The 72,089-nt window shown below is 44.5% G+C and overlaps 1 protein-coding gene and 1 pseudogene across 1 annotated transcript; both read right to left on the bottom strand.

Moving 5' to 3' along the window:
* Window positions 1–16,107: 16,107 nt before the first annotated feature.
* Window positions 16,108–53,638, bottom strand: Gpt2 (glutamic--pyruvic transaminase 2). Its single transcript, XM_076838779.2, has 12 exons — window positions 53,539–53,638; window positions 53,057–53,320; window positions 44,256–44,345; window positions 41,721–41,829; window positions 36,083–36,216; window positions 33,719–33,962; window positions 29,836–29,915; window positions 27,443–27,579; window positions 23,244–23,418; window positions 21,215–21,370; window positions 20,084–20,196; window positions 16,108–18,518 (listed from the first exon to the last, which is right to left on the bottom strand). The coding sequence occupies exons 2-12, from the start codon at window positions 53,297–53,299 to the stop codon at window positions 18,428–18,430; spliced, it is 1,572 nt and encodes a 523-aa protein (XP_076694894.1). The 5' UTR covers window positions 53,300–53,320; window positions 53,539–53,638; the 3' UTR covers window positions 16,108–18,427.
* An 11,592-nt stretch (window positions 53,639–65,230) lies between these two features.
* Window positions 65,231–66,295, bottom strand: LOC143383669 (eukaryotic initiation factor 4A-I pseudogene; annotated as a pseudogene).
* Between the last annotated feature and the right edge of the window lie 5,794 nt (window positions 66,296–72,089).

The following is a 72,089-nucleotide window of genomic DNA, read 5'->3' as shown; positions in this document are numbered from 1 at the left end:
AATAGTTTTCAGACATTATTCAGCAGGCATCAGAAGACAGTGCTCCCTGAGAGTGAGAAACTCTCTAAAGTGAGCCTTAGAACCACCCCGACTTTCTGCCTGGGCAGGTTTTGCAGATGACAGTGCCAGCAGAGGGACACCAAAAGAGTCTTCTTATTGTGTCATCTGGGAGAAAGGAGGACAGTTAAATATCATGTCCCTGAAGTGCCACTCTGTTCCCAGAATCTAGCCAAACTAAGGGAACAGTGAAAATGAGTCTGGGTCAGAATGTCCAGATAAATATTATCTTGAAGGACACTGGTTTTCTCTCATGTATGCTGGGAATTAGGGCAAGATATCTGTAGAGAGCGGTTTTCTTGCATGCATGCCAAGTTCCTTGGGCTGCTGGTCACACCATGCGACAAAACAAGCTAAACTGATGCTGCTTCTGTAACCTCACATACAAACCCCGCGCCCTGCTGTAGCTGGTGCAGAACAGAGCATCAGGGGAAGCTCTTGTCCAGCTGCTAGTAGACAAAGCATTGTGGAGGAAGGGAGGTGCTACTGTTCTGAGACCCAGTCTCTAAATCAAATACAAAATAGGGCTGAGACACTGTATGAAATGGACCTGTACCTATCCAGCCTGTCACTGGACTTTCTCACGAAGCACCAGTCCACTCATGCCTCCTTGCAAGCATTTTTCAATGAAATTTAATGCCTCACTCCCATCGCCGGGTGTCTTCTTTGGTCTATTGGAAACTTCTCCCACTGCCCTCACACAACTGGGCTGTGGATGATACACTTACACAAGGCTTTTGTGGATATGTATTTTTTTGGGGTAAATACTGAGCTAGGAGTGGGATTGCTGGGTCATAGAGTAGATTGCATCACTTTTTCCTTCCCACCACAAAGATTCTGATTGTTCCACATCCTCAACGTTTAGCATCACCAATCTTTTCTCATTTCTGTCATTCTTGTGGTACCCTAGAGACTTCATTTGCATCTTTTTGCTGACTGATGATGATGAGTATCCTTCCTTATTCTTGATATGTATCTTTTTGTGAGGTGTCTGCTCACATCTTTCCTCCATTTTAGATAATGATTGTAAATATTTACAGGATACAGAGCTATTTCTTTATTACTTCATTTTTTATAGCACTGAATATTGAACCTAGGGCCTCACACATGCCAGGCAAATGCTCTACCCCTGAGGAACCCTCAGTCCCTCCTCCTTTTTTTATTGGGTTGTTTGTCTTGTTATTGAAGTGTTCAGGATCTTTATATATTCTGGTTACAAGTCCTTTATCAGATTTATGTTCTGTGGCTTTTTGTTTTCTTAGTGACCAATTAAAAATTAGAAATTCTTTTTTTTTAAAGAAAGAGTGAGAGAGAGAGGGGGAGAGAGAGAATTTTTTAACATTTTTTTTTTTAGTACTTGGCGGACACAACATCTTTGTTTGTACGTGGTGCTGAGGATCGAACCCGGGCCGCACGCATGCCAAGCGAGCACGCTACCACTTGAGCCACATCCCCAGCCCAGAAATTCTTAATTTAAATAAAACCCAGTTGTCAATTTTTAAAATGATTTGTATCTTTTTTTTTTTTAACTAGGGAAGATTTACTTATCTTAAAATCACAAAGATATTCTCTTATGCTTTCTTCTAGAAGCTTTATAATTACAGCTCTTAATTTTTTCTGGTACTGGGGATTAAACTCAGGGGCACTTTTTTTTTTTTTGGTAGTTGTGGATGTACACCATGCCTTTATTTTATTTGTTTTTAATTTTATGTGATACTGAGAATCGAACCCAGTGCCTTACATGTTCTAGGCAAGCGCTCTGTCACTGAGCTGTTCATCCCCAGCCCTCAGGGACACTTTTTACTGAGCTACATCTCCAGCCTTGTTTAATTTTAATTTTTGAGACAGGGTCTCACCAAGTTTCCCAGGCTGGCCTCTGACTTGTGGTCCTCCTGCCTCAGCCTCCTGCTAGGATTACAGGTGTGCACCACCACACCTGGCTCAGATCTTAAATTTTAGGTCCGTGATCCACCTAAAATTTTGCATTCCTGAGCAGTAGGCATTGATTGAGGTTCATTTCCCCCACCTATGGATACCCCGGTGTTATAACACCATTTATTAAGAGATTCTCCCTACTCTGACAAAATCTTTTTGTCATCCAGGTGCAGTGGCACATGCCTGTAATTCCAGCAACTCTGGAGGCTGAGGCAGAAGAATTGCAAATTTGAGGCCAGCCTCAGCATATTAGTGAGACTCTGTCTCAAAATAAAATAAAATAAAAGGCCAGTGGTAGAATGCCCCTGAGTTATATCTCTAGTATCTCAAAAAATAACTTTATCAATATAAGTACCAAAGGTATGTGTATGTATGTGCACAAACACAAGCATGTGTAGTCTATTTTGTGCCAAAATAATAAATATGTGTGAAATCTATTTCTAGACGGTATTCTGCTCCATTGTTTGTCCTTGCATCAATATCAGATTGTCTTGATTACTGTAGATTTAGAATAGGCATAAGTATGTTTAATGTGACAGTGCCAAATGCTCTCTCCTCCACCCCTACCAACAATGTAAACAGTTGGTCTCCTCATATGCAGTCTGGAGCATTATTACCTTTCTACATTGTGGGACCACACCTGTTCACTGCTGCATCCCTGTCACTCTGCACTGTGCCCTGGCACACAGCTTCTTTGCCAGTGTTTGCTTAATGAATGTATGACAAGAGACTCTAGCATATCTGAAGGTTGCTAAGATGCCCAATGTGTGGGACTGGGACTGTAGCTCAGTGGTAGAGCACTTGCCTTGTGCATGTAAGGCCCTGGGTTCGATCCCCAGCACCACATAAAAATAAACAAACAGACAAATAAATAAATGAGAATGAAGATATTGTGTCCATCCCCAGCACCCCATAAAAATAAATAAACAGACAAATAAATAAATGAGAATGAAGATATTGTGTCCATCTACAACTAAAAAATTTAAAAATCCTTCTTTAAAAAAAAAGATGTCCAATGTGTTAGCTTTCTATCATAATAACAATATACCTGAGATAAACAACTTAGAATAGATTTATTTTGGCTTACAGTTTTGAAGGTTCCAGTTTATAATCAATTGATCCTGCTGCTTTGGGGCCTATGTTAAGAGCATATGGTGGATGGGCTGGGGTTCGAGCTCAATGGTAGAGCGCTAGCCTAGCATGAGTGAGGCACTGGGTTTGATCCTCGGCACCACATGACAATAAATGAATAAAATAAAAGTATTGTGTCCATTTACAACTACCCACAGACCCCACATCTTAAGGGTTCCACCACCTCACAATAGCACCACCCTGAGGATCAAGGCTTTAATACATGACTCTTTGGGGGACATTTGAGATCCACCCTACAAAGGGCATCTTACAAAGATAATAAGGATGGGACAATTAAACTAAACTCTAGACAGATGTTTCTGAAATCTCAAAAGATGTCATCATTAGGAGTAGGATGTAATAATAATAACAACAAAATAATTGATGAATATTACAGAGTATTTACTATGGGCAAATATGTGGTCTTATTAGGATGGATAAGATGCCATCCACTATAGTCATATTCTAAGCAGCTAGATAGAGGAAAGGACAGGGGAGCAAAGGGACACAGGGTAGACAAGACTTCTTTAAGGAAAATTCCTAGCAGCTGACCCATGACTGTCCCATTTATCTTCCATTAAATATAGGGCCACTACACCTGGCTGACAAAAATGTAGAAGTTATTTACCACATTTGTTGGGAGTCATCTGGGCTCCAAGACTAACTTCCCCATCCCCCAAGAAGAACCGTCCAATGGTGAGCCCTGCTGCTCACATGATCCTTACCCACCAATCAGACTAGTTCTGCTGGCTCACCTGATCCTTACCCACCAATCAAAAAGCACCCCATGCCAACTGTCAAACCCTTCAACCATTAAACTGTCATAACTGTCAAACCACCCCCGGCTCTATAAACATGCAGAGCTGTTCCTCAATAAATGGGCATTTTCTCCTACGGCAAGCCTTGATTGTTCTTTCATTAGTGCCAAAACCCAGGATGGGGAATGCCTCGATGCTCAAGGGCCCCCCTCTCTCAAGGCTTGCCGTCCTTGTCCACTCTTTTGAGCACTGCTACTCACACAACTCTGGCTCTTCAGTAGGTGAGTTTCCCTATCGGGTATCCAACTTCAGACGGCCTACGCAGGGGCTTTGACCGTGATCGTCCGACAAACCTCTGACACCCAATCTGGAGGAGAGAACGCACCCCACCACGACCTTCATGGTCACGGTGGACTCTCTGGAACCCGGTTCATGAGCGAGAGATACTGAGGGAGTGGAAGAACAGGCACTCCCCTCCACCCCCCTCTCTCTCTTAACCACCCTTGTCCCTCTCCTGACCTATGGGGGCCTCTTCTTCCCTCCCTGCAGACTCCCCCTTATTAAATTCTGCAGACAAGATTGGCCTTACTATCAATTAGACAATCAAAGTCAATGGCCCCCGGGAGGATCCCTAGATTCCGCAATTCTCAGAGATCTGTTTAACTTCTGTGAGTGCTTGAAAAAGTGGAAGGAGTTCCCCTATATTGAGGCTTTTTCTCTTCTTCATTCTCACCCCGACCTATCCGGCAGATGAACCCCCCTCCTTACTGACCTCCCCCGTCGGCTCCATCCAGCCCCTCAGGTGCTCCCCCTGACTCCTTTGACACCTTCAGTTCCCCCCAAACTAGGTCCCGCCCCTAGTCCCACAAACCATGGCCCCTTTAAGAGAGGTTGCTGGACCTGAGGGCATTATCCTGGTACATGTCAATCATAGAGAATGACCCCACGCAACTCGAGTGAAAGTTGGGTTCATTCACCACAGATCCTCCCACTTACATAAGAGAGTTTCAGTGGGTCCTCCAGGCTTATAGCCTCACTTATATGTTATTGGGTGATACTCTCCTTCTTGAGGAACGTACCAGAGTCTGGGAACTTGCCAGAGCCCATGCGGATGAAACACACTGAGTTAATCCCAATCACCCTCCTGGGCCACTTGCTACCCGAGATCAAACTCCTGAAACCCCAGATGGCCGTCATGTCCTTATGACATATTTCCTTTTGCAGAGCTACCCCGACATCTGGGCCAAACTAAAAAAGCTCAAACAAGGCCCTGCCACCCCCCAGACTGAGAAATTTCAGATGTCGGACAGGCCCTGCAGAGTGCTTCCTGGAGTCACCACTCATCACCGAAAATCCCCCTGGGTGCCTGCTTCAAGTGTGGCAAGGAGGGACATTGGGCCAGGGCATGCCCCGCACCAGCACTCCGCATACCCCATGCCCTAAATGTCAACAACAAGGTCATTGGGGCTCTGACTGTCCTAGATCCTGTAGGAGGCCTATGGCCAGGGAACCCTCCCACCTTCTGGGCATGGCAATTGATTGACGGTGCCTTGGGTCCTTGTCCCTGCCATAACGATCAATAGACAGGAACCTGCCGCAGTCTCTGGCTGGGCACAAATCACGAGCCACCACACAGCTTGTAGTTTCAAACCGCAATTCTTTATTCCCGAACTCACACCGGCCGTCTACAAACACGCTCTGGGGGAATCCACGTTCTCTGCCCAAATCCACTCTCTACCAAATCCACTCCACATGGACTTCTGTCTCCCAAAATATACTGTCTGACCCTAAGCACTCAAGAGGAACTCAGCAGCAGGATACGCCCTATTCTAAAGGGGGAACACCCTAATCTCCTATTATGCTAAACCGCCCTATTCTAAAGGGGGAACACCCTAAACACGGATCCTGCCCTGGTCCTTGAGCAAGGTCACCTTTCAGAAGTCCTTCCACTAGACAGCATGGGAGTAAGCTGGCAAGGAATTTGTCATACCTACTTGGCTGATGGCTCCCAGCAGGAACCCAGGGTGTGGATTCAGGTGGATGGATGCAAGGTTGACTTTCTCCTTGACATCAGGGCTACCTTCTCAGGCCTGACAGAATTCTGGGGGCAAACAGTGCCGTCCACCTCTCCTATTGTCGGGGTAGGAGGAAAGACCATCTATCCAAGAAAGACTCCCCTATTACTCTGTTCCATAGACAACTTCCCATTCTCTCAGACATTCCTAGTTATGCCCCAATGTCCAGTTCCTTTGCTCAGCCGAGATATTCTCTCTAAATTCAATACAACCATCAACATCCAGGCTCCTGGCATCAGTCAGGCCCCAGAATCAGCCTGTTCATCTTTTCTGGCCCTTTTGGCAGAAAACTGGCCATTCTGCTCCACTTGTGAGATTGACATGAAATACCATACTAACCTGGTTGACCTGATTATATGGGATACCCACACCCCCTCCACCATTTCCTGCTCACCAGTTAACATTCATCTCAAAGATCCTAACACCTTCCCCAATCAGGCTCAATATCTCCTGTCCACAAAAGCTCTTCTGGACCTACAACCTATTATTCAGGACCTTCTTCTTCCTGCTCATTCCCCTTACAATATTCCCGTACTAGCGGTAAAAAAGCCCAACTGGTCCCACCTACGACTCATCAACACCTCTGTTAGGCCCATACATCCTTTGGTTCCCAACCCATACCCTCTGCTGTCTCAGATCCCCCACACTGCCACCCACTTGTCGGTCATAAATTTAAAGGATATCTTTTTGCCTTTAACCTGGACTGTCCTTCCTCAGGGATTTCGAGATAGTCCACACCTCTTTGGACAAACCTTGGCCTCCGACCTCCGATCTTTTCACCTCCAGTGCCCCGAGTCCACCCTCTTGCAATATGTTGATTATCATCCGGCAAATCTCTTTGCCCACCTGCAGGGAGGAAAGCGCCCCAACACAGCCTTTAAGGCTACGGTGGCCCTCAGGGACTCCTTCCTTGGGCAGATTCGAAAGTCCTAGTCTTCTCACCTTAAAACTCAGCCACTAGAGAGACACTTACCCACCCCTTCCTCTCTCCTCTTTCCGGCCCTGGGAGTATCCGGCCTCTCAAGGAGGGGTCCCGAAAAGCCTTGGCCAAGGTCTCCCACGGCTCAGTCTCTGTCCAGGACGAGAGCTTCGACTGTCAGGATTTGGTGACGACCAATCTCTGCAGTTTGAACCTGCCGCTTAGGCACTCCTGATTTTTTGGCTCTACCGGGGACGCCCCTTTTGCCAATAAGTCAGTTTCCTCCTTCTCTGCGTCCTCTTCCCTCCTCCTTACATGGGTAATGTGTCCTCTCTGCCGGTCACTCTCCCCTACAATGCCTCTTGGATCAGATATAGCACCCAGGCCTGGCCCACTTATCCCTTAGACAGCCCAAGCAGATGGCCCCTTTTTGGGTCCCTGGATCCCTCCATTCTAAGGGATCTCTTCCAGGCTTTCTTCTCTCCAATCCAATCCTGCTGTCTGCACCTCTTGCAAACAAATTCTTCTAGCCCATCCAAAGGGCGCTCAACAGATGACAGACTTATCCTACTTAATTTCTTGGCCTTAAAGGGATATCGGGCCTCTCCACAAAAGGCCCAAATAGCATGTATCTAGGGTTCTCTATCTCTCAAGGGAAAAATGCCATTACAGTAGACAGAAAACAGCTTACTGTGTCTATACCTACACCAAAGACCAAAGATGACTCTCCTTCTTGGGTTTGGCTGGGTACTTCAGGGCCTGGATTACTTTTGAATTTCTCCCTCCTCGCCAGGCCGCTATATAATCTGGCCAAGGGCCCCCAAGAAGAACCCCTATTCTCAGCGTTAGGGAAGCCCTTTAAAAAGGCCCTCCTCTGGGCACCCACCTTGCATCTCTCCGACCTCTCCCGACCCTTCACCCTCTATGTAAAAACAGGGACAAAGTCTGGGCATTCTGGGTCAGGAATATGGCCGCACATTTGCACCAGTGGCCTACCTATCCAAACAGTTCGACCCCACCATCAGGGGCTGGCCCCCATACCTCAGAGCCCTAGCAGCAGCCCATGACCTCCAGAAAGAAGCACACAAGCTTACCTTTGGCTCTCTGATAACCATCTCATCTCCTCAGCATCTAGAGGATTTCCTCACTGACAAGGGGCTACAGTCACTTCCTCCTTCCAGGGTTCTATCCCTCCTTGTCTCTCCTCAAAAATCCCTCCATCTCTTTTCAGGCCTGTTCTCCATTAAACCCTGCCTCCCTCCTCCCATCTTTTCCCTCACAAGATCCCGTCCACAAATGCCTGGAGGTATTAGAGACGATTTTACCCTGCTCTACCACCATTTCTGAGGGACCCCTGCCCTCTTCGGACCATGAAGGGGTTAAAGTAGCGGGGTATGCTATCGTTTCCCTCTCATCCATCATAGAGGCAAAACCTCTCCCACCCAATACCACCAACCAACAAGCTGAACTCATAGCTGCCACAAGGGCATGCGAGCTAGTGGAGGGAAAAACCCTCTCCCTAGATACAGATCTCCCATGCAGCCATTTGGAAGAAAGGGGGCTACTGACCACCAGAGGGATGGCAGTCATTAATTCCACACTTATTTCTGGCCTACTATGAGCCTCCAGGCTGCCTTCCCAACTGGGAATAATCCATTGAAAGGCCCGCCAGACTGACTCCTCCCTCACTACTATGGGGAATTCCAAGGCTGATCAAGTGGCTCAATCAGCCGCCCTACAGAGTTTTACCTCCTCTCTGCTACTCTTCATTACCACTGGGGATCGGCCCAAAGATCCCCAACAGCTCTTCCAGTTTCTTCACTCTCTATTTCATTCTAGTCCACAGAGTCTCACTATTTTCCTTCACTCCTTTTCACCCTTTCCCCACATGATAAGACCCTCCTACAACAGATCACTTCCACTTGCCAGATCTGCCAGAGAACCAGTACCAATACTCCATTAAAACCTAAACCTTTCCCTTCTCATCAGGCCTGCGGTCATACCCCGGCTGCAGACTGGCAGATTGATTTCACCAGCATGCCCCCAGTAAAAAACAAGCCTTTTCCCACTTCTAACAAGCAGGCCTTTATGGTAGTTGACTCACATAATCCCCCATTTCGGGATGTCCACTTCTATCCAACCAAACAATGGCCCAGAATTCACCTCGAAGATAACTCAGGGCCTGGCTCATGTGCTATCACTCCCTTGACATTTCCATTGCCCCAGGCTTCCAGAAAGGTTAAAAGGACCAATCGGTCCCTTAAAGAGACCCTCATCAAGCTCACCATGGAATTAAGCCTGGACTGGGTAAAAGTGCTCCCCTTGGCTTTATTGCGCATTAGGGCCTTGCCAAAGAAGCCTTCTAATGTCTCACCTTTCGAAGTCATGTATGGCCATTCCCTTGTTTCTCCCGGATTGCCTACAGAACTCCTACCCATCTCCGAAACTTACGCCCTGCTCCTCCTCTTCCATCTATGCTACGAACTCTGGCGCTATCGAGACTGGCTCCTTCCTGACCCCAGTCTCTCCCAAAACCCCACCTCCTTAACACCTGGTCAACTTGTTTACTATTGCCCACCGGGGAAAAGCCCCCTCTAAAACCAAAATGGGAGGGTCCTGCTCAGGTGATTATGAGCACTCCCTTGGCGGCCACACTCAAACTACCTAATAACCAACTTACCCCATGGATTCATATTTCCAGGCTTAAGCCCTGCACTCCTACACCTTCATCAGAAGAGCCAACGATCATCATCTGTCATTAAGTACTCTTGTCAATGCTCCCCCTCATTTCTGGCCCCTCTTGGGTTCTCTCTTCGCCCTATGTCTGAAGATTCAAGGCAAGTGACCCTGGGGGCCCCCTCCAGCCTGACCCCCACCCAGTTGCTTGAATCTGGCCGGTAGTGGGATCAGTTGTGTGTTGTCCTTCTGACAAACCACTTAGGTGTCCAGAACATGGTGACCCCTGAATAAGTGTGAACTACCTTTATCATAAGAGTGCACTTTACCAGTTGCCTTCTGGGCCTAAGGAGGAACATGTGTGTTTTGTTTACCCTCCTAGAATTTCAAGTATTTAAGGTTGAGTGTTTTACATAAAATCTGGAGAGATCTGACTGCTCTCAAAGGGAAATCTGGTAACAATGGGCCACCATCCTCCCTTGGCTGCCTTCGTTATTACAAAGCCCGTGCTTTCTTGGTGTGACTAGGGGAAGCTGGTAACAGTGATAGAAGAGAGAAGCAAGCTGGTTTCAGAGACACCCAGGTAGGAGAGAATTTGAAGAGCAGCCTTAATAGAGAGGGGAGGGAGATAGATTGGACTAGGAATGAAGAGTGGAATTGAGGGTGTTAGGTGCAGGACAGGCTGGTTTGCAGGTCATGCCAAACAAAGTTAGCTGCAGGATGACCTGGCTTCTCAAACCCTCTGTCTGGTTCTTCATCACCTGTTTGCTTCAAGCCCAAATGCCCAAGCCCCAGCTCAAGGCAACACTTAACCCCCCTTGTGCCAACAAGGCAGCTTGTAGACCCAGAGACCCCATTAGATTTGGGCTATAAAAACTCCCTGGGCCTGTTCCTTCCCTTTTTAATTCAGACTCAGGTGGGTAAAATTTTTAATCAAGCTTTTAACCAGCTTTTCCTCAGGAATTACCAACTCCTGGCTACTGATGATGCCTCCAGTCGAGACCTATGCCGAATGGACTGACATCATCAGGGATCTGTGGTGGCAAGGAACCTTCATTGATCTGGTTCCTGAAGTTATACCAGTCTTCTCTGCCCTCCTGTGGGGGCTCCTTACTTCCCTCCTCTCTTTCTCCCACACCACCCCATTTCAGCAGTAAGCAGCCAGAATGAGTCGACGCCCACTCTCATTTATTAACAAAGAGGGGGGAATGTTGGGAGTTGCCCTGGCTCCAAAGACTAACTTCCCCATCCCCCAAGAAGAGCCATCCAATGGTGAGCCCTGCTGGCTCACCTGATCTTTACCCACCAATCAGACTAGCCATGCTGGCTCACCTGATCCTTACCCACCAATCAGACTAGCCCTGCTGGCTCACCTGAACCTTACCCACCAATCAAAAAGCACCCCATACCAACTGTCAAACCACCCCCCGGCTCTATAAATATGCAGAGCTGTTCCTCAATAAATGGGCATTTTCTCCGACAGCAAGCCTTGATTGTTCTTTCAACATTCTTTTTGATTTCTTAGGTTTGGTTTTGTACCATGTGCAACTATAAGGATCCCAACTTATGCACCCTGTTTCACTGAGTGGGGTTTTGGCACCTGGTGTGTATCATGGTACTAACGGTACTGACAAAAAAGATTGAGAGTGGGATTTTTTTTGGGGGGTGGGGAGGGGTACTGGGATTGAACCTAGGGGCACTTGACCACTGAGCCACAGCCACAGCCCTATTGTGTATTTTATTTAGGGACAGGGTCTCACTGAATTGCTTAGTGCTTTGCTTTTTCTGAGGCTGGCTTTGAACTCAAGATCCTCCTGCCTCAGCCTCCCCAGCCCCTGGGATTACAGGCATGTGCCACCCCGCCCAGCTTGGGAGTGTTCTTAAGTTTTAATTTAGAAATGACAGCAGCTCACCTTAATCATACATGGACAAAGACAGTTATTTTGAGGAAAGCTCTGACCCCATGTAAACACCAATGAGCCCAAATGGTCTACATTCTTAACTGGTGCCAACATATCAAGATGGACCAATACCAAAAACAAATGTCCACAGTACCAGTTCTCATGAGATAGGTCTGGTTTAAGAAATACTTTTTATAAATATAGTGTAACTGGAGCCAACACAGTTTTTTCCATCTGTACTGGGGATGGAACCCAGTCCCCACCTCTGAGACAATGCACTTTTATTGCAGAAATTATGACAAAGAAAAAATTTTAAAGACAAAAAATTGACTGGGCATGGTGGTAAACTCCTGTAATCCCAGCAACTCAGGAAGCTGAGACAAGAGGATCACAAATTCATGATCAGCCTCAGCAATTTACTGAGAACCTCAGCAAATTAGAGAGGACTTTTCTCAAAATAAAAAATAAAAAGGACTGGGGCTGTGACTCTATGGTAAAGCACCTCTGGGTTCAATTCCCAGTACAAAAAAAAATGACACTAACAAAATATTAACCTGTGTACTCTAGTTAGCAGAATATGTTCAAAAGTGTTGAAAGTGAGCCAAGTGTGGTGGTGCACATCTGTAATCCCAGTAACTCACGAGGCTGAAGCAGGAGGATCGCAAGTTGGAGGCCAGCCTTAGCAATTTAGCAAGGCCCCAAGTAACTTTGCAAGGCCTTGTCTCAAAATAAAATTCAGGGGCTGGGGATGTGGCTCAAGCGGTACCGCGCTTGCCTGGCATGAGTGCGGCCCGGGTTCTATCCTCAGCACCACATACAAACAAAGATGTTGTGCCCGCTGATAACTAAAAAATAAATATTAAAATTCTCTCTCTCTCTACCTCTCTCTACCTCTATATATTTCTATATATGACAGCAGAATGCATTACAATTCTTATTACACTTATAGAGCACAATTTTTCATATCTCTGGTTGTATACACAATATATTCACACCAATTCGTGTTTTCATAAATGTACTTTGGATAATAATGACCATCACATTCTACCATCATTTCTAACCCCATGCCCCCTTCCTTCCCCCACAACCTCTCTGCCCTATCTAGAGTTTGTCTATTCCTCCCATGCTCCCTCTCCCTATCCCACCATGAATCAGCCTCTTTATATCAAAGAAAATATTTGGCATTTGGTTTTTGGGGATTGATAACTTCATTTAGCATTATCTTCTCTAACTCCATTCATTTACCTGCAAATGCCATGATTTCATTCTCTTTTATTGCTGAGTAAAATTCCATTGTGTATATATGCATATTTTTTTATCCATTCATCTATTGAAGGGCATCTAGGTTGGTTCCACAGTTTAGCTATTGTGAATAGTGTTGCTGTAATCATTGATGTGGCTGTGCCCCTGTAGTATGCTGCTTTTAAGTCCTTTGGGTATAGACCAAGGAGAGGGACAGCTGGGTCAAATAGTGGTTCCATTCCCAGTTTTCCAAGAAATCTCCAAACTGCTTTCTATATTGGCTGCACCAATTTGCAGTCCCACCAGCAGTGTATGAGTGTACCTTTTTCCCCACATCCTCGCCAACCTTATTGTTGTTTGTCTTCCTAATAGCTGCCATCCTGACTGAGGTGAGATGAAATCTTAGAGTGGTTTTGATTTGCATTTCTCTAATTGTTAGTGATGATGAACATTTTTTCATGTATTTGTTGATTGATTATATATCAGTATTATTTTAAAAAAGAACACACACAACTTAAATGCTTAATTAAACATGTCATTAACTATATGGTCATCCATAGAATTGATGAATCATAAAAATTGCTTGTTTTTATTCAGGGGGATAAGTTAGGATCCCAAACTACACACAACACATGCATCTCAACCATATAAAATATTCTCAGAAAAAAAATTAAGGAAATATTCCCTAGAATATGAGGTATAATGAATTCTGGAGAGGATTAAAGTAGATTTCATGTTTTTTTCCCCCTTTGACTTTTGTTTTCTAATTTTTCCACATGAATATGCTTACTTTGGTAATCTGAATATTTTTTGAGTTTAGCACTTTTGTATAACATACCTCTTTGTGCTCTGACCTTATTTTAAGCATAAGTAAGATTCTGGATCCATGGGAGTAGGGGTACTGGGTATTTTGTGTGTGTACCCTGGGCTTCTTGCATGCTAGGCAAGCACTCTCATCACTAAGCTACACTAGCAGCCCTTTTTAGATTTTGAGGCAGGGTCTTGCTAAGTTGCTCAAGATGGCCTCAAACTTGGCAATCCTCCTTAGCTTCCTGAGTAGCTGGGATTATAGGTGTGGGTTATCACACCTGGCCCATGTTTTTTAAAAAGAGATGATTAATGTTTTTACTGGGCTACATATGAATTTTGAATATCTCCAAAAGGACTTCAAAGGATGCCTCAAATAGTTGCATGGAGGGCTGGGGTTGTAGCTCAGTGGTAGAGCACCTGCCTAGCACATGTGAGGCACTGGGTTTAATCCTCAGCACCACATAAAAAAGATAAATAAAATAAAGGTATTATTTCTATCTACAACTATTTAAAAAAAATAGTTGCATGGAGAGAAAAAGCCGATGAAATTGGGGAGGATACAAAAAGATGCCTTTTTATTTTTTTTAAAGTCTTTTTTTTTTTTTATAGAGCGAGAGAGAGAGAAAGATAGAGAGAATTTTTAATATTTATTTTTTAGTTTTCGGCAGACACAAAATCTTTATTTGTATGTGGTGCTGAGGATCAAACCCGGGCCACACGCACGCCAGGTGAGCGCACTACCGCTTGAGCCACATCCCCAGCCCAAAAAAGATGCCTTTTTAAGTGGGAAACCTCAATAGGAAAACACCATCATCTGAGTTGTGCCTTCTAAGAGAGACAGGCTGGAGGTACATTTTTCATCTTCTTTTTCTTGGGGATGTCCTGCTTGGGGGCAAAATGAAGACTAAAGGCAGGGTATTTGGCAGTGTATTTGCCTTCTCTGTGGGCATTGAGAGATGAGTAGTTGATCTCCCAGCCAAGCTGGTAGAGAACAGTGTCACCCCTCCCTCCTATGCTTCACCCATATATTTCTTTCAAGCCCAGCATTACTGGGTGGATAGAATTTGCTCATTGAACTTTATGGTAGCCATTCCCTCTCTAGGTTTTTTTTTTTTTTTTTGTACTAGGGATTGAACCCAGGGGTGCTTAACTACTGAGTGACATCCCTAACACCATCCTCACCTTTTTAAAAATTTTGAGACAAAGTCTCTCACTAAGTTGCTGAGGCTGGCTTTGAGCCTACAATTTTTTCCTGCCTCAGCCTCCTTGGATTACTGGCATTCACCACCATGATTGGTCTACTCTCGGCTTCTTAAGTATAGTGACTGTATGTCATTAGCTTTTGACTTGCTATTCCTTTGAAGTCCATGGCTCATGCTGGGTCTTCATGAAATATTTGCCGAAAGCTTTTTAGCTGTAGTTATGACAAACAATGTTGAAAATAATCTAGAATAACAACTCTTTTTCAATCTCTATTTGATAGACTCACTGTATGGTAAACAATGCCAAGTTTACTCCTGAGACAGGGAGATCTGTTTCCAGTTTTTGTTGTACAGTGGGAAGATGCAGAGTATATTCGATTCTGTTGGTTATCATCCAGCAATAACTCTCAGCTCACCTGAACACACCACTCCATTTCTCTGGAAAGGTCCTGTGGCAAATGAAATCCCACTATTGATGTATAATTACAATGCACCAATAAAGAATAATTTTTAAACAGTGAACATTAAAAGCCGAGCCAGCTTCCCTCTCAGTCACATAAGGCAACACATTTCTCTTGGATGCTTAAGCTACTTGGAATAGGCTTGTAATGATTCCAAGAAAGAGGGTCCTGATTTTTCTTTGCAAGTTTTCTAAATTTTCTTTAATAAAGACATAGAAATTTTATTTGGGGGAAAAAGTTTGAAAACCACACATCAAAACCAGTGTGGATATGGGAAACCTGGGAAAAATTATTGCAACCCTTGTATAGACAACTCCCCTGTGGCCCATGGCCTTACAATGTCCCTTTCCAGCTCCTCCTACACATCCATGCCCCAGAAAGATGCCATCATGTCCACCAGAAAGCAAAGGTCTCCGTATTCATTTTTTTTTTAATTTTTTAGTTGTAGATGGACACACCTTTATTTTTAAAACTTATGTATTTTTATGTGGTGCTGAGGATCCAACCAATGCCTAACACGTGCTAGGCAAGCACTTTACCACTGAGCCACAACCCCAGCCCTCTTTTTTTTTTTTTAATATATATATATTTTTTAGTTTTAGGTGGACGCAATATCTTTATTATTTTTATGTGATGCTGAGGATCGAACCCAGTGCCTCATGTGTGCTAGGCAAGCGCTCTACGGCTGAGCTACGACCCCAGCCCTCATCATTCATTTTTAATTACATCCCAGTTCAAAGGATGCATGAAGTTTCTCCACCTCAAGTGAAAGAAAAAGTGGCTCAAGGTCCTAATGTCCTTAGGGTGGAACCCTAGGACAAAAAGGAAACTGAGAAACTGTAACTGGAGGGTGTAGTGTGTAGGATGAAGTGCTTGTTATTGCAATAGGAATGTACATTACAAAGAGCAAAATTAGTGAGAAGGAGAGTTAAACACAGTCACCATTTTGGACACATATTTTATTGTTTAGAAACTTCCAGCAGAGTTATCATCAAGTACCTTTGTCAGGAGATGTCTGTGTCTGCTCCTCCCCAAACCTCCACACATCAGAACAGAAACAATGAGCCCAATCTCAAGATGTGAGGTGATAGACCAGCCAAGGGACAGCCTGGCATAAGCTTCCCCAGCATCACCCACACGCAGAGCTGGGTGAACAACAGAAACCGCACACGTGTAGATACAAAGTGCAACCCCAAACGACCATCAACTTTCTAGGATGGTACCGGAACAGGAAAGGCATCAGAATAGAATCTGCAGAAAATCAAATTAATCATGATTGGCTTTCCTACCTGAAGTTAGCCTCCTAAACTAGCTGACCTTATTATTCATTTTTTTTTTTTAAAAGCAAACCAAGTATATATGGCGTCTTTTAAAAAATCATGTAAACGTTGTCAAGTTTTTAGGGGTTATTTATAATCTGAAGAGACTTATAAAAAATTACTGAACTTGTTAAGACTATAAATACTAGCCCCTCCTCCCTCCATGAAAAAAGCAATTGTTACAAAAATATAAAAAATATACTAGCCTCTACTATTTAACCTTTCTACCAGAAATCTCATGACTCTGGAACACATCCTGATTTATATAGCATACGGCAAACATGAGTGCAACTTTTTCAACTTTTAAGGAAGAAAAAGTGCCAAAACATTCCCTTTTGTTATTTGGGATTGTGGCGGCTTTCTTCACAGGGACTATAATGCTAATGAGTAATGACAATTTGAAGTTTTCTATGGTGTTCCCCTGCAAGGACCCAGTGTGGAAGGAGTAGCATAGGAGGCTGCTTTCAAACCTCACTCCTTATTCTTCAGATTTCTCTCTCCAGCTCCTTCAATTCCATTTTGGGACTTGTTGGGTCCCCAAACTCCTGAGCTAGCCATGGTTTCCCTATCTTCCCTGGTAGGCAGATGGTAAGGGGGAGGGTGCCTGGTGAGGAGGATAGGAGTACTGAGCTTCTGGAGTGTGGGTCAAGCCTGGTCCAGGTTTACTGATGCCAGGGAAGGGGCATGGTTGGTGGATGATACCTTCCTGACCTGGAGAGATGACTGATGCTACCGGTCCCTGTCTGCAGAGCTGGGAGGGGAGGCAGCAGCTAATGTGAAGGCAAAACACTTTGCATTAAGTTAAAACACTTCAATTCAGTTGAATAAACAAATCAGATTGCATTCACTCCTCCATAGCAAGCTACCAGGCACTTCAACCAATTAAGAGCTACAAAATGGACTTTAATTCCATTTAAAATAAATGAAGAAACTACAGGGGCTTAACTGTCATTGGTTGGTCAAGTCCTTAAGGATCCCTTCCTGGCTTAGGGCAGTTTTAGTCTTTCCTTATCTCTGCTGCTGCCAGCAGGGGGCGATGTGTGTAAAGACTCAATCAAGCCCTTGGGAGAAAACAGTCACTGGGTAACCAGGGGGAGATTCACAAGCCAACAGGCAGACCCTCTCCTCATAACTAGGATATTGCTGGGCTATGTGCCCTGTGTCCCTGAAGTCCAGGGAGACCTCTCAGACCAAGATCTCAGCCTAGCATGTTCAAGAGACCCCTTCATCCCCAAAGCCCTTCAATCCCCCCTGCTCAGAAGCAGAGACCTGGCTCAACCAGGTACCTGACTTACACCCACTCCTCCGTACGGGACCTCTGATCTTGGGCATAGTCCCCAGCACCTACCACAACCTAGCCTGGCAACCTGTCCTTTGTGCTACTGCCCTCATGGTTTTTTTCTGAGATGGGCCTGACTGCCTCCAGGCCAGAATGATGGACCCTGTCTGAGTCCCCACTGGACTTCCAGGCTTTACTGTTTGACGGACTACATTTTCACACCACTAAGGGTTTTATTTCATAGATCACATTAGATGTTCTGGGCTTCCAGTCCTCACCATGGTTGTCATACATTTCCCAATAACCTGTTTCTCCAGATCTAAAACATCTCATCCGACACACCCTGGCTGTTTAAAACCCAAGGGAACTTTCCAAAAGCAATGATAGATGATTCGGAGAACTTGGCCACATCTGTTGAGCAAGACCCCTCTGCTTTGGTTGCATCAAAAAAAACAGCCTGTGAGACATTGAGAATTCATATTTGCTCAGAAGAGAAGTGCTCCCAACACCAAGGCACAGAGAAAGAAGTCTCCTGGGCAAAATGATGATGGACACAACCAGTGGCCTCAGTGAGACCTTGAGGCAGAGTCAGTGGGGGAGGCCTGGGCGGCATTGCGGGGGGAGACCTAGAGATGGGGTCTCCCCTGGGGCCTGAGGCATCCTCACGCATACTTCTCCAGGAACTTTATATGAAAGTCCTTCACCTTCTGGAGCACTGTCTTCAGCTTCTCCACTGGAGGGAGAATGGTCATTCTGTCAGGAAAGAGAACAGTGTCAGCCTGACTGCTCTAGAAGAGGAGACAGGAATGAATCCAGCAGCTCATCTTGCTCTATCAGAGTGGAGACAAAGAGGTGACGGTAAGGTGCACGGAGAGGGACAGGCCTGACTTGTCCTCCTTGACAGCTTGCATAGTACCTGGCACTTGTGTGTGGGGGGCATTCTCTCCCCCATTTCATATATTCATTCATTCAAAATGGGGTCTATGTTGCCTATGCTGGTCTTGAACTCCTGGGCTCAAGTCATCCACCTGTTTCAGCCTCCCAGTAGTCTACAGGTGCACACCACTGTACCCGGCTCCTTTATATTTATGTGTGTGTGTATACATACATATACATATATATATATATTTTACACCCAAGTAATATATGCAAACAAAAGCAATAAACTGGGGCAACATTTAGGCTAAGATGCATTTACCCATTACTGCAGAAGGCCTGCAACACATTTTGACTAGTGTACATACATTTTAGGGCATGACTCTTGCTATTTCCTATACTCCTGTTAGATGGTTTTGTTTTTGTTTTTTTTCTAAAACCTCTAGCAGTCAGACTAACAGCGAGACAACTTTCATTCACAGCTCTCCCTCCATGTTCTCATAGCTACTATCTCCCCCCAGTCCATCAATACACTTCCCAACCCTATAGGCAACTTTCTTGGTTATACTACTATTTATTTATTTATTATTTAGTGCTGAGAACTGAACCCAGGGTTGGTTTGGTATGCCACTACCACTGAGCTACATATGCCCCAACCCCAGGACTTTTGGAATGGGCCACGAATTGCAAAGGTAAGTCTTACTAAGAACAAGCCAATAAGACATGGTTTCTCCATCTGAGGAACACTACCCACATCCTTGACAGTGAAGACTTGGTTCTAGGTGCCAATGGCTTGTGACTTTTCTTTTTTTAGCATCTGCCACAGGAGACATCTGAGAGCAATGTGCATGCAAAGGATGCTGTTCTGAACAGAATGGACCTCAGCAGGAAAACCTTATAACTGCTCTACCCAGCTCAGCCCTGGGAATTTGCATGCCTATCTGCCAAGGAGCTGCACCAGGGTACATCTGTGAAAGGCTGCACAGTCAGCACAGCTAATTCTACTGTGTGGCGGGGTAGCACCTTAGCAGGCTCACAGTGTAGACAAGGGGCTATCAAGCATCTATTACGTGCCAGGAATTGTCCTAGGCATCTGGAAGCTATGTGCTGCTGTCATGGACTTTAAAGCACAGGAAAATAAAGAAGAAAACACACTACTTGGGACATTTCTGATGGTGATGTGATAGACTAGTCAGCAGAGGGCACACAGAATAGTGAGGGAAGATCTCTCCCATAGATGACCCTGGAGTCCACCCAGTTTTCCTTACACCCTGGGCAGAGGGTCAGCTTGGCTTTATAGCTGGACAGAACAGGGTGAGATGCGTGGGGAGTATGGCTCCATCCCTCGCAGGCTCTGAAGTCAGCCATCCTGTGCTCTATGTTAAGGAGTCTATGTCTCCCTGGACAAACCTGGGATCTGCCTGGTACACAGGGTGTCATACCTGAAGTGGTAGGTGCCTTCCCTTTGCCCAAAGCCGCTGCCAGGCACAACGCAGATGCCAGTCTCCTCCAGTAGCTTCATGCAGTAGAACATATCTGGGGCCATTTTATGCGCCTATGGGAGCAGGGTAGAACTTCAGAATCATACCTAGCTTTATACAGTACCAACACGACATTGGAAACTATAAACCAAATATAACCTAAACAGCAAGTTATCTTTCCAGTGACAGGGCCCTTCTACCCTGAGCTACTGCTAATGGCTGGCATAGAGAATCAGACACCTGAAGGCTACTGCAGACCAGCCAGGAGCTGAGACAGTTCAGTGCTTTATCAGGGATTACCATCCTATTTCCTTTCTATTCATCCCTAGTAGCTGCTCAACAAGCACCTGATGGTGGCTTCCTAATGTGCTAAGCCACATGGTGCTCAGAAAACAAAGAGCCCGAGGATCTGTACCTAATGTGGGCTTTCAAGGGACAAGCTTCTCTGGGGTCACTGTTGACAGTGCTTCTTACACATTAGTTTGCATAATAATCACCAAGGGAACCTGTTGAAGTACAGCTCCAACACCAGGGATTCTGACTCTAAGTTGAGGGTGGGGCCTAGGTTTTGAATGTTTGACAAGGTATTCAGCAGTTCTGAGGTGAGGTGAGGACAACACTTTCAGAAACACCACTCTGCCCCTGCTCTTCAAAGTGAGGTCTGCTGCACCTCAGAATCTGCTGGAAATGCAGTGAACCCAGAACTGGCTTTTCAACAGGAACCCAGGTGACTGGAGTACATGTTCAAGTTTGGCAAGTGATGCTCCAAAACACAGTGGCTGGGGGAGGAAATGGCTCTGTTGTTCCCCCAGCATCAAGCCACACCAGGTACCTCCCTTAGGAGCAGCAGTGTTAACAGAGCCCAGATCAGTTCCTCTCATCTGGGGTTGAAGGCCATCACCACAGCTTGTGGCTGGGTCTGGGCATCTGAGAAAATGCCATCTTTACACAGTAATAGAATCAGCCTGAGAGTCCACAGAGTTCAGAGCCCCCAGGGCCAGCATCTCTGCTCTCCAAGGCAGGAAGCCAGACCTGGCTGTATCAAGTGAACCCTGGGAGAGAGAGCAAGCCCAGCTGCAACCCGTCCCAGACCTGAGCTGCCTCCACAGCTTTGGCAGGAATGAAGATCCGAGGAAAGGCATACATGGCTCCCTGCAAGGGGTTGCAGTGGATTCCTGGGACTTGATTAAACAGGTCTTCTGTCAGCTTTGCTTTTTTGGCCAGATTACCCAGGACAGATTCCTTCTCCTGATGAGAGATGGGGAAAGTACAGAAGTGATCATCTTAGCACAAGGACAGCCATCCCTTCAACATTATGGGTAACTGAACTGACTGACAAAAGATGAGCTTGTGTGTGCATGAGCACAGCCAATCAGACAAGTGGGTGAAACACATATTCCTACATGAAGTTTTTCCATGGATTCTCAGGCCAGGAAACTGCCATGCGCCCTGGGGCACATGAATACATGGGAGTTTCAGGCCACAGGGAAGATCCTGAGTGGCCTGTGTCATAGGATCTATTCTTATATGAGGATGTCATTTCTGAAAATGAGCAAAACCAGTCCCTGCCTATCAGTCTAATGGACTTGGCTCTGAGTGGAATATCCTAGAAATACTTCTAGTAGACACGAGCCTCCTTCTGGAGTCAGCAGGGCTCTTCATTTGGGAGGACACCCCCCCACACTCTCAGTCCATGTGATATGCAAGGGGACACATGACCCAGGTGAAGCAAAGCAGAATCAGTGACTGGTTCAGAGCTGGATACATGCCCAGAGTTGGAGCAGAGTCATCCAGGACTTCTGTAAGCACAGCGGGAAAGTGCGGGGTGAAAAGGTGTGAGCTTACAGATAAACAAAATGTGGTATATCCATACAATGACACAACTCAGCCATCCTTTGTGACACAGGCTACCACATGGATGAACCTGGGATGCTAAGTGGAATGAGTCACTCACAGGAGAACAAACATTGTATAATTCCACCTGTGTCAGGTACGCAGAACAGGTGAATTCACAGAAACAAACAGTAGAACAGTGGTTCCTGGGGGGGAGGAAGAGTGATTATTTAATAGGTATGATAAAAAGTTCTGAGATGGATGGTAGAGGTGGCTGCATAATAATGTGAATGTCAATAATGCCACAGAACTGTATACTGAGAAATGATGAATCTTTTGCTGTGTATATTTTATCACAGTTTAAAAGAAAAGGGAAAAAAAAAATGTGAGTCTAGATCAATTGGGAACTGACTTCTGGTTAACTGGTCCATAGGTTTTTTTTTTTTGTTTTTTTTTTGCAATGAGGTGTCACTGTGTTGCTCAGGCTGGTGTCGAACTCCTAGACTCGAGAGATCCTCCTGCCTCAGTCTCCAGAGTAGCTGGGACTACAGGTGCACACCACCTTCCCCAGCTCTATAAGTTCCTTTTTTGTTCAAACTAGTGAGTGTTGGGCTTTTGTCACACAGTTGAAAGGTCCTTACTGGGCTGGGGATGTGGCTCAGGCGGTAGCGCGCTCGCCTGGCATGCGTGCAGCCCGGGTTCGATCCTCAGCACCACATACAAAGAAAGATGTTGTGTCCACTGAAAACTAAGAAATAAATATTCTCTGTCTCTGTCTCTCTCTCTCTCTCTCTCTCTCTCTCTCTCTCTCTCTCTCTCTCCTCTTTCTCTTAAAAAAAAAAAAAAAAAAAGAAAAGAAAAAAGAAAAAGGTCCTTACTGGACTGCATGGAGCTGGATAGGCCAGGGATAGTCCCAAGGCCTAGAACTGATACTGTTCCCCTCCATGTCCCCTTCTTTTTAGCCCAGTAACAGAATCCCCTGAGAGTGTTATCAGGACACAAGGCACTTCCCTTCGGGTGCCTTCCCATCTGGATGCTCACAGCCAAGGAAGAGGAAGCAGGGGTGGGTCTACCCACATGCAGCTATAGTCCTCCCACTTCAAAATAAGCCCTTCCGCATCCCCAGGCTTAACCAACTTGTGAGGGTATTTAAGAACCAGGAGGCATCATGAGTGTCCTCTGGAGAACACAGACATATAGACATTCACAAACCAGCAGATGTATGGCCACCTGGAGATAACCCAACTCTGATAGTAACCGTAATGTATGCAGGTCACAGCTGACTTACCCGGCTGAATTGTTCAAAGGACTCCTCTCCTGGCACTGGGGGGTTCACAACAATGTCCATGGCAGCCTGTCCGGACACAGGTGGGCACAGACGCACTGAGAGCAACTTTACCAGCTGGCCCTTGATCTCAGGGTGGAGGTTGATCACCTCCATGTAGCCTCCTCTATAGCCACACCTAGAGGATTGAGGATAGGGACATATCTACCAGTTACAAAAGACCTCACAAAGTGCAATTCAGACAGCCAGCATCTATAACCATCTCCACTCTAACACCAAATGGCCAGGTGCAGCTGAGTTTTTGCCACTGGCAAGAATGTGAATGGAAGTTATATGCACAAATTCACTTTTTTTATAAGAAAAAGCAATGTGCATTCCTTCCTCTTTCCCTTTCCCCATTTCCTGAGAGGTGGAGATACTGGAGCAGAAGTCCCAGTGCTAGAGACGGACAGAGAAGGCAAAGCCAATAGCCTCGGTCCTTGAGTGAGCTCATGGAGCACAGACTACCCTGAACTTCCCCCTACCTTTGGACTATTATGTCAAGGAGAGAGCATGCCCATCTTGTCTGAGTCACTGTATTTTGGGGCTGGTTTGTTATAGCAACTTAGCCTGAAACCTAACACAGTAGCCTTTGCTCAGAAGATGAGGTCCTGGCATCGCCCTGTGCAGTCTCCATGGGCAAACACATGATTCACTGGTGCTAATGGGAATCGGCTTGAGGACTTTCATAGGAAAAATGTTTGCTTCCTGAAAACAAACCCAACACAGAGACAGCAGAGCTGAAAAAGGAAATAAGACAGAGCAAAAAAACAGACAGGGAGTCACAATGACATCTTTTTTGTTTGCTTTTTGATTTGAGGGATTAAACCTAGGGCCTCGTGCATGCTAACCATACCACTGAGCTACATCCCCAGCACCCCTTAGACATCTCTCTCACTCTTGTTTTCCAGTACTGGGAACTAAATCCACTCTGCCATTGAGTGACATCCCCAGCCCTTTTTACTTTTATTTATTTATTTTGGGGGGGTTCCTGGGGATTGAATTCAGGGGCACTCAACCAGTGAGCCACATCCCCAACCCTATTTTGTATTTTATTTTGAAACAGGGTCTTACTGAGCTTCTTAGTGTCCCGCTTTTGCTGAGGCTGGCTTTGAACTTGCTTCAGCCTCCTGAGCTGCTGGAATTATGAGCATGCACCACCACTCTTGGCTCCACTAATTTTTTTTTTTTTTTTTTTTTTGGCACTGAGGATTGAACCCAGGAGCACTTTACTACTGAGCTCCATCCCTAGATCTTTTTTGTTTTTTATTTTGAGACAGGGTCTCATTAAGTTATCAAGGTTAAAAGCCTTGATAAGTTGCTGAGGCTGGCTTCTAATTTACGATCCTCCTGCCTCAGCCTCTTGAGTTGACCGGATTACAGGTGTATGTCACTGCACCTGGCTTCCATTAACATCTTTAAGACCTCTGATTCAACTCTACTCCTATTTTTTTTGCCAATATAGAACTTTTTTTTTAAAGCCTCTTTGATGTAAGCCAATTCATAATGAGTTCTGAATGTTATAGCCAAAAGACTCCGGCCTGCTGCCAAGTCAAATGATATGAAAATAAGCTGGGAGAATACAATGAGTTAAAAAATGTTTCTCTATCAAATCAGCAGTATCAGGCATACTTTCTGGAGCACACCTCTTTCTCTAGTCTGTCTCTGCCAGTGATCAGATTAATGTCCACAAAAAACACAGGTACCCTGAGGCAGGGACCTGGCTACCCAACTGTGCATCCCCACCCCCAACTTCAGAGAACTTGACATGATGAGATTCTCAATAAAACGTTTTTTGGATCATGCAGCTGAACTGAACCAGCAAAGACAGATTCCTATCTGATCCTTGGACTGGAACTTCTAAGGCAGGAAGATAAATTTGGGCATTTTGGAAAAGTTTCCCCTTTTTTTCAATAAAAGTTGAAAAAAGAACCTTCTGTTCAACCCTCCACTGAGGAGCGGAAAACCAAACTGTGGCCAGGTGTGGTGGCACACACTGGGATTACAGAATCCCAATGACTTGGGAGGCCAAGGCAAGACAAATTTTTAAAAAATCAACTTATGCAAAGCACTCTAGTCTTAGGTAATCAGGATCTGAGAACGACAGGGAATCATAACTTGGGATTCAAACATCCAGGGGACTGTTTGTTAAAAAGCCCAATCAAGGGCTGGGATGTAGCTCAGCGGTAGAGCACCTGCCTAGCATGTGTGAGGCACTGGGTTCGATTCTCAGCACCACATACAAATAAAGAATGATGGTTCAAAAATATAGATGGTTAAAAAAAAAAAAAAAGCCTGATCAATAACAGAGACGGAGAGATGGGTAGGTATGTGATGAACAGAGCTGAGTTTGAAAAACGAACAGAGAACAGTTTGTTCTACACAGTATACAAAAGTCTAGCCAGGAAGTAGCACTACTACCTGAGTAGACTAGAAAGACTAGCATTAACTAACCCCTGACAACATCACACAAAATCAACAACAGCCTGGCAACCATCCCAAAGGGACAGTCCCCCAAACCTGGCTAAAATATTTCTTCAAGCTTCACAGTTATACCAGCTCCCAGCCTATCAAATGAGAACAGTCCCCACACTGACACTTGGGCACATGAGAACTCCACAGGCTGGGAATAATGTCTTTAGCTTAATAATCTCCTGGTCTTTCCTTCTCAGTGTCCTTTGCAGGTTCCTCTTCTTCTCCCAACCTCTGAGCAGTGGGGGCCCAGTCCTTGGATCTCTTCTTTAAGCTCACTGCGTGTGAGATGTCCAGCTTTCGAGCTTCAACAAACTAACAACCCATATACTAACATCTCCCAAATTTAAATCTCAAGCCAGATATCCACCCTTTATCTCCAGACGCACACATTCATCTCTAGCTGGACATCAAATAAGCATTAGCAAGTTTACATGTCCACGGTGAAAGTCCCTCTCTTTATCCCCTCCAAAACCATCCTCATCTGTTGATGGCAACTCCATCTTTCCTGGTGTCTGAACAAAAGACACCCTGACTTCTCATATCTTTCCCATCAGCAACTCCTTTCAACTCCACCTTCAGAAGATATTTCAGACATTCTTCCAATCTCTACACTGATCTGTGACACCTTGCCTGGGGAATAATATGGACCCTTGACTTGAGTCCCTGCTCCTGCTTCACCATTGAACAAGGAGTCTAATAAAACACAAGTCAGGTGAGGTCATACTATTATTGCTCAAACATACTAATGGCTCCCACCTCACTCTGAATAAAAGCAGAAAGTAATCAAACTGGCCCAAGTGATCTGGTCTCTATGACTTTAGTCTCACCTTCTGCTACTTTTCCCCTTGTTCATCCTTTCCAGCCCTGGGGCTGCTCCTCCATGTCCCCATGCGTGCTTCCATCTCTGCGCTTCTGCATGTGCTATTCCTTCTGCTTGGAATGTCTTTACCCTAGATATCTCCCTCCCTCCCCCTCCTTTGGGTCTTAACTCAAAGGCCAACTCCTCAGTGGGGATGCACTAGTTAAGCCTGCAACACTCCCCTGCCCAGCATTCCTCTGGTTATTGTTCTTGACTTATCATATGATTTTCCTCATTTGTCTATTGCCTTCCTCCTCCTAGAACATATGCCCTATGAGGGCAGGGACTGCTATAGTTTATTCACTGTAATATCCTCAGAGTGAAGATCAGTAAGCACTCAGGAAGTATGACCCTTTGACTGAAGCTGACCCTTTGGCCCTGAGGTCACCCAGGGTCAAGGTAGCCTTCCATGCAGAGCTTGGCCCATCAGTTTAATGGCATTTGTTTGTCAACTCAAATCTGTACCCCTTGCAGACTTTAACCAATGTCAGAGCAACAGTGACATGACAGAAAACTCTAGATGTTGGAACTACTATGAGATCCTGTTTTTCGATTCTGTCATTTATCCACAGTCTGGTTTCTTTCAAGCATGGCCTTATAAGTGTGAGCCTCTGTTCAAGGGTGGTTCTCATACCCTTGAGCTCCTCTCTGGGGTGGTGCAGGCTATCTCCTGATTCTTAGGTCAGCAGAAGGCTGCCTTCCCTCCAGCCAAGTGAGTGGACCCTAGGGCAGGGCAGAGGAAAAGGCAAAGAGGAGACAGCTGCATTGGGAAATCCCTAGGAAGGTCCAGGGAAAGTAGGGGTGAGGGGTGGAGGTGGAGCCAACATACTCGCCCATGTAGCCCTTGGAGGTGGAGTGGAAGGAGGCGAGCTCCACGTTGCTAGAGTACTCGGGCCCCATCTCATAAAGCACCTTCTTAAAGGAGTGGAATCGGCAATCTGGAGAGTACACGTTGTCCTGGTATACCTGCAGGGAAGGACACCACAGGGACAGTGAAGGCAAGTTCTTCTGAGAGATCTAAGCCCATGAGGGCTGCTGCTGTGTGCAGCCAAGATGGCATAACACAGGGGATGGGTCACATATGCTGAGGGATAACCAAGAGATCGTGTGTTTGAGGCCCAAACCTGAAAAGACCAGCCAGCCCAGCCTCTACTGCCACTTCCAGGAATGAACAAATATTGCTTGAAGGAACTTCCAGAACAAGCAAAGAGAAGGGGCCTCAGGCTAGAGCTTGACCTTAAGATATCTTAGGGGTTCATTTGATTTCTCCCACATTCATCCCCACCCAATCTCCAGACTTCCTCTCTAACTTCTCAGAGCAGGGATGATATCAAGAACTCCCATATTCTCAAGAAAATTTTCTTCCAAAAGCACAATGATAACCTTCCTTTAATAATATTAATGAGCAATTAATGTTCTCTGATCTCCCTGTTTAAGCAGTTAGCTCTGTTTGGTTTCCTTCATATCACCCAGGTTACAATTATTTTTTCTCTCCACTTTTTGTTGTCAAACCAGCACTCATACCCATTTTGTTCCCCCCAATCTCCAGAGTCTAGTACCCATAGCCTGCAAGCTGAGGGTTAAATTAAATTTAGCTCTTGAGATTAAATTCCCCACACCCATTTTGGAAATCATGGAAATGGAAGCTTTCTAGGGACCCAAAGGGCTACTGGGAGTGTTAGGCAGGCTCCATCTTCAACATGCCAAGCACCAGCCTCTTCCTCCTCCTCCTCCTCCCAGACCCAGAGGGGAAGCTGTGCATCAGGTCACAAGGAAAACCATGGGTCTCTCTGAGGTCCCTTCTCTCCTTTAAAAATGAAATTTTGGGGGCTGTGGTTGTGGATTAGCGGTAGAGCACTCGCCTAGCACATGTGAGACCCTAGGTTCGATCCTCACCACCACATAAAAATAAATAAGTGAAATAAAGGTATAAAAAAATACTTAAAAAAATATGAAAGTTTTAGGTCCTTCTATGGTTAATTATGGCAACAATCTAATGGGGAAGCTGAGTATTTGCATGGGGTTGAGGTGGGAATGCCAAGGAACAAAGAAAGGAAGGTAGTGTGCTAGAAGCTACAACTAATCAGAAGCCGTACAGAAATAAAGATGAAATGAAAATGGAACTGATAGATCCTCAATTTCTTCCTTGAAAGGCAGAAGAAGAATGGGCAGGCCTCAGCTACAGAACTGGGGTTCAAGAAGCAACAGTTACATGGTTAAATAAGATCCCATCTTCAGGTTGTTGAGAGAGTTAATGAGATGGTAGATATGGAAATACTAGGAGGCAAAAAACTGCAACTTTATGGAGTGGTCATCTGTCATTTCTGCCATGGGGCACACATTCTCTAAGAGTATCATGATTTGCCTTTAAGGAATGACTCCCCAGGTTTCCACTTGGAGATTTGCAGAAGATAGGCAGAGAAATCCTATATCTTGCCCCTTGCTCTGGGCCTGACCAATTTGCATATTACAATCCCCAGACCAAAGTGACTGGTTCAGCTATTGCATAGGCTGAGCCAATGAAGTACAACTCTGAGACTTTTGCTGGAACTACAAGGATAAAAATCTCTCTTTCTGGGGCTGGAGTTGGAGGCCCTGGGTTCAATCCTCAGCACTGCATATAAATAGATAAATAAAATGAAAGATCCATTTACAACTAGAAAATATTTTTTTAAAAAATCTCTCTTGGGGGCAGGGGTTGTGGCTCAGCGGTAGAGCACTTGCCTAGCATGTGCAAGGCCCTGGGTTAAATCCTCAGCACCACAAAAAAATAAATAAAATAAAGATATTGTGTCCAACTACAACTAAAAACTAAATATTAAAAAAAAAAAAAATCTTTCTGGGCTGGGAAGATAATAGGCCTATGTTTGAAGCCAAAACAGAGAGATGAAAGGAGGAGAGAGAATATGGAAGATACGGTTTGAGTCCTTGGATCCAGCCACATATCTGTGACCCTTCCTTTATTTTATTTATTTTATAGTTTAAGTGATTTGTGGTAAATTTCTGAAATTTACAACTAATTAGTATCCAAACCAATATAGGGATAAGTTAGGTCACAGACTCATAGGCTGTAAGAATGAACATCCTTACTGTTGACCAGAATCATTCCTCCAAAACCTAGAAAGTTCTCTCTGGCTATAAAACATTCATGCCTGGATCCCACCCTAGAAGAGAAAGCACACCCCCACCCGTCTCTGAGAGGGCATCTGGGACTGCTCTTACCTCATCAGCCAGGAGAAAGAGCTTCTCTTCCCAGGCAAAGTGAATCACATCTTCTATGCACTTTCTGCTTTGTACCTGGCCTATAAAAATCCCCAAGAAAACCAAAATGTAGGTTGTAATGCTGTTTAAATGGTCCCCAGGTCAGAATCCCACCCAGAATCACTCGGGTGTCCTATGTTGCCTCAAGAGATCACCCTTCTAGTTGCTGTCCATGATGATGTACTCAACCTCCAGGGATGCACAGAGGGTTGGCCTCTCTGTCTGACTCACTGAGACCAGTTATGTGGAGGGAGTAGGGTTTCACACTCCATTTCTTGTGGGGTGTGTTTGCATGAAATGTTTATTTGTCTGTTCTGGAGCACAGGAAGATAGGGAAGTATCATGAAATACAGGAAAATAAAACTCAAAAGTTAAATCTGTCAGCTCACTTCCTGCTCTCCCATATGCACCCTGATATGTAATTAGGTAAGAGTTAGCAGAGCAGAAGTGGGGGGGCTTACAACTTCTGTAAACACCTTCTCCCCAGAAAGGCACCCAACAAGCTTCACAAGGCAGAGACAGAGTCTATCCTGGTTCATCACTACCCTCAAAGCTGACACTCAACAGGTGTTCAACAAATATTTGCAGATTAAATGCTGAATGAATGAGTCTGGGCAACAGCTTTGGAATCTCCTGTCAGCTGTTCCTGGCGAGCTAGGTGTTGCTAAAGACTATGATAACGGCACTCTGCAGTTTTCCATGGCTCAGTCTCTCCTTCTTCAGGAACTGACTCAAAACTAACAAAGAAAACCACCAACAACAATTCTAGAAACATGAGTGCAAATGAAAGACAGCAATACAGCAAGTCACAGGAAATGCCACAGAGGTGGGAAAAGGAAGAAAGACAAGAAGGTAAAAATGAGACCTTCCCCCAGTATTTTCTGAGACCTACTTTGAGGGTGCACTGGAAATGTCAGAGGTGCTCACAATATCGTCTCAAGCAGCACCACTCTAATCAGGCTTGTCAATTTCTTTTAAAAGGCCATGTTTCTATACTATATACATGTACATATCTATGTAAATTACATACATATGTTTGTGTACATATATATGTAAACATGCATATGTATTATTTGTGTATACATATATATTATAATGTACAGCAGTATGCAGAATGTTATTTATTTTTAAAAATGCCTATATTCTTGTCTATAGAAGAACACACACAAAAAAAGGTTGAGAAAAAATGTATATACATTTATCTTGTAAAAGCATGGTATGATTCAGCCAGGATTTCTGCCTTAAACTATCTAAGCAATGAACTAATTTCTTTATTAAGGAACTGTTTTTTCTCCTGCCAACCAAGTGCCCACTGGGCTTCATATCAAGCAAGCACAGGACTCTGGGATTCCAGATGAGTGGCAGGCCCTGGTTTCTAAAGGAAACAGCCACTATCCTCACAGAGAGGGCAATGTCTACCTTAAGGGCAGAACCTCCTGCAAACCCTCCTGGTCTTCCCTCTCACACCTGTGATCCCATAACTATATCCTATTAGAATGCAAGCAAGGATTTGAGCACCAGAATGTGCAAAAACATGTTCATTAAATGCTAAATGGAACACAAAGAGAAACTAAGGAAGGACCAAAGTCTCAAAAGCCTTCAACCTGGTAGAGGAAATGAGATCCAATGAATGCAAATAATTCCACTGATGTACATAATGCAAACTTGAGAATAGGAATGTCTCACCAGTGCCTGGGACATAGCAGTCACATAGAGCAGACCCACTGAGCCACTGAAGGGACAAACTCATGAACAGTGGTGAAGGAAAGTCTTACATGGCTTTCGAAGGGTCAGGGCACAATTGTGCCCAGATGGGAGATACAGGAAATATGGCTTTGATACAGGCCTCAAAGGCTAGAGAGGGGCTCCCAAGTGTCTCTCACCAGAGTCTGGCTGGAAGGAATTTCCCATGATCATGGGAATATCTATTGCTTTGTCTTCTGAGCATCCTTCACTACTTTGAGTAACAGATCGTGAGTGTCCTATGGGGACGTGGACAGAGACCTACACAAGAGTTTCAATGATTTAAAGTGGTTCAGGAAAGGGCAATTGATCCAACTTAGGCCACAAACAATCTTCCCTAAGACTTTTGGTGAAACTAGGGAGAAGCTCTCCAATAAGGTTGCTCAGCTAATGGGCAATGGCTGGAGCTGCTGAAGGCCCCTCCAAGAATGGATCATCCCTGAGAAGGAATCCAATCCAGGGAAAAGCAGAGCTGAGAAATGGATGGAGATTCTTCTGACTGTGACACCAGTTCAGGTATACTACTTTACCCCAGACTTAAGAGACCCACAATCTAATTCCTTCAGTCTTTCAAACCAAAACAGCCCTGGCTTAATGCTCCAGTCCACTTTGACACCTCTTAGCCAAAATGGACACAGTGTGTGGTCCAGACAAGATACATGGTCACCCCAGGTGAGTTTCTACTTTCCATCATCCCTCTTCTAACAACTGAATGATTTTCACACACGGCCTCAGAGCACAAAACCAGAGACTGCCACTCATAAAATTACTGTATAAGAATATTTATATTAATGCACATTCATAGAACACTTTTACTTAGAACAGGAAAGTCTCTGGTGCCATTACTTCTTCCCAGACCGCTAAGTGAAAAGATTTATGTAAACCCCTGGCCAAGAAAGAAACTGGTTCTAATGCAGACTAGGAATACAGTCCTTCCTAAGATGTTGTAGGACTTCTATTGCAAGTGTGGTCCTGGGACCAGCAGAAGTGTCTGTCACCTGGGAACTTGTTAGAAAGAAAATACCCAGGGCACATTCAATTCCAATTATAAGAAAGTCTCTAAGAGCAGGGCCCACAAACTATATTTAACAAGTTAAAAGTTTGAGAACCACTGTTCTAAGGAAGTGGTTCTCATTTGCTGCACTGAATACTGATGCCTAGGCCTCACCCTCAGAGAATCTGGGGTACAGACTTTGAAATTTTTTCCAAAGCTCCCTTTGTGATTCTAATGTACAATCTGATTGGGAACCCAGCTCTGTGTCAATTTCCTATTCCACCACGGTTAGAATCTTTATCCTTCCACTCAAGGCACTGGGGTAAATAAACCAGTATTAACACCAGCTGCATCCATTTTCTGCATTCAGGAATTCAAGTGGTGCTTTCAGCTGATTGAAGCATCATTTGATGTTCCCGAGAAGCAGATTCTACAATCAACTCCAACACATTTTGGCCCCAACCCAACTTCTCTCAATAAAGGAGGAGAGAGGAGCCCTTGTTCTCTGCATCCAAATAGCATCAAGGCATATGAAGCCAGCAACCCAGAAAAATCAAAACAAGCAGGACTGTGTGTATTTTTTTTTCTTAAAGAAAAATATGCAAAATTGGGGGTGCTTTTCAACTTCTAAAAATAGGCTCTTTTTGTTTTTAATATGGCATTTCCTCCTTCAGGCCTCAAGGTGCATAGCAATGCTGCATCAAAGAAAACAAAAAATGCATGCACCAGCTTTCTGAAAACCAGTTCAGAAAACAAGTGGGAGAGAAGGTAAAATGAGACCTAGGACTCATGGTGATGGATAGTGAGTGAATAATCTCAAGGATATGAGTCTTCACAAATACAAAGAGAACAGGAAGAAAAAAAAAAAAAAAAAAACTGGTCTTACTAATAATACACAACCCTGCCCAAGAAAATACCTGCATTTGCTCACCTCCTAAGGCAGCCTGAGGCAAATCTTATGGCTTTACATTAGGAAATCTGGAATTGGACTGGGAAACTGAGTGCAGAGAAGACTCTGCATTATTTCTTTAACCCTTTATTTTGAAAATCTCCAGTAGAGCAGTCACCCCTACCCCTAAGAAACTGTCAAGAAAGTTAAGTGCAGACCTGTGGGGTTCCCAGGGTTGATGATGCAGAGCACCTTGGGGTCACAGTGGTCTTTGGCCTCCCGCACTGCTCGCCGAAGCTCGTTCACATTCAGGGCCCAGCAGTTCTCCTCATCCAGGTAGTAGTTCACCTGGATGGCATCGAGCTCAGAGATGACCGCTGAGTAGAGGGGATACTGTGGGATGGGGATCATCACACCGGTCCGTGACTTGCCGCCCCCAGAGACGAGGATCTTCAGGATTGTCTACAACCACAAAGCCACAAAAAGAGGTTCCCCACCATTCTCCACTCTTTGAGAGCTGGTGAGCAGACAAACCAGAAAAGCCCTGACCCCAGCCTTTTACAGTGGCCCCTCTGTGGTTTCCAGTGCAAGCCCGTGCAAGCTTCACTTCTCGAGGCTCAGTTTCCTTAGGTCTGAAATGAGGGTTGCCACAGGAGTAAGCAAATTAGAATGCTTCAAAGTTCTTAGTACAACATATGGCATACAGTTAAAGACTCAAGAGCTGGGGGTATGGCTCAGTAGAAGAGCTTATGAGGCCCTAGGTTCAAGCCCCCGCAGGACCAAAAAAGAAAACCTCAATTCTTGTTAGAATGTTTAGTACTTCTAAAATATACCCCAAAATGACCCTATCTCAGAATTATTCTGACCCCATCCCTGTAGCTCTAATTTAGAATCTGTCTTAATAATAAGACCCCCAAACAGGGGCTGTTGAAATGGAATAAAATACACATCTACTGCCACCAGGTGGCGCGCCAACCTGTTTTCAAGGCTGAGCAAGATGCATCTTTGCAGGATTCCTGAGGAACCGGGCCGTGGGAATTCAGTGGGTTGTTGGGGGAAGTGACAATAATTCACTGAATAAGCCAAAACCATCCGTGGGGACAGTCTCCACCTTATACTTGGCGTAGGACCTTTTTTTGCTGCAAGAAAGCCCCCTCTCCTCCAGGACCTCCGCAAATACTGGGCTTCTCTGGGAATAAAGAGGGTTTATGGCAGCAGAAGGTAATGGAAGATACTGTGTGGTTGGGGGCTGGAGCTTCAACATCAGAATCTCAGATGTCACAAGAACTGATTCAAAGCAGGCAGAACACTCAGGGCTCCAGGAATCCAGCATTTATCTGAAAGGTTTTAGGAAAGGAATAAAACGTTCAACAAACATTAACAAAAGCCCTGAGGTCAGGAGACTCAGATAACCCTGATAAGAAAAAGGGTCAAAGAGCATGCTGCTCCCTGAACTGGAAAAGGGATGAGTGACCTCACTGGAACCAAGACTGGCCCTGGAGGAAAAGGCTAAAGCAAGAGTCCAGGGCTGGGTAGTTCAGTGTAGGGCACTTGCCTGGCAGAGCGAGACCCTAGGTTAGAGCCCCAGCACCACACATACGTACAAAATGAACATCACCAGTACTCCAAATCCAGAATTCTGGACTCCTCCAGCCAAGTATCCATTGATACCATCACCCCCCTACCCCACCCCCAATCCATGGCTGACTCCCCAGTCTGAGTCGCCTCTTCTTTCACCTCCTAAATGTTTCCTCACATCTACTAGGCTCCTCTCAGCCAAGGCTTAAATTCAGGAATATTTATTGAATTATGTGCCCATCCTGCTTCAGTGGGCCCCTGCTGTTCTTAGACCAGTGACCTAAATCCTCAGGGTAGCCTCTAAGAGCCCCCTGAACTTAGCCACCATGTCTCCCCAGGCCATATTTCTGGTAACTCTGTTCCTCACTGTGTGTACGCATCCACCTAGACTCCATCTCCAAACACTGAGCAGACCACCACTCAAGGCATATGTTGACCTTCATCTCAGAACACACCCCTTCTCCTGCCTCCCCAGTTCACCCCTGTGTATCCTTCAGCTTTCCTGGGAGAAGCCTTCCTGACCCTGTCACACCAGGCCAGAGTCCCTGCTGCTTCCTACTATAGCACTTTGTCCTTCTCTTCACTGTAGAAGAGAAACTGAAAACTTGTGATATGACTTTTATTTATGAGAGGTTAATACTGGTCTGCTCCAGCCCGAGTGTGTAGACAGAGGCCACATGATGTGTTTGTCTCCTTAAGGTCTTCCCAGCATCTGGCAGAGGAGGACACCACTCGGTGCCAAGTGATGAAAAGGCCAATAGGCACCCTCAAATGCCCACAGCTCCTCTTCAGCTGAAAGAACCTATTGGTGTGTACCCTGGAAGGAAACTGAGGCTGCAGAGCCTAAAAGTGGCAAAGACTGCAGGACAGGGGGACCAAGGAGTGGCCTGCCCTCCCTACCAGGCCTGTTCTTTGCTAATCAGTTCAAACACTAGGCCCCCACATGCAAGGCTGTTCTTCATGTGGGTAAACACTGGGTAAAAACGAGCTACCCTCACACATACAGAAATGCCGTCGCTTGCTCCAGTGGTCAGGTAAATGTTGTCTGGGTCTGCAGGCACACCGCCATCCCTCCTGGTGATGTAGGCAGCCACATCTTCTCGGATGCAGTTGACACCCTGGCTAGCACTGTAAGACCCTGTAAGACAGCAAGCAAACTAGCAACTAGAGGGATGTCTGGCTCCCAGAATCAGGGTGATGGACATATAATTAATAAACTGAGGCGGGGGGAATGGTTGGAGGGGTTGTCTCAGATAGGAGCCAACTCCCATTGTTCTAGGCTCTGGAATTATGATAAGCTGCTTAACCACTTACCTGGGCTTGCACCATCCATCTATCATCCAATATTTACTGAGCACCTACTATATGTTAAACATTATTCCAGGACCTGGCTCCTAACCCACTAAACTGTGCCCATACCTCTTTAACCCACCCTCCTATGATTGACACATGTTCTATATATAAGTGTAGCCATTAGATCTTGGCATTTTTCTATGCTTTTATGACAGGTACCCACACATGGTTCCCCATAACTTAAGAGAATGGGTCAATACTTATACTGCAAAACAGCCCAGAGCCCTGACCAGTACCAACCACAGATCCCTGGGGCTGCCAGCCATATCCCCAACTCCACTCCATATTAAGAATATCCTTAGGCTTTCATTTGGAATCTAAAGTCAGGTATTTATTACATTAAGTTTAAAACCAGGCAAAACTAATTGATGGTGCCAGAAGTAAGAACAGTGATAACTACTCTCCAGGTGTGAGAGGTTCTGACGGGAAAGAAGTAAAAAGAAGCCTTCTGGAGTTTTTGATCTGGGTGAGGAAATACAAAGGTGTATGTAAAAATTATTCAAGCTGAACATTAATATGGGTGCATTTTACTAACTGATCATTATAGCTCCACATAAGGGTTGTTTGGTTTGGTTTGGTTTGGTTTGGTGTGTGTGGTGTGCCAGGATGGAATATGGGGCCTCAAACAATAGGCAACTGCTCTACCCCTGAGCCACATCCCTAGCCCTAGATCTTTCTTTTTTTTAAATGTCAGATCATTATGGTGTTTTTTTTTTTAATATTTATTTTTTAGTTTTAGGTGGACACAATATCTTTTTATTTTAATGTGGTGCTAAGAATCGAACCCAGTGCCTCACACATGCTAGGAGAACGCACTACCACTTGAGCCACATCCCCAACCCCAAGATCATTATGGTTTTTAAAAGAAGTTGGAAATCCACAGATTTCTTCCATATACACAATCTCTCTGGAAGGAGACTCAAACTGGTGAGGTGAATGGTGAATTTTCTAAGTGCATCAGGACCTGAAGGTCATAAGTGGGACGTGGGTTTTTCATTGTGTGTGTGTACACCCCTTCTGAATTTCATACCATATTTAAAGAAAACCAACTTATTTTTCCTTTGTATGACTACTGCAAAACCACCCACTAGGAGGCAGGATGGGGCTCTGGGAAGTAGCAGTCTTCTCTGGAGCTGCAGCATGTATCAGTCCAGTCCTGGCAACCAGGAGGGACGCAGTTAAATGCTCTCAAAGAGCACTATCACTAGCTCTGGCTCTGCCTCAGCCTCTCTGTGCAGCACTGGGCTCACCTTTTCCCCATATGACAAGATGTAAAATGAGGGGGCTGAACCAATACCTAAGATGCTAAGTGACAAACATTAACATGCATCAACTCTGGGTGGTGATAGTGTAGGACACTTTGTTATGTTATTTTGGTATTCTAAGAAATTTAAAATATTTTATAAACTAAAAAGGGGGTGTGGGGGTTAGGGTTGTGGCTCAGCGGTAGAGTGCTTGCCTAGCAATTGCAAGGCCCTGGGTTCAACCCTCAGCACCACATAAAAATAAATTAAAAAAGGTATTGTGTCCAACTACAACTAAAAAATAAATCCTTAAAAAATAAAAAATAAATAAAATAAAAGGGTATGTGTATGAATTTTGGTGTTAGAGAAACCTGTTTTCCCTGGGTAACTCATTTGATATTTCTGAGCTTCCATACTCAAGACACCTTCCAGGGATCCCTCTTTCCCTCTGTTTTCTTTCAATCCCACCCGCCCCCCGTGGCCCCCCAACCTTCCATTCCATGGGCCTGGTCATCCCCACCAGTCAGGTGTCTCCTTCTTCCTATCTCTAAGCCCAGCCGCTTCCTTGAATTCTCAGGCCTTCACTCATTGGCAAGCTCTCTGCTTCTTCAGGTCACAGACCTTCCATTGTTCCAAGGAGGCTCCTGGGTTTCTTTTTCACCTTTATATCTTCTGTTATTCTCCAAACCACACTGATCCTTCAAGGTTCATTTCTAGTTGGCCCTAAAGTCCTACCCCACTCCCAGCCTATCTCCGGAATTGGAATTTCTCCAGTTATTTTATACCAAAGAAGTCTTGCATCTCCTCTAGAACACCTAGCCCACTGCTGGAACGCATCCTATTAATGCTCTGCTTAGGACTCACTGCCCTGAATAATGGCCAATCTACTCCCACACTCTACAAACCAGCACCATCGCCCCTGCCAAACTCCCCACCTCAGCGAATACTGCCATACCCAGACCCTTTCACTAGATCACACTCTGTTCCAACCCTTAGGGCCTTTGTACTTGCTATTCCTGGTATGTGGTTTGCATCTGTGGGTTATCTTTCATTTATCTTCCACATGAGCTTGAATGCCATTTTCTCCTTTTAAGCCCTCCCTCTACATTAGAATCCCTTGATATAATCTTACAACTCTCTGGCCTTTTTCCAATGAGCCATGAAAGCTGAGAATTATATATTTATATAATTGATTGATTTTTTTTAAGTACTGGAGATTGAACCTAAGGGTGCTCTACCATTAAGCTAAATCAACAGCCCTTTTTATTTTGATACAGGGTCTAAGTTGCCCAGGATGGTCTTGAACTTGAGATCCTCTTGCTTCTAGCCTCCCCAGTTGCTGGGATTACAGGTGTGTACCACCATACCTGGCTCATATGAATATATTTAATGTTTATTTTTCCCAAATCTGATAGTGAGCTTCATGAGTGTAGAAAATACACCTACCTTGTTCAACACTGTCAGTGTCTAGAACAGTGCCTAGTAATGGTGTGTGTGTGCAGGGAGGGGCTGAACAACGGCTCATAGATCCCCTTTCCTCTAGATGGTGTGCTAGGTTTTAACCTCAATTCTATTTAACTCATTGATAGGAACACCTACATTTATTACATTTACAGAATTGAAAATTTGGGACTTAATGGGTTAGTATCCACACACAACCCGAGAACTGAATTACTTGTCAAACTGACAATAATAAACCCTAGTTTTAAAAAAAAAGAAAGGAAGGCTGGGGATGTGGCTCAAGCGGTAGCGTGCTCGCCTGGCATGCATGCGGCCCGGGTTAGATCCTCAGCACCACATACGAAAAAAGATGTTGTGTCCGCCGAAAACTAAAAAATAAATATTAAAAAATTAAAAAAAAAAAAGGAAGGAGAGGGGTCTCACTATGCTGCCCAGACTGAACTCCTACGCACAAAGGATCCTCTTGCCTCAGGTTCCCAAGTCCTGAGTACAGGAGCATACTAACACCCTCAGTTGTTATTAGAAACAATTTGAAAGGGCATGATAAAAATATGACCTGGGTGAGCTTCAAGATCTCATGTAATAAATAACAGTCAACATTTGGGTCAGGGTGGCCTTAGGGAAACAGTGACATGTTCCATTTCCTTTTATGTCTATGGGCAGGAAACCGCTCAGGATACACAAGGCTTGGCTGACAGAGAGTGATACCTTCACAGCCCTGTCACGGGGAAGGACCACAGTGCAGTCCCCCTGTGACAGGTAGGGCCTGGTAGTGCCCCTAAGAAGGGGTTTCATCATACATATCAACTTTCATCATAAGCCTAGGTGGGGACAAAGCCCTTCCTAGCTCAAGGATGAGGAGAGAGGCTCAGGCACACCTCCTTTGTGCTCCCAAGCTCCCGAGACAGAACTCAGTACAGGTCACAAAAACATCAAAGGTCAACTGGTCTCTTGTAACACCCCAAGATAGGGCTTCCACAGACACAGTCTCCCAACCCCACTCCCCACTTCCCCTGCCCCCAGCTCTGGCTGATACAGAGTTGCAAAATCTATTGATGAAGTTTAGTACTCTGGAACAAGGATCTCCCCCGCCTTCCCCTAACATTCACATCGGGCAAACTCTGCCTTGCCTCACCTCTCTTCTGGGGCTTCCGTGGTTTTTCTCTCCTTTATTTATTTATTTTTAATTTGGGGGGTGTATAAGGGTGCTCTACCACTGAGCTATATCCCCAGCCCTTTTTTTTTTTTTTTTTTTTTATTTTGAGATAGGGTATCCTAAGTTGCCCAGCTGGCATCAAACTTGTAATCATCCTGCCTTAGTCTCCCAAGTAGTTGGGATTATAGGTGTGCACCACGACATCCAATGGCCATAGGGGTCTTTGACAAACGCCTTTGTCCTCTGGGCTGGGCAGAATGTGCAGGAACAAGAGGAGCCAGTGGATGAGTCTCTGCACTACGGACTCTTTCTGCCAGCCTGTGGTTTAGAGTCTGGAACATAAGGCACTGGCTCACATCCTGTCTAGGCTGGCAGGCAGGGAAGCAAGGGGTGCTAGCCCTTTCCTGAGAGGGACACCACAAGAACCTTGCCCAGATTCAGACAGAGCTAGTGGAATGACTGCAGTTAGGAAGGTAAGAACAAGGCCTTGAATTTTAGGGATAAAATGGAAAAAGGTAGGGGAAGAGACAGAGAGGCTGATCCCAGCTGCGGGTGATCTGGGGCTGAGCAAACCACAAAAATCCCTCCTCTTAGCTCCAGGCCTCAGGACATTAGGGCACACTTCCTAAGAAAGCTTCAAAAACAACTGGTTTCCTCAGGCAAGAGAAGCTGAATTCCCCATGCAGGCGCTGAGGGAAGGAACAGGGCAAAAATAAATAGAAGCAAGAAAATGAGAGAACAAAGAGTCAGAGGCCTAGGGGCTGGAAATCCATCTCAGCAGGAGAGAATATCATTTTCACATCTACAAGGGCCAAATTCCAGGACCTCCTTCCATGGAGCCCCCCTGGTGCCTGGTGTTCAATGAGGAGGCAGACAGTTGGGCCTGGGCTCTTAACAAAGTAAAGACCAGGGTGACAGCAACACAGTGAAACGGGAGGGGTAACGGGTACTGTCAGACTGAAAGAAGCCACAAAAAAAGGGGGCCAGAGGGATCTCAGGGCGCTTCCCTTTCCTAGCAACTAGCAGCCACCTTCCATAAGATACAGGGAGGGACATCTCTGGCTGGGGGCCACAGAGAAGCAGGAATGCTGAGCAAAGCTGGGCACTGCATTTCCACTTAGCCTGCTGATCAATGCGTCAAACCTTCTGCTCTTGCTGAAAAAAAAAGGCCCAGCTGTTAAAACTGGCTCCTAGGTGTAAAACCCAAATCCAGCAAAATACAGGCACTTGCACCTGGACTACCCCCATCCACCAACACAATATTTATACCATCAACTTATTCAACAAGAGACTAAGAGCACAGATGGGGAGAACATCTCTTTTTCTGCATGCACACTACCGGTCAGCCACCTCACACATTCACACACTCACACGCATAACCCCTCATTCATTTCTCACTCTTGAGGACCTAATGAGTTGAGGCCTTACCCAGGCTATTCCCGCCACAAGCCTGTAGGATTCGCCGGGCTCGCTTCTTAGCATCTTCTGGGAAGCTGGGGCTGTTCAACAGGTTTGGGTAGGTACACAACGCCATCACCTAGGAGAACAAGGATGCAGACTAAGCTCCGAGCACTCCCACCCCAGATCCCCAGGAAAGGCACAAAGGAGCTGGGCAGGGGATTCTGGGAAGATGACAACTCCAAGGGACAAGGTTTTCTGTGAGGGCTCAGTCTGTGGGCTTGGGGGTGAGTGGGGAGGAGAATACTGGATTTTGCAGCTGAAGAAACAAGCTGAGAGCCAGGAGGCAGCATGATTTGAGTTTGGGAGTCCAAGAAGGAACAGCCAGAAGAAGAGCTGAGGGAAAGAGTGAGGCCTGCTTCAAAGCCCCTAGCCTCAACTTGTCCATAACTGGGGCAGTGGGCATACAAGGTCACAAGAACCGGGGGTCTCCTGAGCAGGGGGCCAGGATTGGGCAGGCAAGTGAAGCCCAGCTGACAGGAGCAGGGGTGCAAGACCCCCTCAGTACCTTTAGCCAAGCTCCCTTCCACACCCTGGCCCTCTTCCCTGGGCCCTTCTCCCTTCACCCTCTTTCGACATCTGAAAACAGGATAGTTTTCTCATCTCTGTAAAATCACTCTAAACTCAAAAATTAAGAGGATTAAGCAAGGACATGTGTGCAAAAGTACAGTAAACCCCAGCTCACTGGGCAAGTCTAAGCTGGCAGCTTAGGAGCTGAGCCAGATACACTAAGGCAGGGATCTGACACCAGCCTGGCTTCTTAGAGCTGGGCTTTTCTTCCTCTACACAATGGGCAATGACCTGGCCTTCTCTTCTCCCAGGTGCACTTCTGAAGATCAGAAGATACACATAAAGGCTGGAGGTAGCCAGTGCCCTGTAGGAGAGGCTGGACCTGCTGTGGCCAGTGGCAGGGCTGGATTTGGGGACGCAACTACCAAGCCAGTAAAGGCTAAGTCCTGCTTTGGAATCTGTTTATGACCTCAGCTATAGGTGCTATGTGGGGAACCTCTGCGGAGAGGCTACTTTTAGTCCTTCCCTCCAAAGTCCATACTTTCAGGACAACCAGGGAGGGGCCTTTGCCCTCTTTCTGCCTGCATTTCTCTGGCAGAGCAACTGTTTTGACTCCTCCCTTTCCCGTTTGGTATGATCCATTTCCCATCCTGGGCCCGGCCTGGGGACTCTGATATCCACAGGCAGCTAGGACTCTGATATCTGAGGGTCAGCAGCGGTGACCACAGGACATGGTCCTATAATGTAATGGGGAAGAGAACAAGTGCCAGCCTTGTTCTCTTCCCCATTACACTCTGTCAACTCCCTCAGGGGCTGCAGGCTGGGACCCCCTCCTCCCGACAGCTTTCTGCCCTGAAGAGTAGTTGGGGTTGCTCCTCCTCTGTGCCACCCTATAGTCAGAGATACAGGTAGGTAAAAGGGAACTGGGGTGCCTGATGCTCAACTTCCTTGCCTGCCCAGATTGTGAAACCTAACCACATGCAAAAACGATATTTTGGTTCAAAACAGGCTCTCCTTGCCCCACAGAAAGCTTTCCACAGCTGGGTGTCCCACCTCTATTCAGACTGCCCTGTGGCATCCTCCCACCCTGATTTCTCCCTTTCTAGTCCACCAATCCCACAATTTTTGTTTGTGACATGGTTGTGGTGAAGTCTCAAACTGAAACATTCAGACCCGCCTCCTCTGGCTCACATCAAAGGCAGCCAGGGAGCAGCAGGTAACAATGGCTGCCATGGCCTGCATTCTCCTGCTGGGCTAGAGAGAGGCATTTATACTCATCACCTCACTAAGGCCTCCAGCAGTCCTCCCGGGCACTGCTCTGACACCAGTCAGGTGACTTCCCATCTTCTTGGAATCCAGCTTTTCTTCCTTTATACAATGGGCAGAGTCTGCCATCCTCCCAGGGGCACTTATGAAGATCAGAGGAGATAAGGTGAAGGCTGGAGGCAGCCAGCACCACGCAGAAAAGGCTGGCCCTGCTGTGGCCAGTGGCAAGGCTGAATTTGGAGAAGGCACTTACCAGACAGAAAAGTGATTTTTCACTTTACTGTAGAAAAGCTGGTAAGTAGCAGAGTCAACACTCAAACGGGAGATGTCTTACTCTGGAGGTCGCATCTTCATCCTCACACACCACCTCTCTGCTCAGCTGCTGCCTAACCTACAGATGCCCTCACCAACCAGGCTCCTACCTCAGCATCCAGGAACATGCACTATGGATGAGTCTTCCTGGAAGTTTCTTATACCAGAGTAACCCCAAAATAGGTTTAGGAATTTTTGACAACCTTGGAAGGGGAGGAACTAAGGGAGAGAACAGGGGCATCAGGGAATGGAAGGAACTGTCACTTCAATGGCACCTGAGAGATTCTGTGCCTTACTGTGTCCCAAGAAAGCTGATGGACAAGGAGACAGCGGCTGTTCCTACAAGCCCATGCCAGCCCCTCCCAGCCTCCAGGTCCCCAATCTCCCAGTAGCCTCTGCTCCCACGGGCTAGCTCACCTGTCGGAGAAAGGTGATTGGCTGCTGGCCCATAGCCTGGGCATCCCCAATGTTGGCTCTGATGACCTCAGTGAATGGTTTTTTGATACCCTGAGTAGAGAGAAGGCAACAGGTGGTTAAAGATTCTCAGAGGCTGGATTCCTGAGGACAACCAGTGTTCCCACAGGATATTAACAAGCAGCCCTATTTTCAGTCTTACCAAGTGTCAGGCATGGTGCCAAGTCCTTGACACTCCTTAACCTACACAACAACCACATAAGGAAGAACTAACATTAATCTCATTTTAAGGATAAGGAAATTGAGTTTCCAAAAGGCTAAGGAACTTGACCAAGGTTACATAATTGACAAATATAAGTATGAGGACTTGAACCCAAGATCATTGTTTGAGTGTGTATATTACTGGGGATTGAACCCAGGGTGTCAGGCATGGTATTCAAGCATTCTACCACTAAGCTTCATCCCTAGCCCTTTTTATTATTTCTTTTTTTTTTTAATATTTATTTATTTATTTTTAGTTCTCGGCAGACACAACATCTTTGTATGTGGTGCTGAGGATCGAACCCGGGCTGCACGCATGCTAGGCCAGCGCACTACCGCTTGAGCCACATCCCCAGCCCTATTTCTTATTTTGAGACACGGTCTCACCAAGTTGCATAAGCTGTCCTCAAATTTGTGATTCTTCTATCTTAGCCTCCCAAGTATGTACGATTACAAGTGTGTGCCACCATGTCACCAAGTTCATTTTTAACCACCATGCTCCACTGCTCCCCACTTTCTGGAAAGGCAGGAAGACCTTTCCTGGGTGGCTGGGGCATCCTGAGATGCTGCAGGTTCACAGCCAGATTCACCTCAAGGGAATGTCTAAAAGGTGGCTCTGGGGAAAATGTGGTAGAAGGGAGGTAGGAGTTAACAGCAGAACATGCCAAATGTCAGAGAGGGAAAAAGGACCTGCACCTGTGCCCAAGTGCAACTCCACTTTAACAGCTTACTAATCAGGGACACTAAGGACACCGTCACCCCCAGAAGACACTCATCAGCAAGGAACTCTTAGGGTTATTCTCTTGCAATGCTGGCTTGGCAGAATGTAGAATATGGGCTAATTTTCATTTTTTTTTAAAAAAAGCAGTAGGAATGAAAGATTGATTGAAGAGCAAAATTGAGGCCAGCCACTGCCTGAGCAATGTGCTTAGCACAGAAAAGAGATCACAAAGAGAAGAACTCAGAGACACTTGGATGTCACTGGGAAGGGGACTGAAAAATACCTCAGTTGCTGCAAAGGTGAAAAAGTGGTCTGACGTAGACTGTGGAAATGTGGGAATTCTACACAGCTCCTTGCTAAATCTGGAATTAGCTACTGGGAGAAATGGAATCAACTACAGGCTCAAGGACCTCCCAGGGCGGCTGAAAGGATAATCTGAGATAAACAGTAGGAAAGCACTTGGCAGAGTATACACATTATCATCTTATAAAGCTGGCTCAGGAACAAGATCATGAGGGTCAGGGAAGAGGAAGAAGGAACAAGCAAGAAGGTAGCAGTATCAAAGAGTAGTCTTGGTGGGAAGGTCTGGCCCCTTTCCCATTTCCAATTGTCCATAAGGTACCCTAAATACAAACTTTAAAGATACAATTCCATGATTTTACACTTCTTTTCTCCATTTCACACAATGCTTAAATATAAGCAACTTCAGAAAACTGCTTTTTTAGAATCAGTAACATAGCCAGGCACGGTAGCCTGTAATCCCAGCTACTCAGGAGACTAAGGCAGGAGGATTCCAAGTTCCAGGCTGGCCTTGGAAACTTAGCAAGACCATGTCTCAAAACAAAAAAGGCTGGAGGTAAGCTCAGTGGTAAAGCACCTGTGGTTAATTCTCAGTACCAAAATAAATAAAAATAAAATCAGTAATATACACCTTAAGTAAAAAACACTGGGTTTAAGACCAAAGCAGCTGCCAAACAAGTTTTCCTGGCTTAACTTGCCACCTCAAAACAAGAGGGCATGGCAGGCTAAGGAAGGCACCCCAGATATGGTCTTGGAGCTTCATAAATAAGGCTCACATCTCTAAAAGCTAGGTATATGGGGGGAAAGGGGAACTTCTAAGTCTCTTGTGCCCCTCCCACCAAGTTCTTAAAGGCTGGCCAAAATGGAGAAAGATTCCTAGGACACTAAGAAGCAGCCAATGTGTCTGGGGAGCCAAGGCGGGTGGCAGCACCACACACTGCACCAGCGGAAGACTGCAGTGAAAGCAGTCTGGTGGAGAGTCTCAGGCTCTGGACATGTGGCCTCAGGAGCCAAGTAGCTACTCAAGTCACTCTGTGCAAAAGAGCAGAACCAACCCACCCCCTGGCACTGGGCCCTCAGTCAGTCTGACTAAATCACCACAGCCCCCAGGCTGAACACAGGTGATTTCTATGGTGTGGGCATAGCCCATTCTTAGTTAAAGAATAAATCCGTCATAGTTGTGAGGGCCAGGCACCAACACACAGCTGCGAGACCTGGGCCCCAGGCCAGCCCAATACAGGGAGAGAATAACGCCTGGAACAGAGCCCTAGATGTTCCTTTCCTGTGCCCTCCCACTGGCACTGCTCAGCCAATTCAGGGCCTGGCGACATGAAGCCTGGGAACATTGAGCATCTCTTTTCTTGGGTCTTAGTGTCCACAGACCCTGGGTGCTTTACCATGATGGATGAGCTGGGAGACAGGAAATTGGCTTCCTTGAATGGACAAGGGGACCAGCCTACCCAGTCAAGAACAACCATAGACAGGACTGTTCTGGGTCAACTCCTGCGTCTGGGCACACAAGACCTACATGAGTAGGGAAGTATCAGGGAGCAATGAGCAGACTCCTGTCTACAGTGACTCACATAGGCCTGGTAAATACACCCAATGGTGACATCACACAGCCTAGTGCCCGGGGCCAGGTCAGAGGGACTAAAGCATGTAGAACTCTGCTTTCTGCCTGAAGAATTCTAGAGCCTTCCTGTCTAATCTACTTGTCTAATCCACCAGAACTGCCTCTCTATGTGGCACTGAGAGAAGGTCCTACCTGGATAGGGCTCCCTCGTCACCACTTTGGCTCAGGTAAGGATCAGGAGTTAGGTCCCCCATGCTCTGAGGAATGGCATATTCCAGTGGGGAGAAGAAAACAAGATTTATCATTGTCCTTTGCAGCCAATCAGCCTAGTACCACTGGAAGTACTACTGATTCTATGAGGCACAAAGCCCAGCAAAGCAAATAATCAACAAAATGAAAAGGCAACCTACAGAACAAACCATATCTGATAAGGCGTTAATATCTAAAATACATAAGAAACTCCAACTCAACAGCAAATAAATAAATAAAGCTGATTTAAAGATGGACAAATGTTCAGAATATTTTTCCAAAGACATAAAAATGGCTAACAAGCATATGAAAAAGGTACTCAACATAACTAATTAAATGCAAATCAAAACCACAATGAGAGATCAACTCATGCCTGTTATGATGGCTATTATTAAAAAGAGAAAAGATAAGTAATGGCAAGGGTGTAGAGAAAAGATGAGCCTCATACACTGGTGGTAGGAAATATAAACTGGTTTTCCATCACGGAAAACTATATGGAGGGTCCTCAATAAGTAAAAAATAGAACTACCACATGACATTGCAATCCCACTTTGGGGTACTTAGCAAAAAGAAATGAATTCAGTATCTTGAAGAGATGTGCACTCTCATTTTGACTGCAGCATTATTCTCAGTAGTCAAAATATGATACCAACCTAAGTATCTATCAACAAATGAATGTATAAAGAAAATATGGACAGTTACTCTCCAAAGAACCTCCCTTTTGTTCAACAAACATTCCTAACACAGCAAGGGAGAAGGGGCAAACAAATACTTATGAATCACCCAGGCTGGAGTGACAGGAAATGAAGAATAAGAAGTGGGTACAAGGAAGGAATACAGTAGGTAGGACAGAGGCCATGCCAGGCCCCAGAAGCCTTGTATTAAAAGACCCTGTGCCTCGTGACCCCAAATGAACAACAAGCACATGGGACTGAGGCAGTCCTGCAGAGAGCTCCAGAGACAATCTCCAATTATAACCCACAGGTGCATTTCACAGAGAAAGCCATAGCTCAGCACAAAGTTTAACCCCTACATGAAAAGACAAGTGAAGATGGAAGAAACTGGAGTGGCAGCAGTACATGCCTGTGATTGAGAGATTAGGTGAGAGCTCCTAGGGCCAAGTTTCCTAACAATTAAAGCAGGGAAAGCTGGATGTAGGTCCCTGAACTCTGTGGGTCTGTGGGACAACCAAGATTTATAAGGCAGAAGCAGGGATGAAATCTTATTTCAAACAGGATCATTCATGACAGCAAGTCTAGAAAAAGTAAGCCCTACAGAGTATGTTCCCAGATCCAGAGGGATTTAGGAGGTAGGAGAGCAAAGAGGGATAATGTGCACTTTTTTTGTGTGTCAGGGGAAGGATACTGAGGATTGAATCCAGAGGCTCTAGCGCTGACCACTGAGCTACATCCCCAGTCCTTTTTATTTTTTATGTTGAGACAAGGCCTTGCTAAATTGTACAGGCTGGCCTCAAACCCGAGATCCTCCTGCCTCTGTCTTCTAAATTGCTGAGATTATAGGTATGCACTACCATACTTATTTGAGCCTCAGCACTTTCTATTCCTACGAAACTCTCATTGGTTTGAGAATAGTCCTTTTTCTTTTTCTTTTGGATATGGAGTCTCCATCTCAGCCTCCCCAGTAGCTTGGGACTATAGGCTTAGGCCACTCTAGGCCGAAAACAGAGACTCTTAATAGTTCTAAATGGCATTATCACTAATTCTACGAACTAATTTTTGGATGAAATCAATTGGCCTCATTTTGTAGAAGGGTAAACTGAGGCCAATGTGCTCTAAATGACTTGCCTAAGGCCTACAGCACCTAAAGGCAGAGCCTGGGATATAAGTCCTTGGTAACCTGGACAGGGTGACAACTGGAAGTTTCATCTTGTTGGAAGCCTACATTCCAGTTATCCTTATTTTATTTTGTTTTTGTCCTTTATTATTAATTTTCCTTATTTTATTTATTTTTTTAAACAATTGACTTTATTTATTTATTTTTTTTTTTAATATTTGGCGGACATAACACTTTGTTTGTATGTGGTGCTGAGGATTGAACCCGGGCCGCACGCATGCCAGGCGAGCGCACTATCACTTGAGCCACATCTCCAGCCCCAATTTTCCTTATTTTAAAGTAGAACAATGACTAGCAAGATTTCACCACCCGTGCTTAGCACATCTGGGGTTACCAATCTTAGTTCTTAGCTAACTACAGCCATATGCTACAACTCCCTGCTTTTATCTGTGTTTAGATGCAACACAGACTGATGTTAACAATAGCAATCAGTTTTCTCTATTTCTGAATGCTTTGCCCTAACTATGTGTACTCTTTCTCTTTCTTTCTTTTTTTTTTTTTTTTTTTTTTTTTTTTGCAGTACTGGGGATTGAACCCAGGGGCGCTCTACAACTGAACTACATCATTATTTTTCATTTTGAGACAGGGTCTTGCAAAACTGCCCAAGTTGGCCTCAAACCTGTGATTCTGCTGCCTCAGCCTCCTGAGTCATTGGGATTACAGATGCAGCCACCACACTCAGCTTTTTTGTTTTTTGAGATGAGTCTCACTGTATTGCCCAGGCTGGCCTCAAACACCTGGGCCCAAGTGATTCTCCTGCCTCAGCCTCCCAAGTAGCTAAACTATATATAGAAGCACACTACTGTGCCCAGTTTGTGTGTACTTTTACTGTTAGAAAAAGTAACACCATTCCCCTGTCTCCACTTGTGCCAACCCACAACCCCGCCCTGATAAAGCAAAGGAAAAAAGAGTAGGTTGAGGAACTGTAACATCTTTTCAAAACTCCTACTAATTGCAGCTTATTTTTAAGTGCTGATCCCAGTGAAGGCCAGGATCTGAAAAGTTAAGACAGGTTTGCTGCCCTGAGTTGCTGGCAGGAAAAAAAACAGGGCCTCCCTGAGAGTAGAGTAAACAGCCTGGGCTAGAGGAGAATGGCCCCTTTCACACCCTCAGCCACCTCCCCTCTTCCTTTAAGCTCTCCTGTCAGAGAAGCAAAAAGTCCTGCCAGCCACCCCAAAGTCAAACACCAAAGCCACGTGTCTAGCCAAATAGCCTGTACTGTTTGCAGAGCACCTGGTGAAATTATTCCATAGCATAAAAGCCCTGCTACGAAGCAGGGGTCATCACAGATCTCCCAGAACATGTTCAGAAGTACAAAACAGGGCAGGAAACCCTAAGCTGGCCAGGTTACTTCTCTCCTTTTATAAACTAGGAAAACTGAGGTCCAAAGAGGATATAGGATTCACCCCAAGTCCTATAAGTCCTGGCCCATCCCATCTCTTACCAAATAACACCCCATATAATACTAGTCCAACTTTGACCATTATAGTTCAAAACAGAAGTAGAAAAACAAAAACTGTGCGAAGTCAAGGGAAGCCAAAAAATAAATTCAACAAATGACTGACAGAAACATGGCTCTCTCAGAAGGGGCAATGTTTAAACTGGCATAGTGAAGAGGGGCTATTTCCCAAGAACAAAAGTTTCTTTCTTTCTTCCTTTCTTCCTTCCTTTCTTTCAATCCCAGGGATTAAACCCAGGGGCACTTTACTGCTAAGCTACATTCCCAGTCCTTTTTATTGTTTGAGATAGGATCTCTCTAAGTTGCTGGGGCTAGTCTCAGACTTGCCATCCTCCTGCTTCAGCCTCCCAAATCACTGGGATTATAGGCATGTATCACTTTATTGGGCAACAAAAGGTTTAAGTGAGAATATAATGACTAGGCTGGGGCTATACCTTCAACACCTAAGCAACTGAAACTTAGTGAAGCAAGAAGAGAACAAAAAGGAACAAGCTTGAATGAAAGTACCAGAGTATGTAGATGAAAATAAAGACATTCTTAACTAACTCAGAGGTAGGAGCACCTGTCCCAGAAATCAGAGAAGACCTCTGGACCAATAACCAAGAAATTTGCCCACCTATAATCATTGAGCTACATCCCTGCTACAAGCCTTTCCTGGCTCCCTATGACCCACCAAAAGGCACCAGAGAATCCAAGCACACAGACTCCAGTCTATCTTTTCCCTCTGCCAGACAGAGCTCAACTAAGAGCACCAGCCCCCTTCCCCAAAGGCCCAACTTCCCAACCTTCTGCCTTCTCTCAAAGCACTGCTCCCACTTGGAATGCTTTCACGTTTTCTCTGTTGGCTGAAAAAAACTCCACCAATCCTTAATGAATAGGGGGAGGGTAGACTGAGGGAACAATATGGTAGTCAGCTCCCTGAGAGCAAAGACAGTGCCCCCCTCTGTCCTCGTCATCTTCATATTCAATGGGAGCCAACACAGAAGTTGCTGTTTAGCAAAAGGTATAATTCCTGGAACCCCTCCCATCTCTGGAACCAAAGAGATCAGCTGTAATGTGATAAATCAGGAACACTTTAATTCTAGCTTTGTTTTAGCAAGGTGACTGTTGCCTCAAGGCAGGCCAGATGCAGCTGGCCAGGTATCTGCACTGGACTAGGGAGGCACAGAAATGGAGCTGGCCTTCTCCGGGCCAAACTACTTTAAACTTAGCCCTGCAAGGAGTGGGCAGGAGACACTGGACTCTGACTTGTCCAGCTCACTGTTTTGAGTCAGCAGAATTGGGTGTCCCAGTGAGGGCTCAGCAGGCCATGAGTTCATCAAACTTCCGAAGTCCCCATGGGAATAGGAGCAAGAGTCATTGCCCACCCCCTCCTGCCAGACCTCCTCTCATGTATTCAAGGAAACTACCTGACCATTTTGCCCTGGAGACATGGAGATGTGGCATCTATGAAAGCGAAATCAAAGAACTCTATTCCAGGTACATTCTGGGTCAGAGCTATCTTGAGCATGCAGCTGGATGACTCTTTCATGGAAACCTTAGGAGTGTTTCCTTTTTTAGATAACCCCTCTTGACTCTGCCTACTAATTTCCACCCAGGTTAGGACTACAAGGGCATCTCACCCATCTACCCCAGCTACCCTGGCTGTGGGGAGGTGAAATCACTCCTGGCTGTGTGGCCAATGAACACAGCAGCTATGAATTCAAGCCAAGATCCCACTCAGCCATCAGGATGAAGAAAGTCCCAGGGCTACCTTATTAAGGTCCAACCCTCAAGACTCCCCACAGTTGGTGACTGTTCTCAGAGAAGTCAAGGTTCTGACCGACAAGAAGGAATTCTGAAGACACTCCTCCACACCTCCACTCCTGTTAAGGAATTATGATTGGCAAAGGTCCAACAGGCCTCAAAGAGAGAAAAATCTTCCAAGAACAAACTCTCCTTACAGCCTCCCTCCCTCTCCTCCTACCTAAAATGGTTTCCCTCTCATTCATCACCCATCCAGTAACCCCATTTTACTTTCTTCGAAGCACTTATTCACTATCTGAAACTCCCATTTCTTTATTCGCTTGTTGGATCTTGATTCCACACGGGCGGGACACATATGGAACACGCAGTGCCTGGCAATACGGGCCGCTCAATAATTGAACACAATTCAACAAGTGAACCGTATTTGAAGGCCTTACTTTGTGCCAGGTACCAGGCATTAGAGGGTGAGGGGATGGAAGGAGGGCATTCTCTTGTTGTAGCTAAGCTTGGCAAATCGAAGGAGTTGGACATGCGGGTGGGAGGAAGTCCGGCGGGAGAACCTCAGCGCTGCTGCAGCCCATGCCTCCATCAACGCCCCCTAATCTGCCCGGGTTCCCCCAAGCCCTGGCGCCCGAGCTCACCCGCTGCAGCTCCAGCTCGATCTCGCCAGCCTTGAGCACGATGGGTCCCCGCACAGCGTACTCCACCGCCTTCACCTGCGGGTTCATGGACTCCAATGTGAGGATGCGTTCGCGCGGGCTGCGCTCTGGCCGCACCTTGAGCACCGCGGAGGCCTCAGCGGCCGCGCTGCTCTGACTACGGCCCCAAGGGCCCGGGGTCCGGGGGCTGCAGCCCCGTCGTACTAGCGCTGCCGCCCGCTGCATAGCTCGCTTGCTGAAGGAATCCTTGGAACAAAAAAGAACAAACACGTCGCTCACAGCCCAAGGCGGACACCGTCCCCCTCACAAGCCTAGCTCAGGGCTCTTTCTGCCAGCAGTGCCAGCCTAGCCGGGGCTAAGGACCCATCGCCCAGTGACTGGGACCCTCCACCACGCCTGCAGTGCCAAATCGCTGCACAACAGGGTTTGGCGCAGGCTGTGCCCAATGCGTGCATGTAACGTGCCTGTCGCCGCCTCGCCGCCCCTCACCGCGCCGGGCTAACGCGCGCGCCTGGAGTGCTCCCCGGCCCCGGCTCCCGCAACCGCATCCCCACGCCTGGCGCCCGCACAGCCCGGCCTCCTGCGCTCGCACACCCACCACCGACGACTCCGCCTTGGGCCTGCGCGTTGGCTCCTGGGTCTTGTAGTTCTTTTGACCATTTTGAAGCAGCTGTGAAGAGCTAGAAGAACTACAAGTCCCTTGGTGCTTCGCGCCAGCCTGGACGGGGGCCGGGCAGTAGGCGGGAGTGACGGTCTGGCTCTACCCCGGGCTGGGCGGGCTCTTTGTCTCGGCAGAGGGGATAAAGAACCCAGAGGGGACACGGCAGGGGCAGGGCGGGTACTGGCCCCAGACTCTTTTTCTTTTTTGCCGCTTTTGAGAATTTAGAGCTATTCGCAGCTTCCCTCTAGAGATGTATCCCGGCACCCTCCACCCTCATCTCCCAACACCTGCCAGGTCACCGGTTACGAGATGGTGCAGTCTTCACCCCGAGTTTCATCATCCAAGGCCTTATGGTGCCACTGGCCTCTGAACAGCGGCTGCTAGGAAGTGGGGGTTAGGCGCCAGGAACTTGATCATGCCTCCCCGACCCCTTCTCAATGTCAGTTCCCTTGTCAGCAAAACACCTAAGGGTTGTGAGGATTACAGAACTCTTAGACGAGGTGGCAAGGCTTTTCCTGACCACTCTGTCTGAAGCCCTCTCCCACCTCCATTACTCCCGATTTGGTTTCTTGCTAGCATCTAAAATTATCTAGATACTTTTCACTGGTTTATGGTCTTTAGCCCCAGCCTTACCCCAAATTAACCATGAAAGTTCCAGAAGGACAGGAGCAGTGTTTTTCTTGTCCACCGTGCTGACAGCATCTCTAATTGTTTCTGGCTCATAGTAGGCACTCAGTTGTTGAAGGATGAATGCTCAGCACAGGGTGGCTATTATTTTTGGAAAAAGGTATCTCTCACGCGAAAGGCTCCCAGGCTCACCTAAAGCAAGTGTAAGACAAGACTAGGTGGTAGTATAGGATATGCAAAGAGTGGAAATGAAATATATTGGTTATAATCGAGACACCAAAATCTGCAGAGAGGATGGGGAGCAGTCACTTCCTTTTCCTGGTCTCAGATCCACATCTGTAAAACAAATTAGAATAAATGGCCTCTTTGGTCCCTTCTGTTTTAACAGTGGTCCACCTCATGCTTTGAATATAGCCCTTGTTGCTCTGCCTCTGAGGCTTATTTTAAAATGAACATGTTTTTTTCTTTTCCTCTTCTCCCTGTCCTCCTTGCCCACTGCCTAACCTGGGAGCCAGGAAACAAAATTACCTTTTCCCATCCTAGGCCAAATTATCTGTCTTTGAGTACACAGCCACCAAAGGAAGGAGATGGCCCAGAAGATCTAAAAGTGACTATCTCCTAAATTAACAAGTGAATTTCAGCACCCCATTAGGACACACTTGGGCTGTAGTCTTTGACTAGCTTCTTTTAAAACTCTGTCTTTCCCTTTATGGCCAGAATCACCACCTCTGGGACTGGAGTCCCCAAGCTTCTCCTTTGCTAACAAAGCAATAAACCTTTTTTCTTTTCTCAAAACCATGTCCTCATTATTGAATTGGCATGAATTGGCATCAGGGACAAGGACTGAGCTCACTGGAGATTGAACTTGGGCACTCCAACTGGCATTTTGTATTTTATTCAGAAAGGGTCTCACTGAGTTGCTTAGTGCCTTGCTTTTGCTGAGTCTGCCTTTAAACTCGTGATCCTCCTGCCTCAGCCTCCACTAAAATTACACAGTAGTGTTCACCACCATGTCCTGCAAGGATGGAGATTTCAGTAACTCTATCTTGGAAATTCTGTAAATCTAGGTGTTTTCAGCCAGAAAAACAGCTCAGAACTCCAACACCCCAACAGGCACACACTCACATTAGGTTTGTAAAAGTTGAAGGCAGGAGGCACTTAATAACCCAACAATGTAGGAGACAGAGTAGCAGGAAATCTGAGTTTGAATATAGCTGTACACAGCCACTTAACTCTTGATCTGACTTTGAGCATGTTACTTAGTCTTTTTAAGTCAAATCTCCACCTGTATAAAATGAGTATAGCAACATCAACCTCATGCACCTGTACAGAAAGTTCAAGGGGGTAACTTTGTGAAAACCAAAGCTTGGCCCATAATGCTGTGAGTCATTCTTATTCATCCTTGTCAACAGAATGCCATGTACTCTGATTAAATAGATTGATTACCAATAAAGGGGAAGTTGGTTGGGGAGAACAACAGAAACCAAAGATACTCTCAGCATCCCTATGTTAGCAAACTGGTTTAATCTACCCAGGGCCCTGAAAAGTTGTTTGGGCTTCTAATCTACCTAGTTCCACCCCCAACACTTGTGTTTACACTGTCTCCTTCCCAGGCTTTGTCTCATGGCCAGGTATTTAGCCTCCAGGTAAAAATTGTTTCCACAGTGAACTTAGCTCCTTCTGAGGACTCTGCTCCCTTCAACGTCATCACCCACTGTGCCCAGTAGAAGAGTCACAGAAACACACTCCTCCACCTCCAAAGCATGCTTAACTATGATCCCTATATGATGCAAATGCAGTCTCTTGCTGTCCACCTGTGATTCAGTGCAGTGTTCCTGTTCTCTCTGCCCCTAATCAGTATGAACAGGAGAACTGGGAGGAGGGCTTAGAGAGGTGAACACAAATCCATTTGCACAACTGGGAAAAATAACACACAGCTCATGGCCTACTTACGTGGGTTCCCCACGTCAGCATTGTAAAAAACAAGTAGTTATTGTCCCTAACATGTCCTGTGACACGTGCCTTTCCGAGATTGCATAAGAAAGCTCCCTTGTTCTCTACTGAACCATACTTTACAATTTGCAAAACAATTTCTTGCCCGAAAAGGCAGGCAGTGTTATTTCCACTTTACAGAGGCTCAGAGAGGTTACACAACTTATTGAAGAGGCACAGTTAAATGTAGAGTAAGAATTGTGCTTCCTAACCCAATGGTACAGCTCCTACACACAAGGCCCAGTCTTACATAGCTCTCTGAGTTTTGAAATTTGAATTGCCCATTGCCACTGAGCTTTTAAAATTGACTAGAGTCAGGCATAGTTGTCTACACCTGTAATCCCAGCTACATGAGACACTAAGGCAGGTGGATCACAAGTTCCCAGTCAGCCAGGGCAATTTAGCAAAATCTTATCTCAAAATTAAAATGAATAAATAAAAAGTTGGGAATGTATGGGGATGTAGCTCAGTGGTAGAGTGCTTGACTAACAAGATTTGAGAATCTGGGTTCAATTCCCAGTACACACACACACACACACACACACACACACACATACACACACACAGTTTCTGGATAGTAATTTTGATATTGTGATGATAGTGGTAATAGCATAAATTTTGCTTTTTTTGTCGGGAGGGGGTTCTGGGAATTGAACTCAGGGGCACTCAACCACTGAGCCACATCCCCAGCCCTACTTTCTATTTTACTTAGAGATAGGGTCTCACTGACTTGCTTAGCGTCTTGCTAAAAGTTGCTGAGGCTGGCTTTGATCCTTCTGTCTCAGCCTCCCAAGCCCCTGGGAATACAGGTGTGCACCACTTTGCCCAGCATAAACTTTGCTTTTATTTTGCTCTGTAAATCAGGTGTAGGTGGAGTAGGAGTAGCCTCCTAAATAATTATTAGAGATAAAACCTGATTTAATGATCAGGAAATGCCCTCCCCGTTAGCTGGATGACAGCTTCAATATACAGCAAACACTGTCCATGAAATTGGATTAGTTATGTGTTCGCAAAACATGATACTGTCTTCATTCCTTAATTCAACAAGTTTTTATTAAGCATTATGTGCCAGGTTCTGGGCTAAGTTCTGGAACATCCATAAGTCAAACAGACTGTCCCTGCCTGCATGAAACCAAATTTTTTAGCAAAAGCAGATCTCCTCCCTCTCTCTCTCTCTCTCTCTCTTATATATACACACACACAATATGATAATACAAACTGTAGTAACTGCTGGGGAGAAGAAGGATGGCATTTTATAAGAATTCAGAGGTCTCAGATCTCTTTTCAGATTAAGTGACCTGTGAACTTTCCTAAGGATAATAAGGGACAGCAGTATCAGTGGTGGTAAACATGGAAATGTGGCTTGCCTAAGGTTGCAGTCATGTCCTAACTGGAGAGGCAAACACCAGGTCCCTGAGCAAGGCAGGGTAGAAGGATCCAATCATTTCCATTGCTTCTGGGCTTTCCCAAGCAGCTTGTCTGAGGCTTTGCCATGTCTGAGTCACTGGTTTTCTTTCTTTGCTCACCCTGCTTCCTCCTACTTTTTCTTGCAGGAGTTGACCCCTAACATTCATCTTATACTTCATAACCCATCTCATTGTCAGTGGTGAGATGGTTAGCTTCCTAGGACAGGGACCACTAAAGGGTTAGAGATCTAAGGAACTCTAAGAAGGCCAAGCTGATTGTGGGGCAAACAGTGATTGAAAGCCTGTGGAAGGCTTAAAGAGGAATGGTATGATAAGATTCATGTTTTAAATTCTGTTGCATGAGGATGAAATGGAGGGAGTAATGGAGGGTTCAGGAACATAAACTGTGGCATCAAGGTCTGACATTGGCCACAGAAGAAAGAGATGGGAAGTGAATATAGGCTCTTCTACATCCCCAGCGCATGGTGTATTACCTGGCACATACATTCTCAGAAAATTTTTGTTGAATGAATAAGGAACTAGACTGTACAAGGCCCATGCTCTTGAGGTACTTGCAGTCCAGCAGGAGATGGGTGGGGCAAGGTGCAGACTAGACTGCCCCTGGAGGCAGTGAGTGCCATTCATAAGTAACCACAGAGGAACTGCAAATTGGTGCAACCACTTTGGAAATCAGTATGGAGATTCCTCAGAAAACTTTGAATGGAACCACTATTTGACACAGTTATCCCACTTCTTGTCATATACTCAGAGGACTTAAAATCAGCATACTATAGCAACATGGCCATATAGCAGCTCAATTCACAATAGCTAAGCTATCGTGCCCTTCAATAGATTAATGGATAAAGAAAATGTAATACATATACAAAATGGAATAATATTCAACCATAAAGAAGAATGAAATTAGGGAATTTGCTGGTAAATGGATGGAACTGGAGACTATCATGCTAAGTGAAATAAGCCAATCCCCCCAAAACAAAACCCAAATGTTCTCTCTGATATGTGGATGCTAACACACAATAAGAGCAGGTAGAAAGGGAAGAATAGAAATCCATTGAATTAGACAAAGGGGAATGAAGGGAAGGGAGGGATACTGGGAATAGGAAAGACAGTAGAATGAATCAGACATAACTTTCCTTTGTTCATATATGAATATGACCGGTGTAACTCTACATCATGTACAACCACAAAAATTGGAAGTTATGCTTCATGTATGTATGATATGTCAAAATTCATTCTTACCGTCATGTATAACTATAAAGAACAAATGAAAAAATAAGTAACCACAGTGTATTACAGAGAGGGTTTTTCAGGAAGAAAGGACAGGTACTGTGTGGCTGCAAGGTGGAATTAATAGCATCTCAGAATGTCAGATCATGCTGGGGCTAGATATGTTTGGTATCTTTGAGTGCTGGATTCTTTGAAAGGAAATTCTGAGTCCCCTGTTCCCAAGGACATTTGAGGAGTTCAGTAGGATTTAGTGCTCTCAATAATCAAATGCCTTGGTTTACAGACTAGAGGAGTGAGTCTAGTGTTGTCTAAAGGATCACCTGAGTGTTTACTTAAAAATGCAAATTCCAGAACATTGCAGATGTGCTGGTTCTGATATTCCAGGAATTTTCCTTTAATCAAGATTTTGATGTGCTCTAAAGTTTGAAAACAATAGTTACAGGACCTGGCTAGGATCTGGCTAGTCATTCCATGCTGGAAAAAGACCATATCAGGGAGGTCTGAATTCTGGTTCAAAATTTGTTACTAATCCTATATACGATACTGAGCCAGTGCTATCTCCCTTTTTGGCCTTAGCACCCTCCTTCTCCTCAACAGAATTTCCTGTATTTATGCCTGATTTCTGAGTTACTGGCTCTTCTGAGAAGTTTGAAAACATTACAGCCTGTGCTTTCAAACCAACTGACTCCCTCAGTCACAGTTGCACCCTCTACTCACTGAGCCTGTTTTTTCACTTGCCAATAAGGTAGACAGCGAGAGGATTAGAGATGATAGTTTAAAATTTCCTTATTGAAGGATTAGAAAAGAGAAACACTCCATTGTTAATGGCACTTTTCTTTAAGGGGGTAGGATTGTTGATGAGTAATTTTTTTTTTTGCTTAATGTATTTTCAGTTTTAAGAAATAATCAATTTTAAGATAATGATTAATAAAAATAAATGTATAAACATAAACATAAGATGATCATATGATCTAGAAATTTCATTTCTGAATATATATATAAACAAAAGAATTGAAAGCCCGGTCATGAACAGGTATTTGTATATCTATGTTCATAGCAACATTATTCACCATAGCCAAAAGAGATGAATCGAGAAACAAAAAACGGGGGCTGGGGATGTGGCTCAAGCGGTAGCACACTCGCCTGGCATGCGTGCAGCCCGGGTTTGATCCTCAGCACCACATACAAACAAAGATGTTGTGTCCGCCGAAAACTAAAAAACAAATATTAAAAAAATTCTCTCTCTCTCTTTAAAAAAATGTAGTTTGTCTTATTAAAAAAAAAAGAGAGAGAAACAAAAACGTATACATATACAATAGAATATTAAGCGGCCTTAAGGATGGAAGGTGGTGAGGGAAGGGGAAAGTGCTGAGGAGTGATATTGGCCAATTATATTGTTATATTTATGCATGTACAAATATGTAACAACAAGTCTCGTCATTATGTACAACTATAATACACCAATTAAAAATATGTGGAAAAAAATCAGCCTTAAAAAAAGGCAGAAATTCTGATACATACTATAACTAGATGAAACTTAAAGACATTATTTTAAGTGAGAAGCCAGACACAAAAGAGCAAAAATTATATGGTTCCACTTGTAAAATATCCAGAATAAGAAAATTATTTATAAAGGCAAAACAAGAGTAGAGATTACTGAGGGCTGAGTGGAGGGGAATGAGGACATTTGTTTAACGGGTTCATAGTTTCAGTTTGGGACAATGAATAAGTTCTTGAGATGAATAGTGGTAATGGTTGCACAACCCATGAATATGCTTAAGGTCACAGAGCTGTACACTTAAAAATAGTTAAAATGTTGCTGGTAAATTAATAGAATTGGAGAGCATCATGCTAAGTGAAATAAGCCAGACTCAGAAAGTCAGGATCAAGTAGAAGAGACGCGAGTGCCCACACGCACAGAGAGAGAGAGAGAGAGAGAAAGAGAGAGAGAGAAGGAAAAAAAAAGGACTGTCACAAAAATAAGAGAGAGACCAATAGAATCGACAGAGAAGGGTTGGGGTTGTGGCTCAGTGGTAGAGCATTCACTTAGCATGTGCAAGTCCCTGGGTTCGATCCTCAGCACCACATAAAAATAAAATAAAGATATTGTGTCTATCTACAACTAAATAATAATAATAAAATATTTTTTAAAAAAGAATCCACAAAGGGGATAAAGGGAGGGAGGACAGAGGGCATGGGTAAGTACAAGGGAATGAAATCTTCTAAATTATGCTATGTCCAGGTATGAATGCACCACAATGAATCATCTACCTATCTGTATCTATACATATATATATATTCGTATAATGCACTAATTAAAAGGTAAGAAGAAGAAGAAGAATAGAAGAATAGAAAAGAGATCAGTAGAGTAGAGAAGCAGATCAGAGGGAGGGAGGGGAGGGAAGAGGAGGGAAAAGGAAGGTCCTAGGGAATGAGATTGATCAATATGGCATAATGAATTCCTCTGTTATGTATTATTATAATGCATCAGTAAAAAAAAGAGAATCCTAGTAACTATGTTGAATGGATGAATTTAACGACTTATCCTAAACCTAATATAATAGAAAATCTCTAATAAAAGAAGGTGAAGGTGAATGGTGAATGGTTAAAAAGATAAATTGATGTATATTTTACCACAGTTAAAAAAATGAATAAATATTTTCTGCATCACCCAAGAAAATTTAAAAAGGGAAGCAATGTAAATCTCAGAACATTTATGTTTTTGTTTCAAAAATGATTACGAAGCCATTTCTGGGGTGTTAGGAGGTATTTGCTTTGGATTTTTCTCTGTGCCACATATTAGCCAGCTCCCATTCTTGCTTCTTATATATTTTTTCTTTATACATGACATCATTTTTTTTTCTTAATCAGGGGAGTGCAAGGGGGATTTCATTGAGATCTCACTTGCTCTGGGTAGCTTCAAAGCAAATCATTGCCCCTGTAATAAGCAAATATTAGTTGAGGTGAGCTGTTAGCCAGAATGTATGTAAGCTTTCAGCATGACACGCAAAGTGGGTTAAAGATAAACTTGTAATACTAAGCTAAGCTATATGCAAGAACTGACATGTTCAATCTTTCAGTCATTCATGGAGAGCTAAACTGAATAAAGACACTACACCAAAATGATACTATTTCAAACGGAAGTAGACACATTTTGGTTTTAGCCGCCAATTCAACTAAATGCAGGTGGTACTAAAGAATGAGAACAGAAAGGGATAGAAGAACAAAGAAGAAAGAACAGTTGTATTAGCTTCATGAGCAAATAAACTCTTATTCAGGGCGTGTTTGTTGTTCTACATTCCTTGATTTCTTGTTTCTTCATGTTACTGGAATATGAGGACCCTTGAACTTTACTTCTACCATGAAGGACATTTGGGAAATATTTTAAAAGCAGCCCAAGGGATTACTAGAGAATCCTTAGCAGCAAAGTCAGTGACTTCAACTATTGAGTGCCCTAAAACACAGATAAAATATTAAGCAATGGCTCAAATTAATATTTCCAAATGGTTTACTCGTCGAGTTTCTCCAGATATTTTCTTCATAAAGCCACAGAACCTTTCATCTAGAGAAGCTTACAAAACAGTTTTGGGAGCTACAAACTTAAAAGAAAAAAAAAATTATGCAATACCATATAATCCCTTATGCTTTGTAGTTCTTATTTGGTTTTTTTGTTTTCTGAATTATAATTCTTATTCATTTTTCAGACACCTCTCTGTTTGTTTTAGTACTGGGGATTAAACCCAGGGCACTCTCATTTATTTGGAAACAAGGTCTTACTAAGCTGCTAAAGCCAGCCTCAAACTTGCAATCCTCTTGCTTCAACATCCCAAATTGCTAGAAGGCATTTGCCACTATATCCAGCAACATCTCTGTGTTTTAAGAAAGGAAATAGATTTCCTATTGTACAATTAAAGTAATAGGCACAAATATTTATCTAGAATTTTATCTATTATTTTCATTTAGCACCTATGGCCTGGCATAATTTTCTTGATAAATAATAATATCATTAAACCTATAGCTAAGATTTATAGAACATTTTTAATGTGCTGAGTACTGAGCTAAGCACTTCATCTCATACATGACTCAGAACAACTCCATAACATATTTAATACTACTATCCCATTATACATATAGGAAAACCGATGTGTGGATATTGGGCTACTTATCAAGATCACAAAGCTAGCACGGCAGAACTAAGACTTGAACTTTAGACTCACAGATGGTCTCAGTCCCACAGACTCCCTCCACTTTAGATACCAGCCACTACTGACAGCCCCAGACTTTAAGTACTTCTTCATAGCTGACTAAAAACTGAGGCATTCCCATGACTTGTCCCCCAATTTTGATAATTCACTAGAATGACTCAGAACTCAGGAAAACACTGTACTCATGTTATAAAGGACACATCTTAGAAACAGCCACATGGAAGGGAGGAATAGAGCCAAGTATTCAAAAGAAAGTTTAAAGAACTTCTGTACCCCTTGTAGATATGCTACGCTCCTAGAACATTGGTTTGCTCACTGACCCATAAGTGTAATTACAAACCAAAATTATAGTAACACTGGTTTTCATATTTGTTCATGTATTTAACCTTCACTAGTAAATACTAGAGAACTTTATATTGCTATATGACTTCAAGCTACTGTCTAGTGCTATTTCATTTCTACTTGAAAGACTCCTTTTGTCATTTCTTATAGGGAAAATCTAGTGAAAATGAACTCCCTCTGCTTTTTTTTTTTGTTGTTGTTGTTCATTTATGAAATGCTCTTAATTTTTATTTTAAAATATATTTTAAAATGTACATATAATATTATAATATTTTAGGGTACAATATTGTAATTCAGTGTACATAGACAATGTGTAATGATCAAATTAGAATAATTAGCATTTCCATCTCCTCGAATACTTTCATTTCTATGTGTTAGAAACTCTCAGACTCTTCTCCTCTAGTTATTCTAAAATATATGAGGAATTATTCTACATTAGAGTTGCCATACTGGGCTTCAAAACATTAGAAGTATTCTACCCAATTATGTTTTTTTTTTTTTTTTTGGCAGTTTCCAAGTCATTTTATACAGAATTTTGTATTTGTTTCCTGAATCAATAAATACTATACAAAACAATGTAAAAATGGCTACCATTTTCTCTCCCCTGCTCCTCCTACCTGGGGACAATCACTTGGGCAACCTCTCTTAGGGGCTCTCCTCGAAGATTTGGTCCAACAAATGAGGTTGTGACGTTATAACCCCTTGAATCATTTGGGATTCAAGTGGGGTGGGAGAGCCTCTGGGAATTGGAGGTGACTAGGTTAGGGGCATGGATTAGTGTTTTCTGGGAGGAGAAGGCGCCTGGGGCAAGAGCCTACCCCAAAGAAAAGGGTGTCTAAAATGTTCATGGTTCCTTCTTTTGCCTCAAAAAGTGACATTTATTCAAAGAAAAAAAAAAAAGAAAAAGAAAAAGAATGACAAGATGTCCATCCCTTGGCTCCCTTCCCTCCCCTTTCCATCTGCTCCTTAGCCCCCAGGAGTGAACCCTGGCTGGAGCTAGGTAGCAGGACAGCCCCTCTCAGATGAGGTCAGCAACATTAAGGGACGTCTCTTCAATGGAGGTGTTGTAGAAGGTCTCGATGTCTCGGAGAGTCCTCTTGTCTTCTTCTGTCACTGTTGGGAAAAGTATAAACGGCAGCCATACCCCAGAGAAAAAAACCCCAACATGGCGCCTAAGGACCTCTTCTTCCTACCTTCTTCTTCTCTGTAGTGGCGCGAAAAGTTCCCGCCTGTGTGAACTCTCCCGCCGGCGCCAATTTCAAACCTCGCTGGCGGGGAACCTTAGCTCCAATGAGAACTAATTCCTGAGCTTCAAAGCTGATATCTGGAAGAACTTGCCAATAAACGGGTTGTCTGGCACTTATCTAAGCCCTATTATCTCCCCCTTAGTTCTATATAAGCACACAGCTTTTTGCAATAAAATTGGAATTCTCCCAGCGAAGTGTCTTTGCGTGGGGAATTCTTTCAGTCACCATGTTAATAGCCACACTCTTACGGCCAAAACGCCCACCTTGACCCAGCCCAGAAACCCCAAAGCCCGGTGTGCCAGTTCACCAAAGCTCCAGCTGAGGTTTTGCTGAGCACCCACAGGCGCCTGTGTACCAATAAATTGTCTCATGTTTTTTGCAGCCAGTGTCTCATGCGTTCTTCCTTGGACAGGGAGTCGGAGGGTCTTTCACCCTGTTGGTGTCAGAAGGTCATGGCTGATGACTAAAGAAACTTGCTGCACATCAATGCCTCTGGCCAGTAAGTCAGTGGTAATCAATACTCTGCTAGAGCCAGACCAGAACTCCCTCATGATCACATCTCTTTCCTTTTGGTCCATGTCTCCATGCATGGCAGAGACAGTAAAATCTCGGGCATGCATCTTCTCAGTGAGCCAATCAACATTCCTTTGGGTGTAGATGAAAATCACTGCCTGGGTAATGGTCAGGGTTTCATACAAGTCACACAGTGTGTCCAGCTTCCACTCCTCTCGTTCAGCGTTGATGTAGAATTGGCGGATACCCTCCAGGGTCAACTCTTCCTTCTTGACAAGAATTCAAATGGGGTCCCTCATAAACTTCTTGGTCACCTCAAGCACATCGGAAGGCACTGTAGCTGACAACAAAACCACCTGGGTATTGCTGTTGAGCTTCTGGAATATGTCATAGATCTGGTCCATGAATCCACGGCTTAACATTTCATCAGCTTCATCCAATACAAACATCTTAATGTATTTGGGAGACAGGTATCTCCGGTTGAGCATATCAAACACGCGGCCAGGGGTACCCACAATGATATGGGGGGCTTCCATCTGCAACTTTTGCACCTCAGCACGCACATTGGTGCCCCCAATGCATGCATGACAGGAGGCACCCATGTAATCTCCTAATGCCATGACCACCTTTTGTATCTGCTGAGCCAATTCTTGAGTGGGTGCCAGTACCAAGGCTTGGGTGGCCTTTAGATCTAATTCAATCTGCTGGAGAATTGATATGGCAAATGTAGCTGTTTTCCCAGTCCCAGATTGGGCCTGAGCAATCACATCATAACCCTTGATACAAGGAAGAATGGCTTGCCGCTGGATGGCAGAGGGCTTCTCAAAACCATAGGCGTAGATGCCACGGAGGAGGGACTCGGAGAGATTCATGTCATCAAAGCTGTCAACAATCTCATTCCAGTTACTCTCGATGACATCTTCGGGCTCCATTCCATCGGGGCCATTGTCTCTGGATCGGGAATCCTGATTCGCAAACATGATCCTTAGAAACTAGCCCCAATTATGTTTTAATACCCATTTTCTACCCTCTGACTCTCTCCTTCCTCCTCCCTCCACTTTCATTTGTCTTAATTTCTCCCTTGTTGTTGTTTTGGTACCAGGGATTGAACCCAGGGGCACTTTACCACTGAGCTATATCCCTGGCCCTATTTTTTATTTTAGTTGTTGATGGACTTTTAAAATTAAATTATTTATTTATTCTGATTTTTATACATGATGGCAAAATGGAATTCATTGCATATTACACATATAGAGCACAATTTTTCAAGTCACTGGTTGTACACAAAGTATTTTCACACCATTTGTATCTTCATATGTGTACTCAGGGTAATGATGTCTAATTCATTCCACAGTCATTCTTACCCCCTTGCCCCCTCCCTTCCCCTCCCTCCCCTTTGCCCTATCTAAACTTCCTCCATTCCTCCCATGCTCCTCCCCACTCCATCTTCATTATGAGTCAGCATCCTCATATCAAAGAAAACATTTACCCTTTGGTTTTTTGGGATTGGCTAACTTCGCTTAGCATTATCTTCTCCAGCTCCATCCATTCACCTACAAATGCCATGATTTTATTCTCTTTTAATGCTGAGTAATGTTCCATTGTGTATATATACTAAAGTTTTCCTATCCATTCATATACTGAAGGGTATCTGGGTTGGTTCCACAGTTTAGCTATTGTGATTTGTGCTGCTATAAACATTGATGTGGCTGTGTCCCTGTAGTATACTCTTTTTAAGTCCTTTGGGTATAGACCAAGGAGTGGGATAGCTGGGTCAAATGGTGGTTCCATTTCAGGTTTTTCAAGGAATCTCCATACAGCTTTCTAGATTGGCTGCACCAATTTGCAGTCCCACCAACAATGTCTGAGTGGATCTTTTCCCCCACATCCTCGCCAACATTTATTGTTGTTTGTATTCCTTTTTTTTTTCTTTTTTTTTTTTTATTGGTTGTTCAAAACCGTTGTTTGTATTCTTGATAGCTGCCATTCTGACTGGAGTGAGATGAAACCTTAGAGTAGTTTTGATTTGCATTTCTCTAATTGATAGAGATGTTGAACAGTTTTTCATGTTTGTTGATAGATTTTATATCCTCTTCTGAGAAGTTTCTGTTCAGTATCTTGGCCCATTTATTTTATGTATTTTTATATGGTGCTGAAGATTGAACCCAGTGCCTCACACCATGCTAGGCAAGCACTCTACCCAGCCGTATTTTCTTTCTTTCTTCTTCTTCTTCTTCTTCTTTTTTTTTTTTTTTTTTTTTTTTTGTTGTTGTTGTATTTTATTTAGAGACAGTGTCTCATTGAGTTGCTTAGTGCCTTGCTATTGCTGAGACTGGATTTGAACTCATGTCTCAGCTTCCTGAGCTGCTAGAATTACAGTTTGTGACACCATGCCTGGCTCTCCCTGTTTTTCAAGGACAGTTTTGCTGGATATAGAATTCTCAGCTTCCAGGTTTTTCTTTAAGCATTTCTGTCCTACGATGAGAAATCTGCTGATAGTCTCAGTAAAGATACTTTATGTGAAATGAGTTGCTTCTCTCTTATTTTCAAGAAATTTTCTTTGTCTTTTTCTTTCAATATTTTGATTATAATGTATCTCAGTATGTGGCTATTTGGATTTATCATCCCTGGGCCTTATGATCTTCAATTGATAATATTAATGCCTTTCCTCAAATCTGGGAAGTTTTCCACCATTATTTTTTCAAATAAAGCTCTCACATTTTTTTCTTTCTCTTATTCTGGACCTCTCAGATCTACTTGATGGAGTCCTAGGTTCCTTAGTTTCTATTCACATTTCTTTATTCTTGTTTCTTTTTGTTCTTCAGACACAATCATCTCAAATGTCCTGTTTTCATGATGCTAATTCCTTCTTTTGCTTGTTTAAGTCTGCTATTGAACCCCTCTAGTGAATTTTTTTTTAAATTTTTAGTTGTAGATGAACACATACCTTTACTTTCTTTATTTTTATGTGGTGTTGAGGATTGAACCCAGCACCTCACACGTGCTAGGCAATTTTCTTTACCACTGAGATACAACCCCAGCCCCTCTAGTGAATTTTAAAATAAGTTATTATAATTTTAAGCTTCAGGATTTCTGATTTTTGTTTGTTTGTTTTGTGCTGGCGATCAAACCCAGAGCTTCATGCAGGTGAGGCAAGTGTTACCAGTGAACCATTATCCCTAACCTTGTCCATTCTTTTTTATAATTTTTTTGTTAATTTATTTCAATTTGCTAATATTTATTTTTCAGTACTGGAGATTGAATCCAAGGGTCCTCTGCCACTGAACTACACCCCTGGCCTTTTTCATGTTTTATTTTGAGAAAGGGTTTCATTAAACTGTTAAGATTAGTCTTGCAGCTGTGTGTGGAGGCACACTCCTGTAATCCCAGCAGCTCAAAAGTTTTGAGGCAGGAGGATTGCAAGTTCAAAGCCAGCCTCAGCAAAGTGAGACTAAATAGGGCTGGGGATGTGGCTCAGTGGTTGAGTGTTCCTGAGTTCAATCCCTGGTATAATAATAATAATAATAATAATAATAATAATAATAAAGGCTGGCCTTGTACTTGTGACCTTCCTGCTTCAGTCTCCTGAGTTGCTGGGATTATAGGTGTGTGCTACTATGCCTGACTCTGATACTCCAAATTTGTTTATGTATTGCTTTTCTAATTTCCTTTAGTTCTTTGTATTACTTTTTAGATCTTTGAGCATATTCAAGAAAGTTTTTTTTTTAAAGGTCTTTGTCTAGTAAGTCTGTTACCTATGTTTCTTCAGAGATGATAGCTGGCCAGGCATGGTGGTACACACCTGTAATCCCAGCTACTCAGGAGTTTGAGGCAGGAAGGTCACAAGTTAGAGACCAGTCTGGCAACTTGGCAAGGCCTTATCTCAAAATAAAATAAAAAGGGTTGGGATGTAATTCAGTAGTTGAACACCCCTGAGTTTAATTCCTAGTAGCAGAGAGAGAGAGAGAGAGAGAGAGAGAGAGAGAGAGAGAAAGAGAGAGAGAGAGAGAGAGTGCAAGAGAGTGCAAGCGCTTCTGGACACTTATTTTGGTCTTTTGTATGTCCTGGATCTTTTGGTAAAAACTTAGCATTTGAAAAAACAGTCACCTCTCCCAGTCTTAACAAATTGGCTCTGTGCAGCAGAAGACCCTCAGTAATTATGCAACCTAAAGCTTTAAGGTCTTCTCAAGCCGTGTCTCCCCAATACTCCTGTATAGGCAGCAGCTCAGTCAGTTGTTCCGCATTTCTCCTTCAGTAATCTCTTGCCCCCTGTATCTGTGGGTCAGTAGTCTTCCAGTGACTTTCACAAGTGATGCCTATGTCTAGCAGTCACTGATCTTATCCATCTGGGGTTTGCTATATCATCTATCAGAACACAGTCCTGAAAGTTCTGTTCTCTCTCTTTTTCTTCTGGAATCTGGCGTTCCAGTTCCTTACCCTATTTGCTTCAGGAGGAGGTGGTGTGCCTTGAATATGTGGCTTTACCATGGGCAGAATTAAAGTTGCTTACCTCAAGTCACAGGGAGCAGAGATGGCTCTTAAAGAGTTTGGGGAAACAGAGAAGACAGAAATAATACAAAAATAATGAGAAAAAGGCAATCTTACAAAGACCTAACAATTCGTAGTAGAGTACCTGCCGCAGTCTGGCTGGGCACGAATAACTGAGCCACCACAAAGACTTGTAGGTTCAAACAGCAACTACTTTATTTCAACTCTCACCGGCACTGCACGTGTGCTTTTCCGCCAAAGCCACCCACGTGGCCCTTCCAGAAAACCCCCACACCAGAAATCCCTCCTCCGGCACTTCCCCAACCAATGGGAACTCTCCGGGAATCCCCGCGAGAACTCCAAAGCAGCACGAGAACTCCATAGTAGCAGGCACCCGAGGCAGCAAGAGCCGCCCCATTGCCCCCCATTGCCCCCCATTGCCTGACAGTAAAGGTCAAATATACAATACAATCAATCCAGCATCACAGCAATTATATACAGCTTAACTCAAATCATCATCTCAATGGTTCGCTGGCGTCACCTTTCAAACATTCCCTCTGGCAAATGCCACGCCGTCATTCTGACCTTCTGACCGGGCTGTGGCTCTCAACAAGTACCCAGGACCCTACTTGGCCAGTCAGGACTTTTTGGAGATTAAGAAAGGCTCCATCCAATTCAGTTGTTTGAGAATCACTCTTGCATTAAAGGGGAAAAGGCCAAAGTAGAGTACAAGAGTTGTGGCATTTTAATTGATTAATGTATATATGTATTGTAATGCCAGATTCGTGGGACCCCAATAGACCTCCAGGAGCCGAATCCAATGCAATCACACAAGAGTTTTTACTGCAAGCTCGAGCCTGGACTCACAACCATTTCAGACGCAGCAGTCCCAGGGAGTGAGTTCTGGTCCTCTGTTCAGTGAGATTTTATAGGTTTTGGGGGGATACTCTATGTGTCACAACATCACACAGCAAATCATTTCACACTAAGGGAAAGTCAAACAACAACTCTTAGCATTGATTAGCACATTCACTGGCGGGAACAAGTTGAGTAGGGGTGATGGATTAATACAAGAGGGGGATTCCTTTAAACTGATTGGTTTAGGCCACGAGGGGTGTACGTACTAAACAACATGGTTTCCCAACATGTTATCAACCACCATAAACTACTGGGGGGTCATCTGGCATCCCAGGTATTTTCCCTGTCTCATGCTGATTGGAAGTTGCTAGTGGGTTGCTATAGGTCCTCACCTAGCCTGACTGAGTCAGGGACACCTGGCGCTGCAGATCTCTCCTGTTAATTACAGACAAACAACTCAGCAGGGTGGGGATGTGCCTAGGAGTGCTCGGTGGGTTTTTCCCAGGACAAGGAACATGCCCCCTTCCTTAGGACAGGCCTTGAGGTAGAACATGATTTCTCAAAAATGGAGTCACATCAGTTTCTCAGTATGTATTTATTTTTGTGATAACCCAGGGTTGCTTTTCCAGTCCCAACCACTTACCTCTTTTTTTTCAGACTGGGTATCACTAAATTGCCAAAGCTGGACTTGAACTTTCGATCCTCCTGCCTCAGCCTCTTGAGTCCCTGGGAACATAGGTATGTGCCACCACAACTGGCTTATTTATGTATTTTGTAAATTTTTTATAAGAAAAATTTCAAACCCATGGAATAGCAAGACACTCAAATACTCACTGCCTAGATTCAACAACAGTTAACATTTTTTTAATATTTATTATTTAGTTTCGAGTGCACACACAATATCTTTATTTTACATTTATGTGGTACTGAGGATCGAACTCAGTGCCTCAAGCATGCTAGGCAAGCACTTTACCTCTGAGCCACAACCCCAGCCCCTGTTAACATTTTTGCTATATTTGCTTCATCAAATCAAATCAACAATTTCCTGGAGATACCTTATCACCTGGCTTTATTGGAGATATTGTCCATAGGTTTTTGGTTTCATCATCTGCTTTTGCTTGCTCTTTCTTTCTTTTCTCCTTAGAGGGTAGAAATCAAGGAAATTAAAACAACAATAACAACTTATCTCTGCTGTGTCTTTTCTGAATTACGTAGGGAAAAAGAGCCAGAAGAGTAAATTAATATATTTGCTTCCACTGCCAGACCAGGACCATGTGATATGTCCTTGAACCAGTTAGTTACAAATAGAAGGTGGTTTCCAGGAAGTAAAAACACAACAGATGGCTAGGCATGGTGATACACACCTGCAATCCCAGCTACTCTGCAGGCTGAGATAGGTGGATTACAAGTTCAAGACTACTGGGGAAA

This window comes from Callospermophilus lateralis, chromosome 18 (assembly GCF_048772815.1).
Source record: "Callospermophilus lateralis isolate mCalLat2 chromosome 18, mCalLat2.hap1, whole genome shotgun sequence".
Lineage (NCBI taxonomy): Eukaryota > Metazoa > Chordata > Mammalia > Rodentia > Sciuridae > Callospermophilus > Callospermophilus lateralis.
The sequence above is the reverse complement of the archived record's forward strand: the minus strand, read 5'-3'. Positions and strand labels throughout refer to the sequence as shown.

Bases quoted from the DNA above. Each gene is read 5' to 3' on its own strand.
- Gpt2 (XM_076838779.2), bottom strand. From the start codon at position 53,299: ATGCAGCGGGCGGCAGCGCTAGTACGACGGGGCTGCAGCCCCCGGACC. The intron at 36,217-41,720 runs GTAAGGCCTCAA...GCTGTCTTACAG, and splicing joins TTGTGGCGGGAATAGCCTGG to GGTCTTACAGTGCTAGCCAG. The intron at 29,916-33,718 runs GTCTGCACTTAA...GGATTTTTATAG, and splicing joins CAACCCTGGGAACCCCACAG to GCCAGGTACAAAGCAGAAAG.